At 39.3% G+C, this 72089-nt stretch overlaps 2 protein-coding genes across 5 annotated transcripts; both read right to left on the reverse strand.

Moving 5' to 3' along the window:
• Positions 1 to 7273: 7273 nt before the first annotated feature.
• Positions 7274 to 28208, reverse strand: LOC136559534 (uncharacterized). 4 transcript variants are annotated; one of them, XM_066554806.1, is made up of 13 exons: positions 28165 to 28208; positions 27534 to 27724; positions 27254 to 27330; positions 21457 to 21532; positions 17971 to 18102; positions 16995 to 17118; positions 14642 to 14702; positions 14487 to 14533; positions 13970 to 14045; positions 12995 to 13096; positions 11519 to 12430; positions 10713 to 10823; positions 7274 to 9577 (listed from the first exon to the last, which is right to left on the reverse strand). In XM_066554806.1, exons 3-13 carry the CDS (start codon positions 27280 to 27282, stop codon positions 9265 to 9267), a joined length of 1983 nt encoding a protein of 660 aa, XP_066410903.1. In that variant the 5' UTR covers positions 27283 to 27330; positions 27534 to 27724; positions 28165 to 28208; the 3' UTR covers positions 7274 to 9264. The 4 variants fall into 4 exon arrangements, with proteins under 4 accessions (XP_066410903.1, XP_066410902.1, XP_066410904.1 ...); XM_066554805.1 differs by lacking the exon at positions 28165 to 28208 and having other exon boundaries at positions 27534 to 27963; XM_066554807.1 differs by lacking the exons at positions 27254 to 27330; positions 28165 to 28208 and having other exon boundaries at positions 27534 to 27961.
• Positions 28209 to 42759: 14551 nt separating this feature from the next.
• On the reverse strand, positions 42760 to 52278 carry CCNJ (cyclin J). Its single transcript, XM_066554589.1, has 5 exons — positions 52195 to 52278; positions 50279 to 50489; positions 47638 to 47937; positions 47386 to 47545; positions 42760 to 45960 (listed from the first exon to the last, which is right to left on the reverse strand). The coding sequence occupies exons 1-5, from the start codon at positions 52261 to 52263 to the stop codon at positions 45543 to 45545; spliced, it is 1158 nt and encodes a 385-aa protein (XP_066410686.1). The 5' UTR covers positions 52264 to 52278; the 3' UTR covers positions 42760 to 45542.
• Positions 52279 to 72089: the final 19811 nt, after the last annotated feature.

Below are 72089 nucleotides of genomic sequence, written 5' to 3' on the forward strand. Positions count from 1 at the left end.
GCGGCGCGAAGTCGCTGCCCGTGGGACTACAACTCCCGGCATGCCCTGCGCAGTGGCCGGGCTCAGTCGCGCGGCCCCGCCGTCCTTGCGGGCGGGCAGAGGCTGCTCTGGAGCCCCCTCAGTGAGGGGCGGCTGTGACACTGCGGCCTTGTACCGCAGAGGGGTCATGGCACACGAGGGTGGCAACACCCAAGGGTTTATAAAGCGACGCCAGCCACGCCAGGCAGCGACGGGACGGCTGGTCTGGTCCGGTCGCGGCGGCTCTGTGAGGGGCCACGTTCTTTCCCGCTCTCTGCCGTCGCCCCGGCTGGGACAGCGGCCCGTCCTCCCTCCCAGCCTGGCGGGCCCCGGGCGATGCTGAAAGATCCTGGAATCCCGCGCGGCAGTGCCCCTTGTTCCGGGCAGGCACACCAGGCTCCCAAGTGCTCGCTATCAGCTTCCATCAGATCCAGATTAAGAAATTAGCCTTCGACTAATCATTTAAATTAATGGTCCCAGACTGGTACATAAAGTTAGCTGACGCAGGTAACCTTTCATGTGATAAGTTGGAAACAAAATAATAGATTTTTTTTTTTCCTGTGATGGCATAAACTTGGATAAACACATGAATTTGCATAGCACTGTATGATAAAGTTTTCCTCTGAAGCCCATTGTGCTGGGAGTGTTTCACACCCAACCCTTGTCCAGGGATTTCTGCTCAGCCCAGCCTTTCTGGTTGGTCTCCCTCTCCCTAGGGAGTTAACTCTTCATAAATGGGCTCACTCATTCCATCCCCACGAGCACATATTCCAAAAAAACATTCTAATGCTGTCTGCATTATCACTGTCTTTTGACAGTTCTGTCAAGACACTGGGATAATGCTTCAACCTGTCCTTATCCATGCAGGTCCAGCCTAGACTTCAGCCTTTCCTAAAGCACGCCCGGGGTGCTGCTTTCCTGCCTGTCTCTTCTGTCCTTTGGTGGGAGCATGGTAGCAACTGGAAACTGGCATTGAAGTGGCCTCAAACACTGGCACTGAGGGTCAGCCTGAGGCCTTTGAGCACAGAGTGTGGCCAGAGCACAGCACAGACCTGTGTTTCAGTGGTGGACATGGTTTTGTCACAGTGCTACACTCAACAACCCAGGTAATGCCTTTTGCCTGTCATGGTTCTGATGGGGTAACTACCTTTAAATAGCTCAATATACCTTCTGTAGCTGAATACACACAAAAAGTACAGTGGATTTAGCTAGAGGCCAAGGGCCTCTCAGCAGAGTACTCCAAAAACTCCCCACACCTTCCTTTCTGCCGTGCCATACCCTCGTGTTGCAGGTGCACCTGCCTGGGTCCCTGCCCGTGATCCCAGGCACACGCCTGCCCCTGTTTTCTGTGTGTACATGTTTGATTTAGCTGTGTATGGGAGGGAAGCAGGGAATTGGGGTAGGGAGCAGCAAGGAACAGACTGAGGGTGGAGATATTTTCCTTGTATGTTTGATGCTGTTGACATGGATGTATAGCAAACATCCCTGATAGTATTTCCTTGTTTGTTTAGCCAGGAATCAGCAGCCATCCTGTCCTGCTGTGAACGTTATTGAAATGATCCTCAGGTGATGTTTCCAATTCTAACATCCTATTTCCTCTAAGGTACTTTAAAAACAGTTTTAATAACAGTCAAGGCAGAGGGCACATCAAACATGCAATTAAATTTGCTTTGAACAGCTCCTACCTGATAAAAATAAATGCAGGGAAAATATTGATGGTGGGTCATATGCACTGAGTACTTGTTGAAATTATGATAAACTGCACTTCCAGCTAAACAATCTGCAAAAGACAGAAAGAATGATCTGTTACAGCAGGCATTCTGGACTCAAACACAATTCATTCAAGTATCACCTCATATATATTTGTATTTTGACGTGACATTTATGTAAAGCACATCATTACTTAAGTAATGATGTGCTTTACATAAATGTCACATCAAAATACACTTGTATCTTCTGCTCAATCCTTTCCCTACATCCTATGAAAAGTAATTCTTCTTTGTCCATGCATCTGTTCAGCGCCTCTGTAAGTCACACCAATTTGTTTGCAATTCTTTTTATCTCTGTAGGTTAGGCCCCTCTTTAGCAGTGTTGTTAAAATCAGAGTTCTGATGGCTGAAGAATTTTTTTTTTGAGTAATCTCTTGTTTCTTGCTAGCTAACAGTGTCTCTTGCTATTCTGCTTGATTTTTATTTAAAGGTGTATTTATTTTTTCACTAGTTTCCATGCCAACTCTCATGGCTTTTAATTGTCTTATTTTTATTCCAAGGAGTTTTTTTTAGTAGCTGCACAACCATTTCAAAAGCCTCTTAATAGAAAGTCAACTTGTTCATGGCCTTCCTTTTAAGTTCTTCACAGTAAGTGCTGGTGGCTGGAGGCTGGATGCTGACTGACAGCTCTCATAGTTTAGAAACACCTCAGATACCAAGGAAGTGCTGGATTCTGAGACAAACCAGGGCAAAGCATTGCCACCCACAACAAGCAGCAGCAACACTTCTGAAAAATGTTTGATGGGCTTCAGTTTCTCAACATCAAACAGGATTGCAATAACCACTAGGTAGTGAAAATCACCAACATCTAAAAGATTCCCAATGTCACCAGAGATGTGTAATTATCTCATTAGATTTCATTACCTCTGATCATATTTAACATTGTCAATTTGAGACAATTTTCCTGAATGAGAGGCTCGTGGTATGACAAATAGAGAGGGAAAACTTGTGTTTCTCTTCTTGTGAATTTCTGCTGTCAGGGATTTTATCTCATGAGATGGCACAGACTTGTTCAGAAGTGTTGCTTCTTGCTCATCTCCACTTTAAACAGATATTCTGTACAACTGATCAACCTTGTTGTACAAGGTTGTACAACCATCTTGTTTTTGGTAGCCATGGACTCTAATTTCTTCAGCATTTAGTTCCATGATCATGAACTTCCTATTTTCTAACTAAGCTCTACTTTCCACCCTATCTTATAACACATGGAGACATGAATTACTGATATCCTTTGGAAACCTTTTATGTACAAAAACTGTAAATTTCTTAGTTTTGTCTAGCAGCTATCTGTGCTATCCTAAGTTAAATAAATATTTTATAGTTTGGGTAGTTTATTGTTCCTGTGGTATTTTTAGGAAATGGTGTTATCGATGCATTGCATACCATTGGTCTTTTTTTCAAACAAGCTGTTCTGTTTACATTTAAAGCCTCCCTGTTTGACCCCTCTGTGCATGGAACTACACCACTTCCTATGTCAAGAAAGTAACTAAAGTAAATTTACATTCAGTAAATAAACTTTATACTTCATTATTAAGGGATTAACAGTAATAACTTCCATGGACAATTGCATCTTTATACCCGCTCTCACATTTATGACAGCAGAGATCTCCATTTATACATAGAAATATATATATACATATGTATTTAATGTTTATCATATATATACACCTACATTTATACCTAGATATACATGCATATATACACCTATATAAAAATGAATTTAGTGTTTCATATCCAGAAAGAAAACTGAAGGGGAGAAAAGCTCATGTCAAGTATGTAATTGGGCTTGTTTGGATCAAGGTAACAGACACAAAGGAGCCAGTCAGACACAAAGAGAAAGGGAAATAATGAGGTCAAACTCTTCCTATAAGTCTGCAGGTCCTTCTACATAGCCCTGTGGAAAAATGCAACATGAAAATAACATGACAGAAACAACTAGAGTCCTTTTACTAAGTTTTTCTATTATCTAAAGTTGTGTGCTTTTAAGGGCTTTTTTCTTTATTTAATTGCAGTAGTCTGATTGTTCTTTATTTTTTCATGACCTAATGCAAGAGGGACATTAGTCTGTGCAGTTAAAAAAAAAGTGCATATAATTCCAGTGTGCACAAACTGAATACAAAGAGCATAAATAGAAAAGCACTTCTGTCATCAGGGACATAAGGATTCAGAAGCACACTATAATGCTGAATAAACAAGGCCAGAGGTTTCACATCTAGTCCAGCTCTTTCCAAAAGCTGTTGCTTTTCAAAGATAAAAAAGAAAGCTAATCTGTGGCCATCATCACAAGTTCTGCAGCAGTTAATGAGTTTAAATTAGATTTAAAAACAAGTCTGGTGCACATACCCTTTGCTCTCTATATATTTTAACTCCTGTATTTAAGTGATAGAAAGCAATAACTGTTTTTCTTTTACTTTAATTTGCAAATATTGTTTCTCAGAATATTTTTAGGCCTATGAAAGATTTCCAGCATGTCGTGTGAATATCATAATTTACCATTTACTGTATACCAGAATTGCTACTGAATATCTACAACATGATGTTGATACCAGGATGGTATTCTCCTATTTTTCATCTGAAGTCTGCTGACAAGGATCAATCAGTTCTAGCATTTGGATATACCCATTTATACTTCTTTTAAATTTACTTTGTGCATCTCAAAGATGGACTGAGATAAACAGATATAAACGATATCTCTTTTCTTCTCCTAAAAGAGTTAATCTTGTTTTATGGACTTTTGTTTGGTAGCATAACTCTGAAAGTAAAGACTTCTATCTGTTTATGTTAGAAGAGGCCCTTTGAGGAACTACATGGGGAACATCCTCATCTGTAACAACTTTATCAGACTTATCTATGTTGAGGGTTCTTTCATCTTCCTTTGTGGAACATTCAGTCCTGAGTGTTCCTCATAAAGGAATAAATGTCTCCTGCTTTCAGGATGTATTGTATTGACCTGCTTGTACTTCTTAGAGAGTTACTTCAGATTTGTTTGTTACACTTTAACTTATTTATAACTGTAAGTTTTGTGTGATGGGTACAGTAATAGCAACATTATAGTGTGTTTTTATGCTGTCCTGAAAGAGTGAGATAAGACAGGTATGTACCTGTAATAGACAAATTGAATTTTATTCATGGATTCCTGATACCCAGTAAAAACTGAGCTTGTTTTCAATGTGGAATAGGTTTGTGGAGTAGTTACTTAGTTGATTGTCTGAAATTCTCATTGGATTCTACAGGGAATATCATCAGGATATTATACTACACATAGACTAGATTTAAGGCTTAGAGGGAAGCCTTAATTAGTTTTAAGATCCCACATGACTTTACTTTAGGATTAGAGGTCTGAGTGCTCCTGTATTTTTTGATAACTGTTATTTACATCAGCTCACACAGAGCCACATGCACAGCTCAGAAGACCCAGATAAGAAGTTGCCAGGAACTCCTCCTCCAGCATGTGTCCTCTTTTTATACCCAGTAATCCTTCACCAGCTTTTTACACATGCACCTTTTGCACGTTTCTTCCCTCCCACTCATGACTCTCTTCCCCTGACACTTGTATTTTCATTTTCCCTCCTTCATTTTTCTTTTCTAAAACAATTCTTTTCCTGTCATTTCCCCACAACCCCTGCATTGTCTTCTCATCTCAGGAGGACAAAGAATCAAGTTGCTTCCTCACCTGGTTCATTTTTGTCATCTGTTTTTCTGGCTCTCCACAAGAGGAAGAAAGAAAGGGAGCTGCTGGTTTGGTAATTGCTGTCCACTGGGACCAGTAAGGCACAGTCTGCTGACAACTGGAGCAAGTAACAGTCAGCCTGGAAAGGAAACAAGCTCTAGTGGCTGGTGACAGCATGGAAGCTATTGCTTTTAGTTTGCACACACATTTTAAATAAACTGCTCTTCACAGCAGCCAAGGATTCATATGCCCTTGCTAAATCCTAGATGGGGGATACCTTCCTTCTTAGCACTGAGCAGGTTCTTAGGCCACAAATGACCTTTGGGTGCCTGCATTTCTGGATGCTTCACATAAGAATTCTTTCTTTTAAGAAAGAATTGATCTTTGAGAAGATGCTGCTCAGGTCACTGAACTGCTGGTCCCAGCACACTGGTTGTAGCAGTGGCCCCCAGATTTGATGGGTAACATCACTGATCATTCTTGCACACACAAAGAGAAAGCTTGCAGCTTGCTAGCAGTTACTTCAGAGCAAATAAACAGGGAAAGATCCAAATTACACCTGTGGCTTCTTGTAGGCCATTGATCTTTTGCTCAGCTGAGAGAAAAAACAATCACATGCAAACCTTTCTAGCCCTTTTATAGGTAACCTTGTTCTTCACACAGAAAACTGAATGCTGTACACTGTAGATTACTACATATAAATTTAGTTTTATCCTTGTGTTCTGGTTTCCTGTTGGAGCTGACCTCTCCTTTTCCCAAGCCATTCTTGGGAATCAGCCTTCTGCACAGAGCTCATGTGAATTTTCAGGGTTTTCCAGGAATCACCTGAACATTTCCTAACTCAGGATGATCACAGCTCAGGGCAAGCTGGCATGAAGGCTTCACCATCTGATAAAAATCCTATGAAAACATGACATCAGGACAGCAACAGAAAAGTTTTCTGAGAGTGGAGTTCAACATTTATATATATTAGAACTGTTACAACGTCATTAAATAATTTTGTGTTCAGTCTGAATTTTCTGTATTCTTGTGTTTTTCTTCAAAATTTCACACTCAGGGCAGTGGGAAACCAACACTATCTGGCTTTTTATGCTCTGTGATACAACAACAACAGCTAGTTCTATGTTTGCTGAGAACATACATGAAAGAGACCAGCAAAATTTTATGGCCTTTTTGTACAACTGTGAAATAAATAAAAGTATTGTGTTTTAGTTATGAGTGCTGCTGTAATATAATATTCCCTTAAAAAACAAGAAACATTTAATTTCATTCTCTACCATGTGAATTTAATTAGCAATTAAATAGTACAGATGTGAATACACAGTGATGAACCAATCTGTGGAATTTGAGATAAATGTCATCTGGAGTTTCTAATACATTATGTGGGCTTAGTTCTGCATAATTCCATTAGGAACAATAGGGTGGAGAGCCTTATCCTAAATTATAAATAAATAAATACACAAACAAAACTATGTCTATTTCCCTATAGTCTTCTCAAACCACTTGTGGAAACATCATGTCTAACAATATTCCCTGAAGAGAGACATTCAACATAGGCAGGAAAGTGACATTTATTTTGTGAGATAACAGAATTGCACCACCTTGTTGTTTGCACCTGAAACCTCAAAGGGTCCTGCAGGAACTGACAAGGGCTGGTAAGAGCTGCTGCTGATCTTAACTTCTTATGCCATATTTCTTCTTCACTGAGCCTTCCAGTGCAGCAGCTTTTCAAGTCTCCAGTCTGAAGTAGCAAAGGATTGACTCTAGGGTCACTGGAATCCTAAATAACAAACCCCAAAACAGAAATACAAAGGGCAAATGTTTTCTGCTCTTTATTCACTTTATGAATACTGCATACATAGTAGGAAAAAAACCTCAAACAAATGCTTATAATATCAGTCTGTAATTTTTGAGTCCCTGCTGGAAAATGCCAGGAAAGGTGTTTTTTGTTGATTTTTTAAAAAGGATCTATAGTAGCCCATGTTGCAGATCTTTCTTGCTTCCAAATAAAGAAGTGTAGATAAAGATTCTCATCTTACAGCTCAAGTTAAAAAAAAAAAGGAAAGGCAAGTGAAGGAACAAATGCCTTTTCATAACTTTTAGTGTTCAGTTCCACAACTGGTTTATATAGACAGGGCTTCATTCCTGAGACCACATGAATGAAGCTCACCATCAGATTTGATGGCAAATACAATTTAATGGGAAATACAAAGCTGCTGTGAAAATGAGAAAACTATTTACTTTGTACAATGAACAAAGCCAAAGTTGTTCTACCAGTTGCACAGGCAATGAAGCATTTGCAGTATGAATTTATACCCATGGAGTCCTTTGACTAGGGGAACTGTTTGCATGTGTTACCAAACAACAGGAGTTACAAGATACTCCAATCTAGTTCTTATTTAGTACAGAACCACAAATTCAGAAATCTGGGTTTATGCTGCCATTAAAAGCCAAAAAAAAACTTTTCTGGGTTTTGGTACAAACACTTTTTTTCCCAGTTTTCTAGTGTATACCTAGACCCTCTTGCTCTCTTGCTTGATGCTTTAAAGCTTTGCTTTTAAGGCAGTGTCTTAGCTGTATGACTTAAGTAACCTGCATTGAATTGTTTATTTTAATATAATGCTCTACCTTTATCCTTATTTATTGTGATGCCTTTTCAAGTATTACTTCATTAAAATGTAATAGTAATGAAAAATGTAGGTATTTCAATTTACCTAAGTGTAATAGCAATACTGTTTTTCATCCTAGGGAATGATTTCCTTATCCATAGCAGGAGCTCTAGGTGCTACTGGGCAGCTGCTGGCATAAATTTAGTTAATGTTTGTTGCACTACCTTTGTGAGAGCCATAGACAGTTCATGAGACTGTTCAATACATGACCCTTAAAAGGAGCTCACCTGAAGAAATAAGTTTGCAGTTCTGATTACATTGCTCTGCTGTAAGAAGAAAATAGTAAACAACAGAACTGAGGAGTAGGGCAGATGTGACTGACAAACAAGGAGGCCTAAGTACATGGGCACCAGTGCCCTTGGCCAGTCGAGACAGTGAAGGTGACATACATGACCTACCTTCCTTAGGATTTGTTGCTGAGAAACTGGTGAAATTTACCTGCAGTGGGCTATTCTGAAACACAGATAACCTAAGGGATCAGGAAAAAATACACAATCAGGATGAAATATTCCAATTACTGAAAAGCAAGTTTGACATTTAGAATATTCAAATTCCACTTGTTTACATGTTCTTAGCAATCTGGGAAAAATTCTGCTATGAAAAAGAATGCAACTAGGTCAGTTCAGTGGATGATACAGATAATATGGAAGTAAACTGTGGTGCTGCAATGACTTTTAGCAGTAATTCAATGTTCTGTTTTCAAAACTGTACATAACCTGGCTTCATTAATTTCTAAGTATTTTCGCTATACTTTCAATGCTAGTCTACCTGATAGTGCAGTGTTTTATTATGCATCTGGAAATCACATATATTTTAAAGAACTGTAACACAAAAAACAAACACAATCACTCAGAAAGTTGTTTGTTTTAAGGGGTTGTTTCTTTCAGGGTTGCAATTTTACTAAAAGGAAGAACTGCTTTAACTCCATGTGTACAGAGACATTGTCTCCAATGACACTTAACAAATACGGCCTAAGAAATTTAAAGAACCAAATATCAGTAGAAGCTAATCTTACAATAGAGACCTGTTCTTTACTGAAATTTTCATTTAACTAAATTTGCTTTAAAAAAAATTGGTCCACATACAAAATAAAATGGGTAAAAGCAATTCTAAGCTGAGCAAACATTGTCCTTTTTATTTAGTTCCAGTTGTAGTGGTCTCTTGGTGGTAAATCATAATGGGATCTCTCATCCTCTTCAGGTCCATAGTCTAGTGGCAGACCATAATTGTAATCAACTGTTACAACTGGTAATCTTTTATTTTGTTCCATGCTTCTGGTAGTTTCACCCTGAAAATGCTTTCTTTCATAGTCTACTGAACTATCTTCTTGGTGTATGGATGAAGATGGGTGCATTGTTCGTGAAGAGTATGGTGCAAATCTGTTTTTTCCTCTATTAAATTCCTCTGAGGGATGCACTCTCCTATTGTCTTCAGGACAATGTGGTCGATTACTGCAAGAACAAATATCAACAGTGAAATTCATAGAAATAAAACAGTTGATTTATTGCTGATGGCCACCACTAGAAATTAACTGTGTCTAACACTGAAAGAACAATTCAAACCCTCATTGTCATTTTTAACCCCTGAAATTAAAATCCTCTCTATGGATATTGCAAACTTGTTTGTATTAACTTTCCAATTCTAGTGATTAAAATTACAGCTCTTTACAGTAAGTAATTCTACTAGATGAAGTTTTGTTTCAAGTGCTGTTTACAATTAAAATTACTGGTTTACTGAGGATATCTTTACCTAGGGGACTTTTTTTCCTAAGTCTGTGTTTTCATTTTTGTGTACAATATGTAACAATAGCTCTCTAGTACATATCCTCAACAGGTGATAATGTATTTTGGAAAATATTTTAATTATTAATTTTTCTGCAACAGAAGACTCACTCTCCTATAAAATATGAATAGTCTATGGAATAGTCTAAAAATGCAGATACTGTGTATATATATTTATATTTCAATTCTCTTTACTCTCAAATACATTCCTTGCTTGGTAAAGTAAGTGGTGTATAAAGCCAATTCAAAACAATCTTTAAAATTTTAAAATCTTCTCCCTTACTGAACCATAGATTCACTCAGACTGCAAAGGATCTCTAGAAGTAGCCAGGGTCACTCAAACTAAGTCTCATTAGATGAGTTTGTACAGGGGCTATGTCCATTCTTAAAGATGTGGGACAATGGCTCGGGGCAACCCAGTTCAGTGTCTGCCCATCCTGCACAGTAAAACTCCTTAGCTCATTGTACACAGCACTTGAGTTAAATACAGCATCTGTCCTTTGCTTTTTTGCTCACTGACACACGATTTTCATATGATGTAATTCATTAGCTTGAACTGTGCTTGCCATGTCAATGATTATGTCAGGGATTCACACAATAATAACACTCAAAACTCAGTATCAATGGACAAATTAGTCACATTAATTTGCTCAGTACTCAGATCCAATGGATTAAACTGCATTTAAGCAAAAATATTAACACAGATTTTTGCACTGTGCAGTTAATTTGTATTTCTGAGCTGGAAACAGGGGGAGTAATACTACAAAGGTAAATCAGAAAACAATGTACGATATCTGACACTTACCTGTAATTTCTGTTAAAGTCATCATTATCAGACCCGTAATCTCTGTGAAGTGAAGGAGATGAGGAGAAATGAGGTTCTGGTACATTTTCATGGGAAGGAAAGGACTGACTTCTGCAAATAACCAAAAGAACTGCATGTTAAAAAGACTGCCAACATTTGTAAGATTTGGGAAAAAATACACATCAAATAAAATAAAATAAAATATTTATTCTTTTAATAAAGATTACTTAAAATTTTAACAAAAATTGTAATAATTGTATTCATTTAATACCTCAAAATCATATGCTTCTAGGTTTATTAGTAAGTGATGTATGTATCTGTGAGAATATAATGCAAGTTCTGAAGCAGATTTCCAACAAATTATTAACTCATGGAATAAACAAAGGCAAATCAAACTTCCTTGTAGCACTCCTGTTTATCTGTGTTTGGCTGAAGGCATAAATAAAATTTCATATCCTCTTTTGTCCAGAGGACTTCTTTTTAAGCGTAAGTTTCTGTACAAAACAAAGTCAGACAAGAGTTTTGTTTCAAGCTGACTAAAAGGCAAAGGAAACACAAATTTTAAAGATGCACAACCTTCTAACTAAGGAAACACTGGCTTTTGAAGCTGCAACACTCCAGCTTATATCAAACCCTAAGTCAATTAAGTCAAAACAAGAAAAGTTAATGAACTGATCATTTATATAGAAAAAGGATGATTGATTTTTTAAAAAAATATTTTAAAAAACCACTTCATTTAAGTTAAAACTGCTGAGATTTACACTTTTATTCTCTATTTCTGTTCTTACAGCTTAAGGATGCTTTACCTGTCTGAACACCATTCACGTGGCAAGTCATTGTGACCTGGATGATCATGAAAAGGTCTTGGCCTTTGTCCATGCACTTTGTTACCATAATCAAAATCTTTTGATTGAGTCTGTTCCTGTAAGCCATCATAAGGCTGAGGGTCATGAAAAGGTCTGCACCTTTGTCCAGGACCTTTATTATCATAATCTTTCAGCTGCATCTCTGTTTTTAAGTCATTATGGGGCTGGTGATCATTGAAAGGTCTCATCCTCTGCCCACGACCCCTCTTAACAAATTCAAAATCTCCCAATTGCATCTGTGACTGCAAGCCATCATGCGACTCATAGTCATGGAAGGATCTTAGTCTTTGGCCAGGACCTCTACTGGCAGAATCCAATTCTTTTAACTGCATTTGAATCTGAAATTCATCATGAGATTGGTGGTCACGGAACAGTTTTCGCCTCTGGCCACGGCCCCTGCCACCAAAATCAAAATCCTTTGACTGCCTGTCTTCCTGGAAATCATTAGGAGATGGATGGTCAGGAAAGGATCTCTGCCTCTGCTCCCGTCCTCTGTTGAAGCCAAAAGACTGCCTGTCTGCTTGCAAATCATCATGAAACTGGTGTCCATGAAAAGGTCTCAAACTCTGTCCATGTCCCTTGCTACTGAAGTCTAGGTCCTTCAGCTGCGTGTCTTCTTGATAATCATCATAAAACTGGTGATCAGTAAAGGCTCTTTGTTCTGGTCCCCTGTTGTAGTCCCAATTTCGCATCTGCACTGATGCTCTTAATTCATCCTGAGTTTGATGGTCATGAAATTGTCTTCGTCTCTGTCCAGGCCCCTTATTAACGAAGTCAAAATCTCGCAACTGCATCTGTCCTTGCAAATCATTGTGAGAGTGGTCATCATAAATTCTTAATCTTTTCCCAGACCTGTTAAGAAGTATTGAATATCATACTTAAAAGTGCTACAAGTCATTAATGAAAACAATTAATTTTTAACCAAGAATTTATATGAAAGACCTTAATCAAATATTAAGGTATCAAAATTATTAATAACCCAAACTGTATGTAAGATTATAAAACCCTCAGTGTTAAAGCAGAAGCTGTGACAAACATTCAATTGTAACTCTACAGTACTTGTTAAATGGGCAAAACCAGTGATTCAAAATTAATCAAAAATAACTGCAGATTATTGTAGAATAATGAAGAACAACAGGCTAAGTAAAACTGCATTTTCCTAAGTGAACTAATTACTTACAGACTTCTAACAGCATACATTCCCTTTCTTACCCATATCTTGTTGCTGTTTTGTCAAATTCTGTTAATACATTTTACATGGGTAGGCTATATTAATAAAATCTCTTTTGAGTATCTATGGTATTTTCAATAAGAAACAATTCTTTTGTGGTTTTTTGTCGGGTTTTTTTTTTGTTTGTTTGCTTTTGGTTGGTTGGTTTTGTGTTTTGTTTTGAATTCCATTTTTCAGCCTATTACCCCTGAAAATCTTCATTTGGGAACCGCTCTACAGATCCTTCCATTGCATGTGGTGGTGGGATAATATCTTCATCTGCATCCCATACATCCATTCCAAGGTTACTAAGGGGGGGAAAAAAAATCTCACATAAGCTTCCTTTTTTAAAGCATACTACTGACAGAGAAAAAACCCACTCCCATAAAATTTTTCAGTTCTGAATGACAGAAATTTTATGTTAAGTAAAATTTACAGACAACTCAGAAAACATTAATCTTGTAAATTTATTTTAAAATTCTGACATGATTCCAACTTCATCTTGCACAGACTATGAAACAACAATAAGAGCAAAACAAAGGACTTTCAATTAATTGGAAAAGAAACAAATCACTCAGGTATTAATTGTAAAATTCATTTACTGCTACAAGGCATCATTGGCACAAATACCTTAGGAAGACATTAAAAGTTGGCTGCTCTTAGGAGACGATGATAAACATAATGTTCTTAAACATCAGAGATACAACTACTGTGAACAGAGGGGACAAGAACGATGTTCCACTTTCCTATATTTTTTTATTCTTAAAACCGTTCTACTATTTTTTTTTGTAATATCTTGTTCTACAGTGCCAACAACAGCAGACAGATCACGGCGCTTACAAAGACACCTTTGCAGTGGCTCCTTTCAGCTTCTGAGAGAATACAGACTCAGTACACTTGTCACAGTATGATAAAAGCACAACAATGTTCAGTAGTAGCTGTCAGATGAAAAACAATCTTTCAAACCATATACACTGGAAAGATGAACAAAGCACACTGCACTTCATGTTATTCATCTGACAATACACAAACTACTACACAGATGTTTTACATCTATGTGTAGTTTCATATTAGAGGTTTAAGAGGAAAGTAATTTTGGCTTAGGACTGGAAATGAACTTTTAAAAATGCCAGGAGACATACTGGAAGATCTTAAGCACACAACTAAAAGCTTTTGCTCACCTTCGCATCGGCTGCGTCCTGAGATCTGTGAGATACACAAGGCCATCCATACGGTGACCTCTGGCATCACCAAAAGCTAGAGAAAAGGAAAAAATACAGTCTCATGAAACATGGTCAAACTGAGCCACAAAAATGTGAAAGGCAAGTTTCTGTTCCACGTGAGATGCTGAATTTGAAACAATTCTAACTTGGTATTAAATATTTCATCAAGCTGCCATCATTGCAGCATTTTTTAAAAAGACTCCTGAAACTAGTAGTGGCAGCAAACTATGAGTGAAAACTCTTTCAAGTAAAAATAAAAAATTTAAGCAGGTAAAACATACTCCTCCTGTGCTGTCAATCTGCTATTGCTCAAGTCCTGCCTGGAATAGAATCAACAGTTGACTATAAAATCTTCTATATAAGTCAGCACATGCAATTGCTGAAAAGATACTAAAAGAGAATTGTTGTATTTGTGAGTTTTTAGTAATTATGAAGTACAACCTGACATGTGCCTTAGTTCAAAATATAAACCTACCCTGAATTGCTGCCTCTGGATCCCAGCCTTCAACATCTATAAGATATCTATAAGGTAAGAAAAATATGACTATGTTATTGTCCCAAAGGGAATAGAGAGTATTATAAGGATGCTACTTTTTGTGAAGAATAATTTCTGCTTTCATACAGCCTTACCTACATATAAGATAGCCAGTTCTATTAATTCCGTTAGTACAGTGCACGCCAATGAGTTTCTCTGTCAAAAAAGGAAAGAGTCTTTAATAGTCCAGAAAGTGAAATTAACAGAAAGCTAGCACAACTTTTTTTTTACAAAAAAAATATCTCTGCTTTTCTAGCAAAATAATAATAAATAATCCTTGCTATTTACAAATTCTACTGTCATGCCTGTAAAACAAGAGACATGTCCAGACAAGACACATGTCCTCTCCATGCTGGATCTCTAGCAGCTGTTAGCTTACTACTTCCAAACCTGTGATGGCTGAGATTGACTCTGCAGAATGTAGAAAAAAAGAAAGAGTGATGGCAGGTAAAGCACCTAACCTCAGCCATTGCAGTAACAGGAGAAAAAGAATAAAATACGGGTTTGAAAGCAAATTTCAACAAGCAAATGTAGAACTGAGGAACTTAACTTACACATAATGCACCTGAAAGAATTAAAAGCTTAGGAGTATAATACATGGAGAAAAAAAGGACCAGTAATCTACAGAAATATTTTTTCAAATATTATTGGCCAAAGGCTAAAAAGCAGAATAACTTACTATTGCCAGAGTGTTTCAAATGAGAGAAACAGGGAAACTCTAATACAGTCATGCAAGGCACTGGTAAAACCCCATCCAGACTATTTATATTCATATTGAAATGTAATGAAAAACAAACAAGTTAAATATATATATATATATATAGAAAGGGCTACTATGATGGTAGTAAAAGAAGAAAGCTTGTCTTAGTCTGTAAACACAAATCTGAGCTACTGAATGTAATAGTGGGAACAGAGAACAACAATAAAGGGCAAAGCTGGTAGAAGAATAAATGCATAACTGATTAAGTTTTAGGCTAGATTTTTGAAGAAAAATTATCATCATCAGAAGAACAAAGTTTTGGCAGAGACAGTAGTGACAGATGGTCTTTGAAACAGGACATTGATAAACTTTTGAATGACATAAAATATAACTGAGACAGAATGTGTTTGCCACAGATCACGACAGTCTAATTGCCACAGAAGTTCATTCCAAGTTGGTGTCCCAACAACTAAAACACTAAAAAAGAACCACCTTCTTAAAAAGTATTTGTAAAAGGAATTCTGAGATATTTTAGGGATTATCCAAAACAGAGGCCAAATCACTAGGAGGAAAGTTCTCTCAAAGTCAGAAGTTACATAAGCTCTGCCAAAATGCCCTTACAAGCTATAACTGCATGTCAACATCCAGTAACAAATCAGGAATCGATTCTCTCAAGATCAGATTCAGATACACACAATTCTTTATCACACAAAAAAGCACTAGATCTAAACCAAAAGAAAACTAATAATCACCAGGTAATTTCCTTAAGCCAAAAAAGAGCAAAGGAAGAACTAACTTCCTGAACAAGGACAAAGGCTTTTTCTTATACTTTTTCATCTTCCCAGTAGTTCTAATTCAGGCTCTTATATCTGAAATTAAGGTCAGAACTTTTTCACAAAACAATTGATCAGCTACAGGAAGACCCTGGTTATGCTTTGCAGTAAAAACTGTATGCACTTGGGCAGTTAATATCTTTCCCAAAGAGAATGCCAAAGGAACCACAGCAAACATCACAAAAAGGTGTGAAAGAATGGTCCACCATTATTGGATAAACAAACAGGTAAAATCTGCCTAATCTGCTCACTACCAAAAGGAGTGGGAAGCTTAAAGCTACAAACACACTGTGGCAAAACACACACTAAATTATTTTCACAAAAAGCACCTTATCTAATCTCAGCCAAGAACTGTCCTGTAGCACAGACACTGAAATAGCAGCACAGCCACATTGTGGAAACACCGACACCGGGTCTGTAATCAGATTTTTCAAGAACTGTTCAGATCTGAGGGCAATAATGGACTCCTAAGACAAAGAACACTACATCAGACTAAATGCACTGAAGCTGCTCACACAGATCAGTGCCCAGTGCCATCAGAGACCCAGTGCTATTTCAAACATCCACCAAGGGCTGGCAGCTCCAACACTCAGCTGATGGTAAACAATTGGGTCACACAGAGGAAGGCCTTGCTGCAGTTACTTTGACTCATAACACAAATGTAACACTATTAGGAAGTGCATTTAAGTTCCAGTCATTTTTGAAAAAAACATGTTTTGATTGAAAAAAAAGATACATAGTGGTTTGCATAATGGATCTTATCATGATAATGAAGTGGAAAGTGCTGCAAAAAGCCCAAGCCTGAGATCGCTGGTGTCATACGTTTTATTGAATATTGAAACTAGTAAATGACATGGTTAGTACTGAAATAAAATTTTGGTGAGTTTTTTTACAGCACAGGATGCTGATATTTACCATTTCCTGCATTTTCCCAAAGAAATTTTCTGACCCACTTTTTGAACTGTAAGATAGTAGCATTATCAGGGACTTCCAGTCCAACAGTATAAAGTTTCTTATACTGCACACTTTTGGGTAAATCCTAACAAAAAAAAAAGAAAAAAGGAATGGTAAAAAATACTGAAGTCTTGCAACAATGAGAAACCTTAAGCAGTATCTAACATAACGACAATGTAAACCAGTTGTTCAAATCCTGAATAGGAACTGAAAACAATCTTGACACAATTTTATAAACTCTCAGAAACTACCACTAACATTTCTACATTAAAGACCATGTCAGACAAGGAACAGTTTCTACATAAGATTTATTTATCCCTGCTAATAAGGCTGCACATTAACTAAGGGAGTAGTTTCTTGGCATTCCATTCTAACCCATTTTACAATTATTAGCAGTATTTGTCCCTCCTACCCACAACCATGTACATACTCACAAATTCACTCCCTTAATGCCTAGAGCCCGTGTGCATACAAAGATTTGCATTCTGATATAACAATGTCATTTATTCTCCTTTTCAACAGGAGGCTGATAAATCACAATTGCTTGAACTATCCAGGCAAAAACTTTTAAATTGATAAAGTAGTTTAAAAATGTACACCTTCTTAAGTGGATTTCACTGAGGATCAGTAAAAAGAACCACCTAGTAATAAATGAGAATATCTTCAGGACAAAGGATATAACCCTTCTGCACTTTTTGTGCAGTGCCTGGCACTGAAATCTTCATCCATTACTGAGTTACCATAATACTAATCAGCCATAAATGCAACTAGCTGGGAGAATGAGCTATTTCCTCTGTGATAAAACATTTATTTTCTATTGGAGACATAAAAGTAGTCTAGATAGCTTGTCTATTCCAATTCAAGGTAAGAAAATGTATATACACTTTAAAACAAAAGTTGCAGTAACTCTTTTACATTTTTGTTAGGCTTTTGTTACCTTAACTTCATAGTATCGTGTGGTGTATGTTAAATCAATAATTAATCCAAGCTCCACATTTAGGGCTTTCATTGCAGCAATTAAGTCTTTTGGTGTAAATTTCTGGGTTGGGGTAAGCCTCTGGTTAATTGCCTAAAAAGAAAATGGAAAAGAAATATATTCTTTTTACATTCTAATAGTAAGACATTTGTAATATTCAGCTGTTTTAATTAGTACTAGGAAACATCAATATTTAAAAGAGAGTGTTTAATTATCAGAACCACATCCATGTATTATACAGGTAAGAGGAACCAAAAAGAAAGCAAAAATTTATGCATTCCTATTTAGATAAAAATGCAAGGCAATGTGAGCATTTCTGCTTGTACAGTGTTAACAAACATTATTAAAATTAGCTATAACTTGACAGACAAAAATTCTGAAAGCTGCAGCATGTATATATTGATTTTTATATAACTAAACACACCAAAAAGCAAAACACTACAATCTACTTCCCCCAAATTTCGTCCTGCACAGTAACTCAAAACTAGAAGTGTATTACATATAAAACATAAGAAATTGTGATACAAGAGTTCATTTCTAAAGGTTTAACTTTCTTCCCACAAATGTTGTGCAGACATTTTTATCCCTCCTTCATCTCTTGACAGAGAGTACTTGCATATCATTTAGCACTGGGGAATATTAAGTAAGACCAAATATCGTGACTAAGAAAGCTGTGTGTTGGTGGATAATGAATAATTCATTTCATTTGACAAACAGTGAGAAAAATGTTTACTCACCCTATTGTAGCTGTGGTTTTTGAAATGTGTTCTTCACTTTAGGTATGAAAATGGCTCATATACTCAAGACTGGATTTTCTCTGAACAGTGCACTTGTCCATTGTGAGAGCCTTTTGACACAGGCTCAGCCAGAACCAATAAAGACAGTGGCAAAAGATGCAGCAGCCTCAACCACCTGTCAGTTCCTTTGTCAACAAGAAATTCAAGCAGACTGGACTCAGAACTATTGGAAAGGAAGGCAGCCACAGACCACATACTTCTTAGAACCACAGATGCTATAGGGTAACTAACCATTCCTTGTTTTGACTGTACAGATTCTAATGTAAAATGCTAGCAAGAAGTCTTGAGTCTGGAAATAGAGACAGGAAACTGAAGTAGAGAATAAACAGCAGGGCAGTCATATCAAAGCTGGTATGTGATTAGGAAGCTTGAGCTGAAAGGAGGAGGAGGATACAAAGGAAGTAATAAAGTATTCAGTCCTATGTATTTCAGACACCAGTGCACTGCTGAAAAAAGTGGATGTTGTAGAAATTTAAACAAAATGAACATGAGTCAGTTATGTCACTGCTACTCAGCAGTGACTCTCAAGTCTAATCTGAAACCGAACTTAACAACTTTGAGGTGACAATGGTGAATCTGCAAAAGGTCTATGGTAGAATATTAAAGAATTTTTACTATATGACATGACAGAAACTGAGGAGGAATGTAATTTACAAAAATAAGGGATCTCCAAACATATTGATTGAGTAGACAGTTTTATGTGTTATGAAACACTATGTTTTGAAAGGCTCTGGAATTTTCTGAAAAACTCTTGCTGACTATTCAGTAGTTTAGGTGTTTAATAGGGCTTTGAGAATGTGAGAAATCAGAACCAATTCTAAAAATCCTTCTAATGGCATGGGAAAGAACTTGCCCAATTCTTACTACACTACAATGTTTATAATGGTGATGTGAAAGGGAAGACAGAAAATCCTTCCAAGTAAACACATGATCTTTACTAACAGCACATCTTCTAAGATGACAACCCTGTATCTTCAAATACTGAAAATATGTTGTCTCTCTTTGGAAGGAATCACCAATCAAGTTCCTAATACACAGCAAAGAAGCAAACTGCTGCATATTTAAGAGGTCTGTTCCACCAATTTAATAAATAATAGGACTTCCAACAAACTACAACCGATCAGGTCTTCAGCATCTTCAGGCAGATTTACTGACCACCTCTGCAAAGCCAGTCACACATTTTACGTGTGTTCTGCCACAAACTCTGTGGCCTTCAAGCACACGGTCTCTGGCAGACTTGTCATTTCTCTGTCTTGCATAGCTGAAACTGAACAAGCTGAAGGGACAGAAATGTTACAGATTTTGCATCCTTGGGTAGCAGACTTTATGTCTGGCCAAGACAGCTTCTCAGAACATAGATCTACACCCCAGTGAGATCGGTAGGACAGGAAATGAGTAACAGGCTGATGTGGAGTGGTCCTTGTGACAAGAGTAAAGAAGCCAATTATAACTCTACTGGATTTTATATTCACAGCTTGATTTGTTGACTGGCAGTCTTGGTGGAAAATCACACAACTGCTGTACAATCCCTCCACATCTTGGAGAACATGACATGTTAAGTATGAGATCCTTGGTGTCCAAGGAACCAAACCATCATCCTAAAGCTGTAAAGGCAGCTGCAGGAAGCAAATCCTGCATTTCACTTCAGTCATTCCTAATAAAACTGAACTGAATGGTGACTGAAAACATAATGGGTAGTATTATATCCAAAGAACCAAAATTTTTGTGTATGGATACTAGAGAGCAATCTGAAGACAAAAGCTTAGACAGAACATTTCCCTTTAACTGCTAGAGTTATGTCAGACCACTGTACTTTCTTTAAAAGTGCTTGAAAACGTTTATTTTCTCTGTATCTAAAGCAAGGACTTGTAGAAGTCAATTTATGCTGCACTTGTCCTATTTGCCCTTCTGTATAAATTAACACTAATTTGCCCTATGCCTCCAAAAAGGCCTAGGCACTAAAGAACTGAACAGTCTCTACAAGACAACCTCCACATATTGTAGAAACAAAGAATTTAAAGATTTAACTCAGTGTATTTAATAGCTTAGGATGGCACTTTAAGCTAGCAAGACTCTAAAGGAAATACTAATAAAAGTACTTCATAAACTAATTAATTAGTAAAATAGGAGAAATCTATGAAGACTTCTTTTTTAGCTATAATACATTCCCACCAGATCTGAAGCTTTTTGCTTATGAAATTGCCAGTTTGGATCTATAGTTTTGCAAGTTCTGCAGTGGCTGGTATCCTTCAATGAGTGCTTAATTTCTATAAAATTATACTTTGGCTAACATTGCCTAGACTGTTATTCATATCATAAAATCTTCCATATGATTTTCTTAAAACAGCCATGAAAAGATATTTAATAAGATTATGAATTTAGGCACTTAATTGTGATCAAATGAAGTATGCTGATTGATTTAGAAGCTTGATTATTTTTAAAAGATAAATAAAAACAGTAACATCAGAAATAAAGAAAATTAAGAAAAATATAGAATATTATTTTTAAAAGCCAGATGGTTGAAAGGCTTAAATCTGAATAAATTATTTTTTAAAAAACTTTCTTGAAATTTGCATGTATAGTCATGCTATTTTTTATTGCTTTTGTAGTTTATCTAATACAGCCAATTTGCAGTTACTTTTATACATACCCCTTTTAAAGGTACTTTGAATGCAATAAATCTCGTTCCTGGAATAGGCTGTCCAACTGGTGTCAAGCTCCGCCATCTGTAAGGAAAGAAATATTACATTTTAAAGGTTTTCAAGTTGCATGATTCAACAGAAGGCACTTGCAGCACAGAGCACATAAAAATTGCTGTTATCATAAAGTATAATTAGATCCCCAAATCTGCAATTTTTTCATGAAGCAGTTTCAAAGTATCATCAGGACACTTAAAAAGAGTCTTTTTCCTTCCTTCTTCTTCAACTTCCAGGAAATTGCTCTCCTCAAAATGGCAGGATAACATTTACAAACAAGTAGCAGCAATATATAGCAAAGCAGATGTGTAAGGTTCAACAGGTAAAAATGTACTGTTGTAGTTGGTGGACGTTTTTCAACCTGACTGAATCAAACACCTTTAAAAAGTTACCATAGGCACACATCAATCATTTAATTGACAATGAAATGCAAAGTTTACTTTCATTAACAACAGAGATAATCTCTATTTTCCAAAAATGTTTCCTTTGTAATATGCTTCTTTTTCAAAGAAACACTCTTGATTGAAATTTCTCTCACCATTTTGAAAAATACAGAGAATATTCCATCACAACAAAACCTATCACAAATCACCAATAAGAGGATTTGTTACAACACTCAAAACACCTGTAATTCCAAAACCACAAAGAGCTGGTATGCACAAGTTCTACATTGTGCTGAAAAAGCTCTCCATATACAATATTTCAGAGATTTCAATTTTTAAAAAAGGATGAAAAGCATTATCTGAAGAGGAAAACAAGTTAATCAGCAAATCAATTTTACCTTCAAAGAGGTAACTTTCTAAACTTAGAACTATTATTTCTTCTTCTGCAAGTGCGAATTGTCTCTATAACCTAACAAGGTGCAGCTGGATGACTTAAAATCTACACAGGCTTTTTGCATTTTTGGCTAATACCTCAACTATTAAAATACAAAACATTTCCACGAGATTCTTTAACACTGTTGTCCATTCCCTTGCAATTTTCTGAATTAATGCTTAAATTAATCTCTGTCTTTGAAGGGAGCATCCAACAGCTTCTAGATTCCTTTCTGATGTTTATAAAACTACAACATTTGATGAAATAAACAAAGTATTTAATTTTAAAATATTCTAACCACTGACTACTTTGCTCTGTTCACAACTTTGGAACATAAAAAACTAGAAGTTGGCTGGAAAAATTCTCAATGAAATATCTATAATTATGTTTGTCATGTTATATAAATAACAACATCATCATTCAGAGATGCTTGGAAGTAACAAAGGAAACACAAAGCAGGGTGACTGAAGTGTATTTGATATTAACAAACCACATAACAATCTCTACAGCCATGTCTTTAGCACTAATTTCTCTCTGTAATCTTCATCATGAGGCAAAAAACAGATCAAGGCTCACAGTGCAGACATACAGGTGCTCAATTTAATGGACAACAAATGAAGCAACACAGAAGTAATAACAACTCATCATCAGGAAAGCTGCTGCAAACAGCTGGTCTGTAGAAGACACACAAGGAAAGAAAGTGTAAGGGCAAGCTGGAGATGAGATCACTGAGAGCTGTTTCAAATAAAACCGTTTACTAAATTCTAAATTTTTTTGCAGGATAAGTCTTCTTAAGTGAATTTCCAAGTTTGTAAACTCTGGAGTCTGGTAGCTTTATGCTTGCTGTGAAGTATGAAAACAAATCTGAGACTGTTCCTATTTACTCCTATTTAAGAGATGTAAATTGTACATTAATCAATTAAGATGAGAAATTCAGTGCTGTTTTAACCTGCTTTCTCTTGGACATCTATGAGTGGAAATAAACCATAATTATTATAGATAGGAGAATTTAAAAGTAAAAAAGAAAGTATCAAAAAGGGCTTTAAAATCTTATTTTCTTTAATTAACAATGTAAAAAAGGCTTTGTAAAAATTCTGAACATTTTTTCATATTAGGGGATTTACAGAACAATACCCCAGGATTAGCCAATTTGTTGTCAGACCTTAATAAACTTGGGGGTTTATTCTCTTGTATTTAAAGCCATTTCAATCCTCCCAGAAAAAAAAAAAATCTGCACAATCAGCAAGAAACTCAAAAGCTGCTGACAGCTCTATGGTAGAAAATGAGCAGAAGGCACTTTTCATCAAAAACATAAAGGGTATGTGTTCCATGTTATCTTTAAAATGGTATTTAAACAGGAAATTTCAGCACACTGCTGCAGAACTAAAAATAAAACCAGCAGATTGAAATTAACCAAAGATTAGCTACGGAAATAAGTTCACATTTGTTCTGTTCTTAACAAAGGAACGTGGTCGGGAATTAAAAGTGGCCTGGACTAAAGAACGTCAAACTCTTACAGAGTAAGTACAGAAAAAGGCAGAATGATCCAAGATGATCATCTGCAGGTGGTCACATAAACAGGAATTACAGGAGCAAAGCCTTAACTAAGCATTTTAGGAAGTGTGAATGAGACTTGTGACATGTGATTTGTGTCCTCCTTGAATGTGAGTGGAAGCAAGAAAGGCAGAAGTCAGAGGTGTTATCACAAGAGTTGGCACCATCATCATCCCTGTACCACTAAGAGCGACAGAGGCTTGAGTGAAAACCAGGCTGGACATGAAGAAACTGATTATGGATTACATCCAGCTGCATATTTTATCTGCTGTGGTTTTAAAGTTTTAATATAGCCAGATGTGGAACAAATGTTTTTCTCATAATTGATTTTAACATGAACATTGTTAAGGTCATATGGAAGCTTTAATTTCCAGTAAAATGTTCTGGTTTAGAACTGATTCATTGTAAGATTTACTTTTACAACTACTGTCACCTCTAGCAAGACCATTTAGAAAATACTACTTGGAACCTCTTTTCCTTTTTTTTGGCCACTGATACTGCATGATATACATGAAGCCTGATTTTCCAATTGACTTCCATACCTCTATAGACACCAGATTCAAAACTGATGATAGGAAATATTTTTACAAGTAAAATATCATCCTTCTCTCCCACTCACTGTTGAACAGGCACAATCCATTATGCCACAGTATTGAATATTCCTGTCTAAATGAAAATGCTGATGCTTTAAGTCTGGACAGAAAAAATTCAGTTAAAGAAACATGTTTATAGTGGATTGGCAAAAATAATTCAGCTTTGCCCTTCTAACAAAAAGACCCCACACAGTATTTTTTATACTATTCAAGGGAAACTTGCCAGAAGGTGACATTTCTGCAGATGCTCTTCAAAACTGGAGTTTATGTAATCATACACACAGCAGGATTTTGGATGCTGAAGCACAAAGGAGTATAAATTTGTAAAAACATCATACTATTTTATGACTTGTTAGGCAGCTTGGACTGTCTGATTCTTCACTAAAACATTATAATATACAACTACTGAAAGTTAAAACCATTTCAGACACTGTGAACAACCAGAACTTGACTCCATGTGGAAACTGCAGTGCAAGGAGTCACTTGAACCCCTCTTTTACACTGATGTCTCATTTTGCTACAAAATTAGTACCAGCACTATTTTGTAGGTTCAAGACTGCAGTGGACACTACACCATAGCTCTGCTCCAAGACATTACTAGTAAAAAAGAAATATAATTTCCTGTATCGTAGAATGGCTTGAGTTGGAAGAAGCCTTAAACATCATCTAGTCCCAACTCTCCTGTCACAGGAAGGGACACCTTCCACTAGACCAGGTTGCTCAAAGACCCATCCAACCAGCCTTGAAAACACTCGTAGGGAAGAGCATCCAGAACTTCTCTGGGCAACCCATTCCTGTGCATCACCATCTTTACAGTGAAAAATTTCTTCCTTACATCTGATGTAAGCCTCTTCATCTTTAAAGTCATTACCCCTTGTCCTAAAAAAAGGTTCACCATTTATTGTTTAGTTGCACTATTTCTACTTACTACCTTAACTGAAAACCCCAATTTATTGTATCACTTGAATTAGCATAATGAAGTCAGGATTAAAGTGTTAAAAATCGAGGCACTAACAGGAAGAGAAAAGATGCCAGTATTTAGTGTCACTGTTCTTATCTCTTGCAGTACCATTAAACCAAAGGAGTTAGAGTACTGCTATTACAACATGGAGACTGAGGTTGTGCTTCCACAGTCTGCACTGTCTGCACTTGTCCTTAAGCTCCAGGGTACCACAATCCCACTTCTGCCAACACCTATTTGCGGGGCCAGTAAATTGCATATGCAGGATGACCTAGACTCAAACTAGGTTAAGTCCCTTCCAGGGTTCACTTCTATGTCTTCCTGGCTTACTGAACTGACAGTGAAGAACAACATGCTGTGCTAGCACAAGGGTGACATCCACATCCTGCTTCATGAGACTGAAGGGCTGACAAGGCCTTCATTACTGCCAACCCCCTATTACTGTGGATGTCTAGCTTTATTTCTTAGCAGTATAAAAACTATCTATCTGGAGAAGTTGTAAGCACTTCAGTATCAGGCACTTTGTCAAAAGGTGATACTAACTTTATAACCAAATATTTGACAGTAGCTGTTTCTCTCCCTGAAAGGTATTAGTTTCCAGTCGTAGAAGTCAAAAGTACAGTCCACGGATTCTTGCATACTTAAGAAATCCATGTAACCTCATAGCTTCTCTAGTTCAAATGCAGGGGGGGGGGGAAAGAAAGGAGAAACGAGCACTTGATTCTCAAAGTTTTAGTAACTGTTTCCAAGTATGAAGAAAGGAAGGACAACTAATTGTTTTCCAATTTCAGAATCGCTGCTTAAAAACTAATCCACTTTAGCTCACATCTAACATGTAACTGAAATTTCATAGAAATTTTCAGAGAAAGACATGTTTAAACAGCTTTTTTTAAAGTTTATTCTAATTTTAATCCTTGAGCTTGTCAGCCATGCAAACTCTTCCACTTCTTTTTTTTTTAAATTCTGTTCATCCTTTGTTTCTATTCACTGGTTTTTGGCCCAACAAATATTACAGGAGCGCATGTTTTTTGGATCTTATTGCTCTTCCTAAGAATGCTCTTAATAAACCTACTTAATACTCCCCCTGAAACCAGCATAATGTAATTCTTTCCTCAAATAATGTATAAATTGCAAGTTATTGCCCCACTACAGCGCGCTGTTATCTCAGCATACCCTCCTAGCCAAAAGTTTGTACTGATGCCGTCAGGAACACATGGGTTAAAACTCTTAATATGGACTTCTTTTCTTGTGCTTTATTAGAGCTAAAGAATAGAACTGTATCTGTTTTAATTGACATCATTCTGTGGTCCACATATGCACTCCAATCAAGTCATCACAAGGCCTGTATAGTGCATTTGGAATAATCTGGGATTATTTTTGCGGATACAACATTTCTGTCGTACTCTTGTTAGAAACAAAACCACGAGATGTTTCTGGATCTGAATTCACAAAAATATTCCTTGATCTTGTGCATGCAACCACCTGCTCCCATCTTATCAACTCTTAGGCCATTCCTAGTAGCAAACACAAGTAACCAGGAGTATGGACTACTCTCCCATTTCCAAGTAAACATACACTTGGGGGTAAAACGATTAGGAAGAAGGAACTGTGTGTGGCCGATGAAGGAGAAGTGTTTAGAGACAGGCTGGAGCATGATACTCACCTGGGGAATGAATGGCTGGGCTGTTCCTGTCTTGGAGAAGATACCTACCTTAACCTGTCTGTAGGTGGTGAAGATGCTCGAGGCAAGAAAGCGCCTGGGGCAGTCAGTGCCCCTCTCTGTGGGATGCCCGCTCCTGCCTCTTGCTTAGTGTGAGGGATACTTACCCATCAGGGATAGTGTTCTTCTTTACCATGCTGAAAGCAGGAGCAGGCAGAGCAGGAGGCAGCGGTGAAAGTGGGCACTGCAGCAAAGGAGAGAGAACCGCGCGGTTAACACGGTGCTAATCTCTTTCTCCATCAGTGGGCCTTTGCATAGGGCTGAGTCGCAAGTAAAACAAACCAAGCAGCCACCTGGGGCTTGAAGCTGTCCTGAACAAGTTCTGCACCTTGCAAGCTAGCCTACTTCTCCACTGCTACTGCGCGAGAAGAGTGAAAGACAACTCACCTCTCCTCTCCAGGTGATCACAAGAAAGAGAGAGGAGAGGCGGCAGGTTTCTCTGTAACTCTGGCAGCAGCGCTGCAGGCACGAAGATCTTCCTGGCAGTCCCTTCTGTCCCACTCTGCGGCTCGGAGCCGTCTATTCCGCCCTTGCTCTCCCAGTTAGAACCCGTCTCAAGGAGAAGAACCTCCAGGTAGCTGCAAGAGGCGAGGCCGGCACCTCAGCAATGGAAGCACCATCACCTGCTCCCCCCTAACCTACAGCGGTCCGAGTCCGCTGGACGCCGTGCGCCCGCCGACCTTGCGGGGCCCGGGCTGGGGGGGGCGAGGGGAGCGGCCCCCATGGCCCCGCGGCACGGATGACGCTGATGAGGCTGCCCCTCACAGCCGCATGTCCCCGGGGCAGGACCGGCTGCGGGGCCAGCCCAAGGCTCGACAGCGGCTGAGCTCGGGGCAGGGACAAACAAGAGACCGGGGCGGGGGGAAGTCGCGGCCCGGCTGCGGGGGGCGGGCAGGCGGCTGTGGAGGGAGGCGGGCGGGCTGTGAGGGGAAGGGCGCGGGCTGCAGACGGTGACAAGGAAGAGCCCGTGCGGCGGCGGGGCGGGGCGGAGAGGAGCGGGGCTGCGGGCGGCCCGTACCCGGACAGGATTTCCCTGGCGGAGGAAGGAAAGGCTGGCGCGACACAGAACCTTCCCGAAAGGGTCGCGACTGCGCCTGCGCGCCGGCGGCGGGGCGGGGAGGGGCGCGGAGAGCGGGGAGCGCGGCCAATGGGACGAGGGGCGGGGCGGCTCCGCGCGTGCGCGGGGCGGGGCGGGGCGGGGCCGGGCCGGGCCCCGGGGGCACCGCATCCTCGGGAGTGCTGGTGCGGGTTGTTCTCCGGCTGGATGTGTGGAAATACACCAGCTCTGGTAGTCAAGGATGTGCAAGTGATGTCGCTTTAAAAAGCAGCTAATAATCTTTGTTGCTTAAGCCAATTTTAAAAGTTCTTGACATTTGTTATTGCCGTGTGCTCCTGCACGCCGCTCTGAGGTGGTGTCAGTGGGAGGCAGCCGGGATGGTTGGCAGTATCAGAAGCACGTTCTGAAAAGTTAAACCATGATTTACTGTGAAATAGCTGTTGTAATGTTGGTCGTCAGAATTTGTTTGTTAATGTGTTTTTATTTCTGCTTGATACGGTATCCTTTACCACGGCTCATGGAGCAAGTACATTAAATATTCTAGGCATATCTTTATTTTGACTGTGTTTTTCTTTGCTCTGTGGTATCTTTTTTCCTCAAAGACTTCCTTCAGTCTTCAGTAAGTTCTTTGGGGCAGCAGTTTTGAGGTGCCTCATTTATGGAATTTACAAATCCCCTTTCCATATGCTGCTCGTGATGCATTCCATATTGGATGAGTCGTCTTGGTGCTCAGTATAAACTGATAGATCATACCTCTTCATTTCTTTCAGTATTATTTAACCTTTGGCCTTTTTTTCAAATTTCTTGCATAATTACTAAACATCAGCACTTATATTTTATTCATTGAAGTTCATTTTAATCTGAGTCTTTGGGATGTCAGTAGAAATTGAAAAGAACAAGAGAGAACATTTTGTTAATAACAATGCTGCTATAGATCAGGAATAGCTCTTGGTTATGAATGTGTGGATTTGCATTACCATAGCTGAGAGCGGAGTCCTTCTGAAAAGGGAAAACTTGCATCAAGTGATTTGGCTTCGACTTTTTACAAATAAATATTTGTGCATTTTTGAGGGATGCTCGTAGGCAGTTTGGTTATATTGATAGATTGAAGGAAGATGAAGTAATCATGGCTGAGCCGTGCCTGTAAACCAAAGATCTTGGAAAGATGACCTTGACTTTCAGAAAAAAGTTAAAACAGCCCTCTGAACAACATCTGTGTTTTCTGTTCAGCAGTACAGTGTGACACTACCTAATACTTCTCATCCAATAAATGTTAAATATTGCTTTGAATGCGGTAGATTCTTTACAGCATTTCACCGAAATCGCTTTACACTGATTTTTGAAAGAACGCAGTAATACCCAGAAGCAATGTACATGAAATAAAGTAATTAATTTAATTTCCTTTGTGTGGGGGCGAGTCTGACCCGGGGCGCTCCGGGCGCTGCCCGGCCCGCCGCCGCCAGGGGGCGCCGGTGCCGCGGGCTCGGCGCTGGGCGCGGCCCCGGGAACGGGGCCTCGTGAGGGAGCGGGCGCCGCGCCTGGGGCCCCGCAGGGCGGAGCGGCCCGGCCTTGCAGCCCCTTCACAGCCGCACTAAAACCTCGCCTGGGAAAACAGGACAGCCGCTGGTCAAGCAATTAGTGTGGAGGGAAAAATATATGGGTTATGCTCCCCTGAAAGCTTGAACTGAGGATGTTGGTAGACGACAAACAGAATGGCTTGTAAAACAGAACCTGCAGGAAGGTAGTACAATAAAAATACTTATTTACATATTTCCTGCTATTGTGCAGCAAAACTTAACGAGTCAGTTAGCAATGTATTAATTTTATTTTTACGTGGTTATATTGAGTAATCCCATTGAACTTGGTGGCATTTCCCATGGTTTAAGGTAGAGGTTTCTGAGTTCAGTTTTCTCGTTCTCTCAGCAGCAGCAGCAGTGACTGCAGATGATGTGTGAGGTCTTAGTGCTGGGGAGGGATGCTCCCAAACCTCTGTAAATACTTTCCTTGCCCTAAATGAGGAACCTGTGCTGCTGTCTTGGTCATTCCCATCACCTCAGCCTCAACTTTGCACCTACCTGAGCAATGTTGGTACAGCAGTATGCAAAATACAGACTTCCTAATGTTGAAAGAGTAGTTAAAATATCATTTACTTGTTCTGCAGATGCATTGTATTGTCTTTATTGGGGATTGAATAGTGCCTAAACAGACCCGTAATCTGACCTATTACTTTTTTTTGCAGTTTCTCTGCTGTTTACATGTGTCATAAGGCAAATGGCACTGCTATTAACTGGAAAATCTCGTCTAGCATACATGATGTGCATTTAGAGTGACAGCTCTGTACCTTGATCTACACTTAATGAAACCACTCTGAATGGAGCATCTGGTAGAACAAGTCTTCTTTAGGACATGTAAGTATTAATTTTACTGAGATCAGTAAGGAAACTTCTTTATGTATTCAGGTATATTATTAAATGCATCATGAGAAGAAAATAAGTATACAAATGGCTGCTCACTTGTATTGTGTTAGTAGTTGGAGGAAGTTTGTGGAACTTACTAAGACAACCTGATGTCCTGGTCCTGCTGGAGCTGCCTGTGACCCCATTTAAGTGTCTCTAAGTTCATGTTCACAAACAACCTCTCTTCACAATCCCCCTGCTCTTGGAGCAAGTCCAGGATGACAGTGCCTGCTAAATCAACTGTGCTTTTTTTACTCAGTCAGGTTGACACATCTGCCTGCTAGGTTTCCTACCTGAAAGCTGGGACCAGTACTAAATTCACTCTTCTGCAATTTCCAATTGACTTTCTTCCCCTCTGTCCACACATTCTTCATTTATCTTGTGGTGATTTGTTTCTGTTTCCTGACTGTTGTCAGGAAACAAGCTTCCTCTTGTTTCTTCTCTAGCTCCTGTGGATTGTAAACCACATGCTGGAACACAAATAAACTGGAAATTCTACAAATGTTTTATAAAAATATTTTTAAATTGCAAGCATGTCTTCAGCACTGCTTTTCTTAGTTAAAGTGCTATCTGATCAATATCAGATATTCATCAGATACTTAGCATTTGGTACCAAATTGATCTTAATCCTAAAATACAGTTATCTAATTTACTCACACCGTGAATATCTCTGCTTTGCATGCTCCTGATGTAATAACGTTCAGAGAAATACTATTGCTTGTAGGAGGGTTGACATCAACCCTCAAGGACTGAAAACATAAGAGATTGTATCAGTGACTGAATGACAAAATATGATTATTTAGCTGATATAAATCTTACTTTAAAAATCACTTAAATTACAAACCTAGCTGATAAATTTAATTAAATATCTTTTAAGACTACTAATGTGTTACTATCAGATAATAGTTCAGGAAGAATTATCATGTATAGTATCAGTAATCATATATTAAACATATGAAAATTTGGATAAAAATTAGACCTTAATGTAACTGTCACCAGATGGATGAATTGTTATCACACAGAAGCACTTTTTGTGAAATCAGTAGTAAGTCTGAATCATATAATCACAGAGTCATAGAGTGGTTTGGGTTTGAAGGGATCTTAAAGATCATGTGGTTTCAAAGCCTCTGCATGGACAGGGACACCTTCCACTAGATCATGTTATTCAGAGCCCCATCAAACCTGGCCTTGAACACTTGAAGGATGGGGAATCCACAGCTCATTATTTTTAATAATCTGAAATTTGACTATTTTTCTTCCCACTTACCTGAAAATTATCTAAAATAATTGCTGAGAAAAATCTGCTGCTGGAAGGAGGCACTCATACATAATGGTGCAGATCTCTTCATGACTCAGTTATGAAAATTTGCATTTGTAGCCATTAAAAAGTCATTGTTATTTAAAAAATGGGGGCTATGTCTACAAAGTATAACTGTTCTTCATAGTCACTTTGAAAATAATTTAGATGTCAGATGACTAATGCCTGAATAAAAGCAGCTAATGCTCTTACAGGAACATCTTTCTGCTCTTTTGTAGAAATGACTGTGGCACTTCATTAACTGATGAAGTGTTACTGGGACAGCCACAGGGAAGGTTGTGAGGTGCTCAGGTGGTTTTAAAATTACACCAGTCAAGGTGGGCCGGTTTACTTTTTTTTTTTTTTTAATATAGTTTGTAAAATGATTTGAAGTGAAAGTAGCATGCTTTGTACTAATAGTGCCCAAGTCCCTGACTGTACCCTTTCTTTAGTAAATTCTGTTACAGCTACAGTAAGTGACAGCTCAAAAAAACCACATGAAGTCTGGGCTGGGTTCTGAACACCATGTCCTTATCCTGAAAGGAGACACCAAGGAATATGATATTTCCTCACCAAAAAGAATCCTCTTTGAACTCTGATCTGACAGGCTGTCAATATTGACCTCTAACTGTTTTGTCAAGTATTTGTTTGTGGAGCATGTTTTCTGAAGGTGTTAGGGAATTCATTTTTTCTCCTCCATTAACTCTAAATGCAAGACAGCATCCTCCTTCAGGGAAATACAAGCTCATCAGCAATTCTGATGTTAGAATGCAGGTGAGTTGCTATGGCTGCGAGGCGGCAAAGTGTAAATTTTGTTTGAAAGCCACATTGTTTCCGTGGGCCATTAAAATCAAGTGGCAGTTTTACTTTTTTTGGAGGGGCAGAGAGGGTGACTTATCAAATATATTGAATATATATATATCCACACACAATCATATTGAATGCCTTTTTCTGTTCTGTCAATAAATTTTGATTTAGATGTACCTTTCTTTCTAGATGAAGAAGAAACTACATGCTCTGATGCCAAGCAAACTCATGCATGCTTTATCACAGGCACCTGATGAAGGAGGTGCTTTCCTGTAGCTCCTGTTTCACAGGTGATAAATTCTGCTTGATGCAGGTGGTAATGAATTGTATATTTTTAAGTTTTATCAGCGTTCTCATCTGTTAGAATTTCATGCTTAGATCTGTGGGAACTGTTTGTCAGTTGGTTTAGGGTTTCTTAGTGCTTCCTAGTTGATTTTTTTAAATAGCTATAATGTTAAACCAGGTAACCTGATTAATCTGTCAGAATTTAAAATGTGTTCTAAAAATTGCCTATGTTATAAGAAATTTCTGTTGCAATTTGTTCCTTTAAATGTTCTGCAATTAATGATAGATGGCTTTATTTTAATGTGCCAAGAAATATCAATGCAGAAATAGCTACTGGAATTCGATGGCTCAATCACAGGCAAATTTATCAAATAGGCTCAAGCAGTTGAGTTTGATTCCAAATATCCTAAGTATTCATGTATGAGGGTATTCATATATGATGGAATTGATTATGGTAATGTTTAGCAGATTTTGATAGTCCATCTTGACATGTTTTTTTAGAAGGAAATACATATTGTCCATACTGTAGTAGGAGTATTACAGGGTAATTGTAGATACTCTTAATATTTTTCATGCAAGTTCTTTGGCTTCAAGATTACAAATAACAGGGACCAAGTTAAGGCTTGTTATGTTTTTAGAAAGTCTAACAGATAAAAGCAAAGCATGGGAACAAACTGAAGTAGTTATCACAGTTATTTAAAACCCCTGAGCAGAGCTGTTGCCTGAGATTAGGTCTCATACCAGAACAGCCAAACAGAGGAAGCTGTATCTTCTGCTGCAGTTGCAGAGGGGTCACTTGTGTGCCTGGGATAAAGGTCCTGTCCTCTCCAGGACACCCAGATGTCCTGTGAGCACTCAGTAGCCCTGGGACGTTCTGAACACAGTGGGTTTATTGCATGAGCTCAGATTAACCCTGGAGAGCCCAGGCCTCAGTTGTGATGTGAGGGCTGTGCTGGATTTATGTGTGTCCTGTGCAGCTCACCCGCTTGTGCTCCCTGTGGCTGATGCACCTCGTGACTAACAGGTTATTATCAGTAAATCTGATAATCCAGTGAAAAGAGAAAAAACAAATGAAATTGTGTTGTAAGAAACATCTTTAATTTGCAGTACTACTTCTTAGAAAAAGACGTTTTAAAAATTTTTGTAATGCAGAAAAATATTTATGTACAATTTAAAGTAAAAGTATACATCTTTTTCTACTTTTCAGAAATTCACTTCAGTAAAAAAAGTATGAACTTGTTTACAACTAAAAGACATTGCAATTAGACCTGATAAATAATTTTGGCTCAGATAAGCCATGTACTAGCATATGCTTATGCTACTGGTGCTAGTCAGAAAGATATATCAGAAGTCTTGAAGAAGTTTGTGTAAAATATGTAAAGGTTAGTTAAGAAAAAAGTTATTTTGAGATTGAGGCAATTTGTAAAACCCTCCAGCCTTGCCCTTACATTCTTTCACAGTATGCAGGATCCAGGGAACAAACCATTCCAAAATACTTTTGAACAGCTGCAAGAAGAATTTAACTTTGTTACTGAAAAAGATATTAAAAAGTGTAAATGCTTCCAGCTGTTGCAGTAGTAAAACTTCTGTTTACAGGGAGATACAGCATACAGTATTTCAGGAATTTGGTGTTTCAGATACAGTCTTTGTTTTAAACTTATATTTGATAAGTTGAGTTACATTTAATCTCTCATTTTTTTTTTTATTTTCTGAATCAATCTTTCCTGTTCTTTTATATGTTTATGTAGCAGAGAATTTTATTCATTTTCAACCTAAATGCCAAGTTAGATCTATCTATACTTTCAACACATTTGGATTTACTGTAATTAGAAGCATTTTAGATATATTAGTTAGCAGTACAAATTAAAAATCCAGTAAGAATTTTATTATAGCTTGCAAAATTTTACTTACAGGTATTAGATACATATTGAAGTGCTATGGTACTTTGAGGAAAATTCACAATTTTTCTCTCAAATGTTCACAAAGTGTAGCTCTGGGTAAAACATGTAAAATGTAGTTAATACCCAACATTTTGATTAGATACTGCATCTAGCATGCTGATTTTTGTAGACTACAATCCTTCATGTTCTTGATTGATGGGATTGTATATTCTATGAAACGTTGTGAACCCTCACACGGAGCTGCCACAATTTATCATGAGAGGGAGCTCTGAGGCAGAGCAAGAGTGAGCATTACAGCAGTATGGGCATTATTCCTTTCTAATGGTTTGGGAAAATTTCTGGTTTCTCTAAAGTGTGAATTCTTCAGCTACATTTAGAAATTTCCAAAGGAACCTGACATCCTGTGAAATACTTTTGCAGTTGAAATGCTGGAAATTTTTTTTTTCAAAAAGCCAACTGGTATGAACTTCTGTCTTTTCCTTTATTAAAAAGTCTTATAGCTCCTCTTTCAATTAGTTGTTTCAAAAATTGGATATCATGAGAAAATATCTATCACACCCCTAGAAGAGTTGTCCTAATACTTAGATATCACAATGCTTTATTTCTGTCATGTACTCCAGTTTAAATTTATAACGAATCAGCTTCCTGGACTCTTCTGTGGTGTGCCCATATCTGCTAGTTCAGGATCCCACACTAGATATGTTCTTCTTGTGCAGAGCTGATAGGCTCTTGGTGGCACTCTGTGTTTGTGAAGTTAAATTGGCTTTCTTCACTCTGTCTCTAGATTGCAAGTTTTCTTGTAAATGTTTCTTGCAACTCTTTCTGAAGCTTTCCCATTCATTGAACTAAAAAAATTAGGGATATTTTTTTTTGGTAATAAATATTTTCATAGTGCTCAGTCTTTATGGCAAGATTAGCTATGAAATTAATGGGGTTTAAACGGTTTTCTTGAAAAGGATGGGTATATTCTGGGAGTTACTAGTTTTTGAGGTCTATTTTTATAGAGATTTTTTATAGTTTCCTGCCAATGTTTATGCTTTTCTTGATAGTTGCAGATGAGGCCAGGAAAAATGGTGTGGGTTCCCACATCATACAGAGAACATAAATAGAAATAAAACCTGTGATGATTGATACAAACAACTGACACATAGACTGATAGTTTAAGGTATCTTCTATCTCAATTCTCAAACCTTTTGTAGCATGGCAACCTTGAAAAAAATCCCTTCCTGACTAATGATGCAGTTGTTATCGTTATAGATATTATAAAATCATTTTATACCCTTCTTGTAAACAGATGTGTCCACATGAGTGCTGTCAGTGGCAGCTGTACACAGGGCTATTCATCACATGCTTATTTGAAGAGGTGTAGATTAAAAAATTCTAGTAATTCCAAAGAAATCATAGTTTCATGAGCAGATGTCAGAAGCAGCTGAGTTACCTATTCATCTATAGAACATCCTATGAGTAAACTTTCAGGTAAAAAGGGAGTTGGAAGGTATCAGGAGGTGGCAGAAAAACACTGGTATTGTAGCTTTACCTGTGTCACCAGAACCTGACATCTCTGCCTTTATAATATTTTAAAGTTTTCATCTTTCTCTATGCTGAGCTCCAGACCCCTTTACAAGGCTTCTGCTTCCATGTTTTCAGTTATGACAGCCTAGTGCTGTATTACTGTTCTTCAAATCTCTCATCAGAGGGAACTTTCTAGATGCTTTGATGTGAAGCAGACAGCTTCTCTTTCCATGAGAAGGGAAGTTTGAGGGGTGGTGAAATGAGAAAGTGTTCTCAACACTAAGAACCCTTGAACTGATACCAAAATTGCTCTAGGATACTGCAACCATAATTTGGAATAGTTATTTTGCTCTTCTGTGGTTTTGATTTTTTTTTTGCTAGATGTCATTTTTGTATCAGTTTGAAAAGGTGAACTCTGAGCTTAGGACTCTTGAGTCTTTGATCTGCACACCATCATTTTGGATCCAGCAGTGCTTACTTCAAAGTATAATAATTTATGAAAATCATGCCAGACTTCTGTGGGCTTTGGAAATTATAAGACTGCATCAACTCTGTGCTCCATCTTGAGCTAAGAAAACTGGCTAGATCCAAGCTAGCACATGAGAAACCAGTTCTGCTATCTATATCAGCAGCACTGTTGTTTCTTGTTCAATCTGCCAACAAATAGTTTTAGCTTTGTGTTCACAGTTATATCATCTTTGCTTTTGTTAGAATGTGTTTAAGTTTCACATTGGCCACTCTCATATGGGAAAGAACTGGCTTGGATCAGTGTCAGTCTGTTCTCAGCTCCTCTGGAGCAATTGAAAGTAATGCAAAATTAAATATAAAATATTTCTGTGGTACTTGCAAAACTCTGTAGGAGCTTTTGTTGTTATAAAAGTCAGGTGATAAGGTTTTCAGAGTGATGACATTCTGGAGAGTCCAGTAGTACATATTATAACAACAGCTCCACTGTGTTATCATTTGTGAGAACTCTTGGTGTCTCTGTATGCCTTGGAGCTGATATGAAGACAGCTCCCTACTTTTGTAGCATGATTCCAAAAAAGGCTTTTCCCAAAACCTTTTTAAGAAGCATTTCTTTGTCTGATTTGTGACTACAGTGAAAAGTGCTGGCATATTTCCCTCATGGTGAGGAGAGCATGGAGGCCTCAAAGAGGAACTGAAATTAAGTTTGTCTGAGCAACACAAGGAATTCCAAAAAGAATAGAAAGTTCAGTCACAATATTTGGATTTTAGTCTATTCAAGCTCCAGACTCTGTGTTCAGCCATAGCTGATGACTATCTTGAGCATATACACAGTAGTTGGGAAGTTGGGAATAAAAAAATTATTTAAGGGGTATTTAGAATATGGCTGTTTGCAATAAAATGTTTAATAGGCTGTTTTAGAATCCTTTTATTGAAATAAGTTTTAAATAACTTTTAACTTTTTCAACTTGAATAGGGTCATGGAAAGTGAATTGCAGAATACTAAATGTCTTAACATGATAGAATAGAACCATAGAATGATGTAGGTTGGAAAAGACTGCCAAGTCCATTTAATTTTACAAGTTCCTGAGATTGTCAGTGTTTAAGTGCATTATTCCAAGGTACCTCTTCCACTTCTCTGAGACTAGAAGAGGGTTTCCCAAGATAATTTGTCCTCCTGGGAAAAGTCCACTACTGTTCTTCTTGTCAAGTGTTGGTGTCCTTTTACAGAACTTAGCAAGTAGAATCCTTTGAGGGAGATATAAATAATTAATTGTAGTGGATTTCATGTGACTATACCACAAGTTTTACTTGGATACACCTTGAATTAGACATTTATTTCCTAATGCCTTGGAGCACATAATATTATTTACCTACATAATTTTCCTCTGTAGTTAGGCTTTGAAGTTACAAATCAAAGTAATTTGTCTGTTCTAGTTCATAGGATACTAAAAGAAATAGTTCTTCAAAGAACATGTATTTCTAAAAGAAATGTAAGGCACAATTTCCAAATAGAATAAATAATAACTTGTGGTTTAACAAAGGAGGAAAAAGAGTTTTAGTAATGAACTGTATTAAAAGTGTTGAGTGTGCCACAAGAGCTATTGAATGTTGGTCTCAAATAAGTTATTTCAGCATCCAGTAAAAAAAGCAGAATTTGTGAATTTCACAGATTCCCCAAACATTCCGAGTTGGAAGGGACCCACAAGGATCATCAAGTCCCACTCTTTGACTGACAATTTAATACTGTAATTGACAACTTGCTAGTAGTGGCTGTGGAAGCTGAACCAGTAAAATGTAATTTTATCACAATTCCTTAAGGTGTTTTTTAAAGAATATGTGCTTTTGGGAATGTCTGTTTTAGAACTAAGTCTTTAATTCAATAAATGTTTGTACATCTTTATTTCTGTGCCTAGGAAAGCATACAGCACATGCAGTGCTCAGCAGAACTGAATATACACATCTGTTATACCACAAAATTGTATTGAAAAGTAACTGTATCAAGTCTAGGAAAGTGCACTTCTTTCTGCATTTAATCAGATTTACTGAGTGGAAGGTGCAAGAAATCCCATCATAGACCCTATTGACTAATTTGCATTAAGAGATATTTCTTCCTTACCTCCATTAGTGTTTGGCTTAAATCCTGAATGATTTCATTAGCTATGTAAGGGCTTAATCTCTTGAAAATCCTGCTAAGCTCTTGCCCTCATTGAAAGCTGTGATGATAATTTGTTCTAGTTAATTTTGATTTAAATATATAGCCTTTCAGTTCTACTTAATCATCTTGGCTTTTTTTTTATAATAATGGCAAGATGAATAAGAACACCATTTTTTCCTTTATTTTATTATTTTGCATCCCTCTTCTGTTTAGTCTTAGAATCTTCTTTTAAACAATACCACTTTTTTCAATCTGTCAATGCAGTCACTGCAATTGTGAGGTAAAATTAAATACTTATGGTAGTTGATGTCTTTAATCCTGTTTTTTCAACCTAAAGTAATATTTGAGACAGCTATGATTTTTGCTGTAATTATTCTTTTGACATATGAAAGACTTAGATTTATTCAGAGTTGTCCTGCACCTTTTTTCCAAAGGAAAGAGAACAACTTGCAAAAGGTTGTAGAAGAAAGTGCTGCTTTAAATCTGTTTTATATTACTACAAGTATGTAAGGAAGCTAAATAATGTTTTTACTTTCTTTTCTAATGGAAGTACACATAATTTCTGTTACCCATTTTGTGTGTGTTGATATAGGAGGGAAAATTGCATTTGTACTGACTCTAGAAAAATTCTTTTGGAATCTCTTAGTGGGGCTGTATTGCAAGGGGATGTTATGAGCAGTCTGATACTTTTTTATCCTCTCCAGAATACTGACTGCATTGTGAATGGGGAGAATTTAAGAATGTGGTGATAGAATGGTTTCCTGTTAAAAAAAAACCCCAAGGTATGTACTAACATCAAGTATAAACAGGAACATATAAACAGGGATGGCTTATGGAAACAAACAAAACAGGCAGTTTTTTCCAGGAGAAAGTGGCAATGGAAGTGCTTCCAAGCTAGTTTTGTGTTGTCACAGTCTGGCTGATCAAGGAAGTGGAAAAAATTCTTGATGGTCTCTTGTAGGTGTTATGCTGCATGCTTGCTACCTTTTTAGCAACTAGCTCTCTCAAGTCTGAGGATACTTCACAAGAAATTCCCAAAGGAGTCTTACAACCACCTCTGTGTTGTGGGAGGATCCCTTTAGAGCACATAACCTAAACCCAGGTATAGAAGTCTGAAGGGGACTTTCTTACCGGTTAGAGAACCTGTTGCCCAGTAGGAGCTTATCCAATTTTCCGATTTGCCATTCAGCTGTTTTTGGATGCGTGGCCACACACCTACTCCTTCATCTGTCAGTGCAGATAGTCTTCAAGGTATTCATAATCTCTGCTAAAAGACAATGGAATATTCAAGTCCTTGGAGATTGTCCTTACTGCACCACAGCAAACAGGAGCTAAGATAAGATACAGACACTGAGATGGGATGCAAGGTCAGGAGCACAGAACTGCTCTCCAAAATACAGACACTTTGCCTGGCTTTGTGGTATTTCTGAAGAATTTCTACACTCAGAAACTCAGGCTTTGTGGTATTTCTGAAGAATTTCTACACCTCTGGAGATCTGCAGCAGTGCTGTCTGGAGTGTCATCCATCCTCCTGCAAAGTCTGTCCATCCAAGCATACAGAAGCACTTAGCAAAGCCTTGCTGCTGTTTGTGTTCTTAAAACAAACAAAATAAATAGAGAACTCTTCTCTAAGCAACATATCTGATAGTTGTTGGAGAGGGTAAAGCAGAACACCATTTGGCAAAATCTTTCATGACATCATGTTAACAACAGGCAGATTGACAATCTGTCCTCTTCTGCATGGAGTCTCATTAATAAATCTGTAGGTCAGACTGAAGGGAGGGCAAGTGTTAAAGTTCCCAGTCTGGTGAGCTTGAGTACTGAAATACCCATAGTGTAACTGTGCATACAATAATTTTCAATTACTTCTATTCAATTTTATGTTTCAATTTTCTAAAAGTTTCTAGGCAATGCTTTACATATATTCTTTGTTTTCTTCAAGATGATAAAGATACCTAGATACCTGAAGGTGCATAGAAGGAGTTTAAGGAGAAAATAATTATGCAGTTACACATTGTTTGGTTTGGGGTTTTTCTTTTCAATGTCCAGTAGCAAATGCTTTCTTTTGTCAGAATGCATGCCTTGTTTATTGAAGTTAGAGAAATTTCTTACATTACATTTAATTCCAGGAAAGAGCAAACAGTCTAAGGTAAGCTTCACAATTGTACTTGTGCCCTAATTTCTAAAATATCACTGAGATGGAGACTAAAAACAGTGTGTATTTTGTTATTGCTGCTTTACTTGGTGTTTCAAAAAATTGCTGTTGACAACCTTTTAATACAGGATGACCAACTGGGCACTTGCACTCACTCAGATAAGGCCTTATCTACTCACAAGACTTTTGTTCCTGTGAACATTCAGAATGCAGAGTTAATAAATTATTGCAGGAATATGCTACATTACTTTCTGGCTTATATATATTTTAACCACAGTATTAGAGTTGGAAAAAGTTTTTATTTCTGTTGATGTGTCAGTCACTAAAATGTTGACTTTAAAATTCATATTTTAAGCTAAATTTGCAATGCTGGAAGACCGTAAATAGCCTCACATTTAAAATAAATAATGAACCTGGGTCATGGGAAGTAGAGATAAGGCTTTTCTTGTTGTGTACAAACACAAAAATAGCTTGACTTGCAATTTCAAATCTGAAGCTGAGACTTCTACTGAAATGTTGAAAATTATTTGGCAGTCCTTGTAGTTGTTAGGAGACTCAGAAATGTCATGGGTAGTTCCTATTTTGTAATTACAGTGAAAAAAAAAATAAAAACTTGAGATTTCAAGGCCACAGTCTAGACAGACTTGACTTTTGCTGCCTTAAGAGTGAGGACAAAACTTTCCAGATCAAAGTATCCATGTAATATGCATGCTGTCATTGTATTAGAGCATTGCCTTTGTTCCTTACAGAGATGGAGTACAGCTTGCTCTCCCTCCGGCCCTAGGTCCTCCAGAAAGGTTTTCACTATCAGTGGTTTATTCCTAAATGGATGGGTGAAAGCTAAGAGGCCTCATGATTTCATTTTTTAACTTTAGACAAAGTTTAAGCCAACTTATTAATTTTTGTGACTCAGGCCGTAATCACAGCCTTGCTACAAATATAAAGTGTGCACAGTGTTAGAAAGAAACAAATATTTCTAGTAAGCAGCAGTTATCAGAAGTTCAAACCAATCAAAAATATCTGTGCTGGGATACATCATGTGATTCTATAGTGCCTGTAGCATGACTGAGCCTTCACAGCTATTGTAAATAACACAAGTGCTTGTGGCTCTTGACAAGAGGCTATTCCCACATCTCCTAAATGATTTCTAGTATTAGAAATCTGAGATTGCCAGCATTAATGGTTGCTTTTTTGCATGAGAACAAAATGAATTCCACCCGCTGGCTCTTGAGCTACTCGAGATCTTTTGTTCTTTATTTCTTTGTTACAGCTGTGTACTAGACTCATTGTTGAAGTGTACAATCTTTAGCATATGCTGTGGCTGCAGTTAGTTTTAAAGCTCCTTCCTGCATGATTTCCTTCCTACTTTTTTTTTCAATTGTGAAGGCTGAGTGTTCCTGAAGCTTATGATATGTCACAGAAAACAAGGGGGGAGGAAGAGAAGTCCTTACAGCTTCAGCCAGCTACACGGGGCAAGACAGTTTACATACACAATACAAAGCATAATACACACTGGAACCTTCTTACTCAAAACTAGTTTTATTTTAAAAAATAAGTTGAATGCATAGCACTCACAAAGATTCCATTGTTTTGGACATTTTGCATTTAGAAGCACCATTCTTATTTATGCCATAAAAAACACATTTTGGTTCTAATAGTAAGAACAGTGTATTTTTAATGTACACTGATAAAGCCCTTTTAAATAATATAGATTGAAACTGTTCAGTGTACATTTTCTCTGTAGTCATGATGCAGCTGTAGTGTCAGAAAAAAACTCAGACTAAGTAATAAATTAAAAACAAACAGTATGTAGTGGATCTTTTTACAATTGACCTAATGTCTTAAAATAGTCAAATAAAAAATACCCTATTAAATGTAAAGCTGTGGTATTAACTAAGTGAAAAAGCCCCCCACCCATTATAATTCCAGTGTTAAGTATTAGTTAAATTTTTATATATCAAATGCCTATGGGATAAATTTGCTAATACCCCAAAAAAAGAAGAGCCTATACTGCTGTGTCACAAAAAAAGATGACCAGTTAGATGATTTGAAGATTTTACAGAAAAAAATTGCTACAGGCATCTGCTGTTATTTCAAGTCATGGTCTATTACAAGACTGTACATTCATAGCATCAGAGGTAGTTAGAACACTGAGGACTTGGATACAGCATTGCAACAAAATGAAACCAGCAGAAAGAAGTCCATTTCCCTCTAAAATGAGTAACAGTGCTGAGTAAAAAGCATGGCATCTTATAAGGTGGAAAGTCTCTACTTAACACTACTCTCAGACACAGGGAAATATTCATTAAGAGATGAAGAGAGGAGAGGAAAAAAACCAAACCCACTTTCATTTTAATAAGGAATTGACCACACTATGCCTATTTCAAAGTTGATTCTCTAGGATAAAAGGGAGAGGGTCATCTTTTCCATTCATCCTCCTATTCTTCTTGACTTGCACATCTATGCTACAAAAGCCCACAACAGAAACTGTAATTTAAGACAAAACAAGAGAAACAGGATTTCTTCTCCTCAACAATAAATAGGTTTTTTGTAGCATGTTATAATTTAGCTCTAGAAAGAATGAACACAGCTGTCCTCCTCCATTCTGAACATTATGGTGATAAAGCTTTCATCTTTATATTGATAATGTAATTTAATTGCCCCTGCTTTCAAAACAGTTCCTGTAAGATTCACAGTAATTCAGTGTCATTTGATGGAACACGACTTTAAGTGCTGCCACTAAGACAGGGAAGAAGATGGTGAAAAAACAAATGAAACTACCAAAAGAAGCCTTAAGCCCATGTACTATAAAGATATTTTAAAGTAGTAAGAATCCTGTTATTCATACCACTTCCTCCCACATTCTACCACAGGAGAAAGTCTGATATCTTCTTGTATTTAAAGAAAAACAAAAAAAAACCAAAACACAACACCCCCCTAAAAAAACCCCAACAAACACACAAAGGACCCCAAAAACCATCTCTGTTAATATCTCTACCATAATTTTCATCCAAGAGGTGGATGAGTGAAGCTTTCTACCCTCAGACTATCCACTCCACAGGAGATAGTGTAATTCCATAAAGTTATATTATTAGCACCTTACTTGTGGTGAAGGAGTTCACTCTGCTAAATATTTTTGATCCACCCACTTGGAAGAGCAAATCTCTACATCTTCTTCTGGAACTCCCAAATAGTAGAAGAAAAAGTTGCCCCTTTATTACCTGAGAATTTCCCTCCACTATAAACGTGACAGAACTGGATTTCAGTCAGCATTTAAGTGTACTTTTTCTGTAGGGATGATACTGTCAGTACAACTGGAGGATGCTTTCTGTTGGTTAATAGTATTCATGTGTTTGTGTACAAAGAGGAATCACAGCCACTGTAGTAGTTCTGGTACAGTACAAGTTCAGTTGAAACTTTCTCTTTTCTTCAATTATCACACTGCTGGGCAGTAGTTCACATCTACATTCTGTGAACACTAACATATCCCTTTGGTACTCTGCATAGATGCCCTGAAGAAAAGCCACTCCACTTGCTATAATCTCTTCCCCCTCTGCCTTCCTTCCCCGAGTTAAACCCAATTAGTGTACAAACCAGCAGCAAAGAGTAACGAGTAGAGAAGTCCCTGAGTTAGTATGAAAGAGTTACTTTAAACACAAAAAAGATAGGGAGAATAAAAGAGGCAAAAATATACTGTCTGTCCTGTAAGGTACAAAACTTAAAAAACTAGCCAAAATATCAGTTAATTTACGTGCATTAGCCTAAAGCAAATAACCAACACCAGTGGTGAAAAAGGGGCAAGATGGAGTTAGCCACATGAGATTTGTTTCTTCCTGTGATCTCCATGTACCTGTAGAAGTCTGGCATTCAGTGGATTCTTAAGTTTCAGTAAGTATAAAGTGTTAATACTGTATGGTGGGATGACATAAATGTCTTCAAAATAATACTGCATATCTCCTTCATTAAAAGATAAGTCTGTAGTTAGTCCACAGCTGGTTTTTTTTTGAGTAGTATTTCCCAGACACACATTAGAAGCAGAATATTCTGAGCATCAGAGGAAGAACACATTATCCCCAAGCATACAGATTCTTTTTCAGAGGATGGTCTGTGTGCTAACTTTTTGCAGGCTGTTATTTGAGCTGTGGTACCGGTTGCCAATCCAGTTGCTTTCTTTCCTGGGAAGACACCTTTTTTAATTCAATTTTTTGCCCTCCAACTTTGAGGTTTAACAAAAAAATGAAACCGTTTTCCACACAACTCTCCGCCCCAAAAAACAAACAAGCACAAAAGCATTTTGTACTCATCACCTCTCAAAGCAGGGAGTAATACAGGAATATCGTCCATTCACTTGGTATGTCCGGTTGTAGGAGACACTTATGCATGGCTTCACGTCCAGTGGCACAGCCAGGGACATGGCAGCGCCCGTCTGCACGTGGCCTCGAGCCTGAGCACTGGTCTGTAAGGCAGCAGGGCAGGCAGGCAGTGGGTAGGAGGCTGTGTGAGTGGATGACAGTATCTGCTGGCAGCTGTGCTGCTGTGCTGCTGGGTGGTGGTACTGCAAGGAGGACTGGTGAGCCTGCAGGTACTGCGGTACGTGCTGGTGCTGCTGAGCATTGGCCTGCTGGGCACTGGGAGCTGGGGGCTGGAACACGGCGTGCTGGGCAGACTGAGCCTGTTGTCCTTTCTGCTTGTTTGCTTCCTTCACGTCGTTATCATGCGCACTAAAACAAATTGAAAAGACAAAATACATCAAAATAGATATTAATGTAATTTAAACTCCTTTGAGTTAACTTTAAGAGCACTCTAAAAAATGATTCAAGTATCTGCCAGCTTCCAAAACTAAAAAACAAAACAAAACAAAAAACCTAAAGTTTCAAAATGTGGTTGGGGTACAGTCTCTCTTTCCAGCATTTTACTTCACTGTATAGCAATAAAAAACACAGATAAAGCCAAGTACAATACATGTAAGAGAGTGGGATCTAGAATCACAGTGCAGTAAAGTTTGCTACTGTACTTACATAGGCCAACAAATTGCTGGATTACCAGAACCTGAACTGGCTGCTTCTACCTAATTTAAATTAAACAGAGTATAAGGTTTCTAAAGGAAAGATACCAGAAAGGTTTGCAGTATCTACATTACAGTACTTAAAGACCATATGCATATAGGTATGAGATCCTGTTCTAGAGAGCAAAACCACTTTTTTTTTTCCTTTGTCTCACCTTTTTTCTACCCTATCCAGTATGGCTCATCTGAATTCCCTTTGATTTACACCTGTCTGAAATGTATCTAGACACACTCTCTTTCTCAATTCTGTGCTGAGGTTAAGCAGATGCCACCTACACATTTCATTCCTAACTTTTTGATGGTGCCCTCCCTCTGTTCCAGAGCAATACTTAAAACACTTCTGCAACAGCACTTGCATGCTTTAGGTACTACTCCTTTCATTATACACATAAGTGAAGCCAGCAGAGGCCATCAAGGGTGATAATGTCACATTTCTAAGGCTGATGTGGTTCTTCCAGATACAGCTGTGCATCTTCTGATCACAACTATGTTAGACTTGGGTAAGAGCAAATTTCTGTAGAGGGAAAGCAGATTGTGTAACATGCTTACCCAGGAAGGTTCACTTGGCATTCATTGGCATTTTTATCTTATGTCAGCTGTAATGCAAAAATGGATACAGCAAGAATAGATACAAACTCGTTGTTATCTCCTCCTGCCAAAGCTGGTCACCTCTGCAGGTTTGATCCATCATCTCTTTGGAGCATGCCTTGAACTTCCAAGGCATACAGTCAAAAGCCCCTTTGCCTTTGGTACTCTTCACTATCTCTTTGCTCTCAGATCAGACTAGAGAGATTGGGAACAAGCTATTGAAGAAGCTCAAAGCATCCCAGATGTTCAGTGGAAATGCAAGGCAGAAGTTTATTTGTTGAAAGATCAGGAAAGAGATTAGATCTGATAAAGTCTTCTCTTTTGGAAAGAGCAAAACAGTTATTGCCTAAAAATATGTACCAAACTTATACATAAGTATTTTTAGAACAGAGGAACGGAAATTTTTAAAGAAATGTAATTGCACTGCTGGCAGCAATTAAGCATAACAACAGATGCAGACATGGGCTTAAAAAAGCCACTGGTGTTAACTCACATTAAGAGTCGCTCAATACACGGCACCAGGAAGTCCCAGGAGTAGGCAGTGAGGTGATGCAGCCGCGTGGGCCATGTGGGTGAGAGACGCAGGATAATCCTTGAAGAAGCTACACATGCAGTAGCAACTAAAGAAGGGGCATAATTTAAAAATTCATGATCTAGAAAGGAGGAATAAGAAAAAAAAATCATTTAAGTTTGATATTGTCTGTCAAGACAACAAAGAAGTCATTATCTGAAATCTGTAACTCACCTTGCAATGATACTTCCAGAAAGTAATCAGCATATTTTGCCATATATAACTTAGTCTTCTCTAAGCAAACCATTGGCCAGCCATCATGAAGATCAGTCTCATGGACAGCAATAGAAAGATAATAGTCGATGAAATGAGCAGCAGTTGGGAGGCACAAATTCCACTGAAATGTTTCTAGCAACAGCAACTCCATATGAAGCAAATTCTGTTTTGTTAGTACCAAATTCATGTTAGTCATACAACCCAAGCTGTTCAACTGTTCAAGTTTGGGAACACTGTCTTCCTTTTCTTCAAATTTACCTTCAGGTGAACAGAAAGAGGAGGGAAAAAAAAAGGTTCAGCACATATTCACTATAAAATGGATTATAGCTAATGTCTTGTTGGTCATATTTCAATTCTACTATGTCAAACAAGCTTGAGACTTTCCTGCAGATGCAAAGCTCAAATAGACTATGTTATTAGAGACAAAAAGGGGTATGTACTAAAATGGGCTAAATTTCAGCAGATAATGTCAAACATTGTGTAGGATATTGTGCAGTGCCGTGTTTCCTGTTGGTTTTCCCATGCTGGCACACAGAAGCCAGCTGCCAAGAGCAGAATATTAGGACATCACTGACACTACATATGCAAATTTTTGTCACCCAATTATTGTATAATGTGTCCCCACCATCAATGAAATACCACTTTGATGTGACTTGGCAAACACACCACAAGAGCATTTGGCTTTAATCACCCTCCCACCCCTGCACACCCTTTTTGTGTCTAAAACTCATTAGAGCATAGCTAGAGCTCCAGCCAACCTGCCTGCTTTTAATGCCTGCAATGGTAGGTGCAGTTTTATACTTGAGATCTGGCAAACAAGTGGATTTCAGCAACGTGCATCTGAAAACCTCCTCTGCCACATACACTGTTGCAACCTTCCTTGGACTTTCAACTTGTCAGGCCTGTATGTTTTTAGCCTAAAGCAAAACTGTGTACGTAGAAAACCCCATTAATAAGAGAAACAAGTGTCACATTTCCATACAGTTTGCCATATGGTTGTGCTATTTCAATTTCATTGCAAATTCTTTCCATCTTACACTCTATTCAGTGCTACATGATAGGTTGTAAATGCACGTTCTTTGAGTTTTGCAGGACTGAACATACATGAACGTTTACTTTTTTCAACAGTGGAGGTACTTACATAGGACTTAATCCAATACCAGTGCCAGTCTGTTAGTTTTTGTTTCCCATGCTCCAGTAATTACAGAAATTAAACTTCAGGAGTCACATAATAATTCCTCTTATTACTTCTTTAACCTTATCAGATATATCACAGTGTCATAACTTATTACACCACTGATTAAACTGCTTGTTTGAGCCACACAGGGCAAAAGTTTAAAACAGCATTTTGCTTCTCTCTCAACCAACCCATACACAGCTTCTCCAGGCTTTTAGATCTCTACTTGCAGCTTGCCATGAACTATGGAAGAAGTTTGTTTAAAACAAACAAAAAAAATTTCTCTTCAGAACATGAATTTAATTTGAAAATCCGGCATTACTTCAAAGCCAGTCCATTTTCCTAAATGGATTACAGTGGTTTCTGAGGCAATGTTTTCATGCTCAGCACGACGCCCTTTGCCAAGAGAGGATTACTAGCTGGTGGCACCTAGTCAAAGTCTACCCTCAGAAGAATGCGGAATAACCCTTTTCGGGTTTAACTGCTCTGCTGAATAGCTGTATTGGTGGACATGGGATGCAGTGAAAGATGAAATCCGTCCAATGCCACTGCACTCCAGTTCTGTAGCAAAGAGGGCCTAGAGCCCTTACTGGGAAAAATGAGAAGAGATTCAGAGAAACAGGTCAGCAGAAACTGAAACAACAGCTAGTTCTGCTGCCAGGACCATTTTCTCTGACTTCTATTTGTCTATGACCAAGTGCCAGAAGGTTTCTCAGCAAAAAGCACCCTTATTTTTTCGGGGATACTGAAAAGGGGTCCCCAAATGTTGAAAGGTGGATACACACCACAAGAACCTGAGGTCAATATAAGCAGCACTGTTTATAATGAGTGTTTGTAATTAATTCTGTCTTCAGAGTACTGTGTATTCACCAATGCATTTTACCTGTGTTGCATTTTTTGAGTGACAATACAGGATTTATGTTAGCCTTAGCTTGCTTAAATAACATTGCCATTTACAAAAATCTGGAGTATTCTAGAACTACACAACACAATCAGAAGAATGCAGTGCAGTCTACACATGGTTTATTTAATTTCTTTCTTTATCACAGATAGGCAAATTTCCAGCACAGGACATACCTATTTTGAGATAGACTGTCTTTCTAGGGGTTTTTGTTTCTACAACACAGGTCTTAAAGTTCACATTAGAATAATTTGTTTACAAATATAAACATTCGTTTTTAATCACAGCTTGTTTTATCCCACCCTCAGTTTTATCAGGTGCCAACAGAAATCAAAACGAAATCAAACAAGTCTAAAGAAATGTTCTACCAACTGGGCCAAACCGATATGCACTGCTTATCATTTATAGATCCACTTTATATCATTTTTATAACCACTTGGTTTTCTCCATCCCACCAAGACAGCCCTGCATTTGGCAGTAGAATTGATCAGACTAGTTAAAGTTTGGTGCCACATACTTACTTGCCAAAAGTAAACAGGACAGAGCAACCACGTGCAGTTGCTGTGTGGATATGTCGTAGCGGTCCATGAAGAGGTCCAGCAGGTACACAGCCAGGTGGCGCGCAGCAGGACACAGCCTGAAGCGGTTGCTCACAATGGCAATCAGGTCTGCAAAGTATCTTCTCAGGTGTAACTGGGGAGACTGGCCTTTGTAAGAGGGCAGCTTTAGCTCCTAGATGAATTATTAAAATAATGATTTAGTTTGAAGTGGTATCAGATTAATACACCTGATATTTTAATATTTATAACGGAAGTTTCAAAGATTTCTCCCTTCTTCCCTCTGTTCTCATAATTTCAGAATTCCTTTTCAGCAAAAAAAGAAAATATTTGTTGTATTACAGAACAACTAAAAAATACTTTGTTTCTGCACAATATTAACAAACTAAAATTTAACATCTTTCATTTGGGCAGTCAGCCAGACTTCAGCTTCTACCATGTCTGTTGGATTGTCTCTGCTGCAAAGGCTGCAAAGGGCATGCAAGTATTCCTCAGCTGATTCAATGCAAAGTTCAATAGTTAACCCCTCTCTTGCTACAGCTCAATCTGGGCAACCAGACTTGGGACTTAAATGTTTGCATGTTCTAGAGCTGCCAAATCTCCTGCCGATGCCTCCAGGAAAAGACCACTAACAGCCAGCTGAACCTTAGGAACAGGAGCGGGGTGCGCATGAACCAACATTCGCCTCGTGCAGGTTAAAACACTGACCCGATGTGACTGATGTCACACTGACACTGATTGCAGTGCGCTCTAAGGCACTTAAGCTCACAGGGTCTCAGATTTGGGGAGAGGACCCCTCGAAACAAAGGTCCTAGAAACACCACATTTGAGAAAATCTGTGCCATGATCTATTTTGAATATAAAATTTGGACTGGTAGAAAAAAAAACCCACCAGGCTCCTGCCGAGTAGCTAGTACCTCTTCTTATATGCAGCAGAACAGCAGTACTGTCCTCTGTTATTATGAATAAATTTATGACATAGACTGTGCACCCACACGCTGTGTTCAAGTAGGATTTGGAGTACAATTACATTTCCAGCGAAAATTATCTTGATTAACTTAACTTAATGACATCAAGTTGCAATGGAGTCATAAATTTTTCAAAGTTTTAATTGAAATCCAAAGTTTTGAAACGTGCTATTGAAGTGAAACAAAAGCCCACAAACAAACTTCCCACCTACTAAGCTTTATAATTCGCTTCTCGCAGCACTAACTTAGCTTTCGTAAAGATAATCTGGTAGCAAATAAATGATCCTGTCCTTCCCTTATTTCCCTCCATCACCGGAAAAAGAGTAAAGCAATCAAGACTCCGGGAAAAGTAATCCGCTCATCGAGTATCATCAAGCAACAAAAGCACTGTTTTAGCAGGTTCGGTCATTGTAAACTGATTTTCAGCCCAGGTGTTAAGATGTGCTTTATCAAAACAGTCCCGAAGAACAACTCCGAGACAATCGAAGCAACTTCTAAGCAACTGCCTAAATCCTCCACTATTAACGCACCCAGCGTTTATTTCACTGGGTTTTTGTTTGGTTAGTCGGGGTTTTTTTGCTCCAATAACACCACAATGCTTTGTACCGAGTTTAAACCTTGCAAACGTCTCAAGAGCAGCACCGGGCGTACCGTGAGCCCTTGCCGTCTCCGGGGAGCAGCGGGCGCACAGTCCGGCCGCTCGGATCAGCTGTCACGGCCGCGGACAGACGGACAGACGGCCCCGGCGCCCACGGCGGGACGACACGGCGAGCTCCGAGTTCACAAAAGCCAATTCCGCCGAGCGCGGCCGCCCCAGGCGCGCCCTCCGCCCGCTACCCCCGCGGCGGCTCCGCCGCCCGGAGCCTCACAAAGACGCCGGGGCCGCCCCCAGCCCGGCTCCCCCCGCGGTACCTTGTATCGAAGCGCTTGGTGGATGTCGGCCGCCAGCTGTCCTGTCCACCACTGCGCCTCCAGCTCCATCGGCAGCGCGGCGCGGCGCCCGGGCCCAGGCACCGGGGAGGAAGCGGCACTCGCTGAGGGCGGGACAGGCAGCGCCACCCTCGCCCCTTTCTGGCTCGCCCCCGGCTAACCGCGATCAGCTGCCGCGGGGCACCCCCAGCCCCCCGGCCCAGCTGGCCGCCATGCGGGGCACAAGTGCGGCTCGTTAAGCCGCCCCCTCCCGCCGCGGGGCACGGCCGGGTGAGGGGGTCGCGGAGGTGGTGGCGGCGGCCGCGGGAGAGGTGGCGGGGCGCGGCCCGGGACACCCGAGCGCGGCGCGGCGGCCCCGGGGCTCCGCCGCCATCACGCGGCGCCGCGCGCCGCGCCCATTGTTAAAGGGCCGCGCGTGTACAAAGCCGGGCAGCGCCCGCACGGGCCCGCCCGCCCGCCAATCGCTGGCCGCCTTACAGCGCGGCCCTCACCGCTGCCAATCGCCGGCCGCTTTACAGCGCCCCCGGCCGCCAATCAGCGGCGGCAGGCACGGGCCGGAGGTGGGCGCCTCTGGGCCCGGGGAAGGTGCGGGCGGGGCGGCGCGGCAGGGGTCCCTCAGCCGGGGCCCCTCAGCCGGGGCAATGGGCTCAGCCGGCCGGAGCACAACTGTCTGTGGGCCCCCAGGAGCTCCGGATAGCACTTTTTTTTTTTTTTTTTCTTGTCCTCTTATTCCTCTTTCCCCCGGCTCTTTCCCCGTTGGCTCAGCTGTGAGGTTTCAGCACGTGGCGGTGGCAGCGCCTCGCTCAGCTCCTGCCCTGCAGCGCATTGTCCTGGGAGCAGTGCGGGGCGCACGCTCCTCCTCCGAGCTTAGGGGCTCCAGTCCCGAACTGGTTTGGTTCTGCGCTGGTGAAATTCCGGGAGAAGGTTTGCAGGAGCGTGCATCCTCCCTTTCAGGAGCCGGTGCCGCTCAGCTGAGCGCTCACCAGGGCTCCTTGTCCTGCAGCTGGTGACCGAGAGCTCCCACTCGTGTTCCTGGCTAACAGAGCCTTTTCCTGGCTGCTTTCTACTCCCCGGTAACCCCCCGCTACAGGCACCTTACAAAATAAAACTTAGTGCTTCAGAGACCTTCACATATTTGAATTTATAAATATTGAAGCAAATAGTTAATGATACTATAAAACCTGGTACAACAGGTGATGGAGAAGAAATGTGCTTTTTTTTTGAGGGAATATATTTAATTTTTTGTTTCTACCTTTGCTCGGACATGATTTTTTCCCTTTTAATTAAGAAAATAGAAACCAACTTTTTGACATAACCAGTTTAATGACTCTCTAGAGGGAACTGTAAAAGCCTGTTCCTGTGTCTAATGGGTAATCCTATAGACTACAATAGTCCCTTTCATCTGAGGAGGTGTGCTCATAGGTGGAAGATTTTCTTTTTGAGGACACGTTTTTGGACTGTTTCCATTGATAACAGATGTCGTTATAAAATACATAATTTTCTGAAGGAAAAAAAACAAGAAAAGTTTGGGGTTTTTTTTCTTGGTGCATAATTACAAAAATATTTTAACTATTTAGATTAGCTAGCTGAGATCTATGGACTATTGACAAATTAGCATTTTCCTGGTCCAATGGCTTTTTGTCTCATTTCTGTACATTATTTTATAGGCAAATGCACACTCAAGCTAATTTTTATATTTGCAGATAAATTGTTTTTAAATTGTTCATGTTTGAAGAAAGGTAATACCAAACTGTGTGTTTCAAGGATAAGTCTCAAAAACAGATTCCGAATGGGGAATGTCTTTTATAACATCTTTATTGCCTTCAAAAATGTGTTGCCTGCATGAAGAGAAGGCTAATAAACACCAACATGCTAAAACCTGTTACAATGGGCCCAAAGAGGGAAGTGATGGTCCTTCTCTTACTGCTATTAGCAGTGCTGCCTCCCTCTAGAGCTTTTAAACACTCTGTGGGTTAGTCTGGTGCTGAACTGTTAAGCAAGGAAAAAAATACTGATGCTTGCTGGCTTATTTCTAAGATATGCTTGATTGGCTTGGCTAGGAAACACCATCCTCATAAGGCTATGTGCTCTGAGAGCTATTCCATTTATATATAATCAAGAAAAACAATGATGTCATTGTTACTTGCCACTGCGAGGTGGAGTGAGCTGTGGAACTCCCTATTTCAGATTCTTTTTCCCATTACAATCTTTGTGAATTGAGTTCTTGGTCCTGTGAACAGTTACATCTGTCTGCTTTTCATGCAATGAAAACATAGGTTTGGAAGGAACTTCATCATCCTGCCCAAGGCCAGGATTGCTTCTGGCATGCATTTTTCTAATCTTGGAGACATTCAGAAAATCATCCTATTGAAAAAGCCAGAGCACTTAAGTACAGCCTGGTTATCTGCAGGAAGCTTACATCCTATCAGCTGTTAACAATCAGCCATTGGAATAATCTCCTCAGGGAAGTGCAGGATTCCCCAGCGTTGGACACTTTAAAGATTCGGTGGAGTAGGGCGTTGGGACATCTTGCTTTTGCCAAGGTTTGGACAAGATGATGCTGGAGCTCCCCTTCCAACTTGGTATTCTATGACCTCAGTTTATGCCTTAGCCCCAGCTGGAAGATTTGAGAATAATCTTGGAGTGCTGAACTGAGGCTGATTGTTTTCAGAGTTTGCAAGATCACACTTTGGAGGTTTGAATGGGAATGGGAGTAGCACAACTGTAATGAGAATAGGTTAATGCAGCTTCTCTAAATGCCTTAAAATCAATCCTAAGTGTACTAACCAGTGGAGTTTTTTTAGCCAGTCCAGATTTCATCTACTTGCAGTTGTCAAGGCTGTGTACAGTTTTTAAAGTATTCCTACTTTAGTCCCCTCTGTGTAAGTCAGGATAGAACGAAAACCAGCTCAGCAAGTCCATAGAATAAACAGAAGATATTAAACGTGACTTTCAGTGGCAGTAGTTACATTTTCTTAGCAAGAAACTGAAAGCATGAAGTATGTGTAGTATATAGAACCTGAGAAAATAGCAGAATTAAATGTTATGGAACCATTTTGAAATTGGTATCCTCTTTCTGTAAATGACTCTGGATCACCTAAGCAAATATGTGTGTCTCAGGGGGGGAATGAAATTGGCTGTGAGAGCTGCTGTCTGTGCTTTGAAAAGGTGCCAAGTAGCAGGAAATACCGTTATTCTTGGAACTCACCAAGAAAAATTATTACCCCGAGCTACATCCAAAATAGGCTAGAATGTAACCTGTGAAATCTGGACTAAAATCCCTGTAACATTTTTGTGGAATCTTCTGAAGAGGATGCTGCAGAAGTCTTACAATTTATGGACCTGTAATTCACAGGTTATAGTCCTAACACGGTTTCAGACATGGTGGGTGAGCTGGCTTCTCTTTGTAGTTACTGGGAGGTTAGATCTGTATCTCAGGAGTTAATGCATGTATTTATGTGTTTAAGCTGTTTTTTTCCTCCCCTGGTTTTCTTCTGATGGATCTTGGCCTATGAAAAAAGAAATTTGACTTTTAAAATACAAATTAAGAACTTGGAAGTAATTGCCAAGTACAGCAAATGCTCTGATCCTGCAAACCACTTTAGAACCCGTTTACCTCTCCCAGTATAAAAGGATCTGTTTCTGGTGTACTGTTCTTCGTTTTAATGGTACATCAGCCACAGAGAACAAGTTTCTAAAGACTGATATTTCTGTGCCCCTTGCCATTAGATACATTTCTGAAGTTTGGATTCATCTTGACTGGCAGAATGAGATGAATCAACACACAATCAGCACCCAGGATGGAAGCTAAATTCTGGGGTGACATAGCACTGAAGGAAACAAATAATGGCTCAATTGCTATGTTAATTGTGGGTTTTGTTTATTGGTTCTTGCTTTTGTTTTGTTGCTCCTTGGTCATTCTCATCTGAATAAAGACATGGTAATTCCTTAAAAGGCACTTCTGAAGTACTTCGTTTTTGGAATTAAAATGTAAGGGAATCTCAATTTTGTAAAACAGAGAATAATTTAACAAAAAAAAAAGTGCAGACTTAGTTCCTGAATTTCTTGGGGCTGAGAAAGTTCTGCTTTTGTTCTGTCCTTGATCTTATTTTCAAACAAAGGCTGCATCTGATGACATTCATAGCAGTAATATTTCAAGGGCATTTGATTAAAGGGAATGAATCACCCTGAAGACAGGACTGTAATTGCTCACAGAGCTCTTTTACAGCATGGTGGTAGATGAAATGTACCATGTTGGTAGAAAGTCTTAACACTTCAGAAGGATTAATGGAGGAAGTCTCATACAGAAAATACTCTGGGGTTGTATTTGTAAATCCTGTATTGAATGCTAAAGGTACTCTGTGGTTAGGATTTTCAAAGTTGTCTGGGGATTTGAATTCCCAGAATAGCTACTGAAATGTGATTAATAGATTTGATCTGAGCTGGTAAATATCCTTTGGAACTGTTGACTTTAGTTGTTAATGTGGCTATTAATACAGAAAACATCTGAGAATGCTCAGGCCTGAGCGATACATGCTTTTCATGAAGCGTTTTAATGAACAATTTGACTTTAAATATTTTCCCATCTTCTGGAAAGCTATTATAAAAATGTGCACCCATGACTGTTTTATTTGGCATTAGGATGAATGTATATGTTTTTGATAATGTGTTGGATGAAGGAAACATTCATATAAGTGGAAGGGTGTTGGTGGATATAAGATGTACTGGGGAGGTTGTTCTTTTCTGTAAGTCGCACTCATGGTTGTCAGTAACTAAAAAGATGGAGGAATTTTGCATCTAAAGCAAATGTACTTCCTGCTTGGAGGGCTGCAGCTCATTTGACTGGAATTTAGTAAAGGTTATTTTTCGTGCAGTTAGCTTAGGGATGGGGGGAGAGCAGTTAGGAATACTCAGTTGTTCCTGTCAAAAGTTTTGATTTCCTTATATCCACAGAATTTAAGTAGGGAAAACTGGCCTATTCCTTTTCATTTCAAACTTGAGGTCCATCACAGATTTTTTTTTTTTAATATAATATCTGGAGCCAGCCCAGGCAGAGCACCACAAAGTTAATGCTTTTGTCTGCTAGGGGTGGCCCAGAAGGAGAACTGCCTGCAGATGTGGGACAGGGGCACTTAACTTTGTGGTGCTTCTTGTTCAAGTACTTAAGTAGTCGGGTTCCATCTCAGTGGCAGCACAAGTGGAAAACTTCACACTTCCAGTTTGTTCCTAATGAACAGCCAATTGCTGCTAGTGAAAGTAACAAAAATTATTGTCTGTTCAGAGGGCTTGGTAAACTAGTTTCATCTGTTGGGACTTATATGCACAGAGGCAGGGCAGAGATGTGAAGAGTGTAGCGCTTATTTTTAGGTTAGGGAAGGCTACTCCAAAGTCGTTCTGGAGCTGTCTCTTCTCTGGGCTGAACAAGCCCAGATCACTCAGCTTCTGTTCAAAGGGCAAGTGCTCCAGTCTCTCACCATCTTGGTGGCCCTCTGATGGATTTGCTCCAGTTAGTCAGTGTCCAGTGTCGTCATTGTATTGGGGGGAGGAAGGTGTCCCAAAACTGGATGCACTATTCTAGATATGGTTCAATGAATGATAAGTAAATGGTAAAAATAATTTTTTTTTTTTGCTTTTTAGCTATGGCTCAGTTAACACAGGCCAAATGCTGTCAGCCTTCTTCAGTGCCAGAGCATATTGTTGACTCTTGTTCATCTTGCCACTGTAGGAGCCTTCAGCTTCCCTGCAGTGCTGGCTGGTCCGTGTTGTGCTCCTTCCAGGATGTTTGCCAGGGTCACAGCATGGTTTACTCTGTGTACACAAAGCAAACAAACAAAAAAACCTGGCCAAATATGAAGAATGATAAATTTCAGCAGATTTGGGGCTGGGGTAAATCTTGCCAAATCCCACAGGGATAATGTATATTCAAAGTGTTGTATTCCTTGATCCATTATTCAGAAGTACTGTACCTAAATCAATTGTGTTGTTAGGGATGAGCCTGTGGTTTGGGGCTGCAGTAAATAGGAATAGTGATTCCCAACATGATCATAGATGACAATGAGATTTGGGATCTCGTTCTGCCTCAGTGTCCGATGCATGTGGCCAATTCTGCTTCTGACAGCCAGAGCCCAGGGGCTCCCAATGTAATCTTAGCATCTCACTATGCTGAAAGAATTTGAGAGTTTTATATGTTTGGGACACATTTTACTGTCAAGCACACGGTCACATGTTGAAGGAGCTGATTAACAATATATCTAGATAGTGTGGATGTACCTTTCTTGAGGTTTATGGACAAGAAGACCTTCACCTCAGCTTCCTAATATCCTCATGCTATTTAGTGTGTAATCACCCACTCACCACACATCTAGTCAAGACATGTTTTAATAGACATGAGTCAGTACTCTTTATTTTCACTCATTGCGTTGTGACTCAAGACACCCACTGCATTATTAAAAAGACAGAAACATACTTCAATTTGGATGTTGCTGAAAGCACTGTAATAACTGGTTTGACCAGTATGTTAAATGATCAATACATTTGAAAGGATCTCTGGATGGAAGGGTAAAATGAACCTAAAATGTGTTTTCACAGCTTGTTGCCAGTGGTGCTCCCCTCTGAAATTGTGACCCCCATTTTGAGTTAGACTGGGACATGTGTTTGAGGAACACATGCAGAAAAGCAATGCCTTTAATGAGTAGTTAACAACCCGTGGGTGGAAGGGTTCAGTCAAAAGTGTTTTTTCTGTTGAAATTAGTCAGCACTGACTGGTTCTCTGACAGTAACAGACAGTATTAAGATTGCCCTTCTCTTAGAGCAGAACCTACCTCACAACTGCTGTGTAAGAGATGGGAGGAACTGGTGAGGCAAAGCTCATTTTGAGCTTTAATCAACCTCACAGTTGGGGAACAAGTGCTGTCAAGAGTCAGTGTGCCTCTGTGGGCTCTATGTAGTTGCTTTGCACATTGCTGTGATCGTGAGCACAATTTCAGAGGAACTCATCTATTCATTTTCTTGTCCCATTCAGAAGTACTTTAAAGGACAATGTTTAAGAACCATGTGTTTTGTGCTGCTTGCAAAATGGAGTCATGTTTGCTTAGCATTTTGAATGCAAAACACTGCATATGAAAAAATGATATAAATCTCAGGCTGAAATTAGAGCTAGCCATATGGTAAGTAAACGATATCTGTGAAACACTCACACACTACCATATCTTAAATTTGTACAAGATTCTCTTTGGCAAGAAAATAAACTAGCACTTAATGTTTCTCTTCTCACTAATGGCCTCATTCTTATGAAATGCCAGCATGTGTTTTTTCCTTAAGTGGTGGTCCAACAATTTCAAAACAGATGGTAAAAGTCAATCTTTGTGTTTGAATCATTACTTTGCCTAGTATGTGACTGTGATTAGGGTGGGTATTGCTTGTAAGAAATAAGCTGATTGATACTGCTGTGTGTTTGTTTTGTGGATGTTTGCTTTTGAGAGTAGTTTGTAAATTACTCTTTGCTTGAAAATGTCTTTAGAATTCTTTGGAGTTTGCCATTTGAAACTACGTCTGTGGTTGGTGATTTACCATGTTACTTAGCTGTAAAAGCCAAGTGTTATTATTGTTGATTCACTGTTGTTTTTTGTAAATAACCATCAGAATTGAATTGAACTGAGTTCTGATCTTCCATTAAAGGTTTAATGAACGTAAACAGTGCCTTTTAAAGTTATCCTGAGCATGTGTTAGTGTGTTTACTGCTCAAAACTGGCTTTTTGTATCCCCATGATGTTGTAGAGGAGCAAGAGCTCTGGACTGCAGAAGATGAAGGGAAAAGCACCTCAGTGATGCTGGTGTGAACATGTGACTGCAGATGACTGGGATGGGGGCATATGGTGGGATGGAGTTGGAGAGGAGCAGAAACAGATGATTAATAGGATTGACCATGAACTGGTAAATCTTTAGAGATTGATATTCAAAGCAATGCTCAGACACTGATATTGTGCTTGGTTGGGGTCACCACGGAAAAGTTGGTGGTTCAAACAGCTTCAGGTATTCATTGCTAGATCAACATGTCTGTTAGATCACAGGGGCTAAATGTGGAGGAAAAAAAGCATGTCAGATTAGACTGACTTTTTCAATCTTTACTGCCTAATGATGCTTATTTAAGGTTTCAGATAAGCACTTCCATGATTATAAACTAGAAGTGAAATTTAAAATGCCACCCACATTACTTATGAAAACCAGAGGTATAATGCTGCAGACATGGAGTCACAGATGCTAGAACCAGTTTGGGTAAGGGTTTAACAAAATATTAAGTTCAACTTTTGGATTAGTACAAGTAGTTTAAAAATGTGCTGCTGCAGAAACCCAAAGCTTTGATCTTTGGCACTAAGTTTCTCTGATAGTTCAGCTTTGTTTAAAATACTTATTGGGTTACTCTTGTGCTGTTTATATCAACAGTTGTCTCTTACTATGACACTTACATTATACAAGAACAGGAATCACCTGTCCTCTGACAGACCCTGAAAACTCATGTAAAAATATAAAGCTGGTATAAGCTCTGTAATTTATATTCTTACTATTTCTATCACATCTAAATGTGATCTGTGTAGATCCTTCTATTCTTCAAATTTCTGCTGCTGACTGATCCAACAGCCATAGATTTGTGGTAGTGCCTGTGGAAGCCTGGTCTTAGCTATGGATAAGAACATTTGTATCCTGGGTATCTGAGTTTCTCTTCCTTGTTCTGTGAAAACTGCTAGTTAGCTGTGGCCCAAGTCACTTGTGACACTTGTGCCATACAATCACTGGATGCAAATAATCCCTCAAATCATGCTCACCTAAATACTAAATTGAAATCAAATTAATAACATGAGGTGGCAGAGTACATGAGATAGAGCAACTATTAATGTAGTTCCTGGAAGCAAAAAGATAATGAAGGCTTAGATATTTTTTTTTTTACTATCAGTGGAGGAGGTTGAAAACTGAAATTATTTTAAAAATATAAGATTGCATCCTTATTGATCAACTTTGTGGATCTTTTATACAGATTAACTGAATTCAAAGAAAAAACACAGGGGAAGTAATAAAAGGATCTACTGGGTTTGCCTCTGAGTTCAGATTAGGTCATACTGAATATTATTTCATGGCCTTCCTCTAGTGGTTTGTGAGAATTTTCCAAAGCCAAAAGATACATTTTTGACTGATTAATGATCTGCAGTTAAATGAGGGCAAGCAGTGAAATACTCTTGAGGTTACAGAACACAAAGTGAATTGACAGAGCTCTTCAGCACAGCTACAACATCCTCCTCACAACAGGAGAAACATTATTTCACTGTCTTCATTCCCTTTGACTGGGATTTTGTGTTTCTCATGAAACTACTGAGGTCATGATGTAAAATTGAATAATGGTAATGTACATTTCACTTCTTAAGACATACTTTAGGCAGAGAAAATGAGGGAGCAAGCCAGCAATATGATCAGAAAAATCTCCACAAAGTAGGAAAAGTGGGTATATGGATGCAGAAGTTGAAAACAGGTGCAGTGTACACATCTGTTTTCAGCCATTTCCAAATTTGGATTATTTGCAACACAAATCTATATAAATATATTAAGATTAATTTTATAGTTTCATGGAATCATCACTTTTATTTAGCTGTATCAGGAGGGGTAGGTAAATGAGGCGAGCAGCATTGTAAAAGAACACAGCATTTGTCTTGCCTTCATGTTTTTAGCTACTTTCTAAAACAGAGGAATAAATGGTACAATTACAGCCAGGGTTTTCCTATGAACACCTGAATTACTTAACTAAGAGTCTGGTATGGAGAGAAAATGTCCATTTGGAAAGTGCAGTTTAACATGGGCTATTTTTCACATCATTTAGAAAGAGTTCTCAGGAGTAAGATTCCAGGGTAATTACTCATGTCTGGCAGGAGCCTGCCCTGGAAGCATTGCCTAACTTTGACCTGCTTTCAACCAGCTGGGAAACAGCCAGGTTGCTCAGTGGAATTGATAAAACATTCAAAGGCTGTATTAGCATAATTTAAACATGTCATAAGCATATCATCACCAAGGTTTAATTGAGGGCTACCCATAATACAGATTTTTAAAACTGATTCTAGTTACTGCAAGTTTGGTTCTGTTCCCACTGAAGTCAGTTGAAGTTTTGATACTGAGAATTTTTTTTCTTAAGTTGTCAGACCTGTACAGTCTTTACTAAATAATTTATTACTCTCAGTGCCACATGCAGCAGAAGCAGTTCTGGTACCATTCCTATTCCCAGTTGCAGGAATAGCTGTAAACTGAGTGTAGCTCTCTCTCTCACAGAGTCTACTTACCTGGGATATTAATGATATAATTGAAAACAAATCTTTTAGAAACAGAAGATTGAATAATTTTGTATGCGTGCCATTTTAAAGGTTTAGAGACTACATCAATTGCCAGATCACTGAGGGTGTCCCACCTGACACAGACGGAGCAGTTACTTAGAAACCCTAAGGAGGCTGTTTGTGTTAGTGTGGCTTGTGGCATTAGTGCATCTTCCTTCCATCCTCCATCCTCAGTATGTTCCCAGACACTGTCACAGTAACTGCCTGCAGGCTTTTGCAATATGAATCAAATGGATTTCAGAGAATATGGGGGCTACTTTGAGGATCAGTATTTAGGAAGAGCATAGACAAGGACATCTGTGAGAACTGTTGTGATCTCTACTTCTGAAACCCTGGCTGAGAATGATGAAGGCTCTGGGATGAAATTTGCTGAACTTGCCATGGCCCTTTTCCTGATAATGTAATGTTTCTGTTTATGGAGCTGTCAAATCTAGCACTGCCACTTGCTTTCTAATTCTCCGATAGTATCTAATGATGCTGTCCTTTCAGTGGTATTCACACAATGTCCTGATTTAAACAGGAGAAGGAAACAATTTATTAAAAACAACAAACAAAACTCAAGCTCTCTTCCTAATTCTCTTTATTCATTGCTGCAGGTTTGTTCCTATTAGCAGAGCCTTTTGACGTGTATATCTAGAATTAGCCCCATTCACATATTTTAAAAGAAGGCATTGAATGTTGTTAGCAAAAGTAGCTGGGTAAATTAGTATGTACATATATTAGTTTCCAATAAATGAAGGAGCTGTGTGCAGAAACTAAAGTCACTCAGTAATGAATGGCTTTTGCAATGAGAATAAGAGAGCAGCAAAAGCAGACAGCTTTTCCTTTGCAGTAATTTGATGTAGACCCACAATTTTTTGTATGCTTCTTAGGGATTTAAATTCCAAGACTCAGCTTAGAGTTACTGAATAGGAAGCTATGACAGATTGCAGATCATTTGCAGGCTCTTGATAGTGCAGTGTGATTTAAAACTGCCCCGGTGTAAAGAAAAGCCAGGTGGCATCTATGTGCTGTGAACAAAGACTTAGCCAGGTGGATGCTGCAAAGAAACCTGTCAGGTTTGTTTGTGTGCAAAGAATTTTGAAGCACCTCACTTGAAACAGGGTTACAATATACACAGTGCTATTGCAAAAGAAACAGAAATGATTAAGTGCTCACAAGTTGAAAGTAATTTCAACTCTGAGAATGTATGGGAATGTCTTCGTTTCAGGATCATCTTCAGACATAAGTGAACTAGTAGATTATTGAATTTTCTGTCATTCTAGGTACAGAACTTTCCTTATATTTGTGGGTATCTTGTGTATGCCATTGGGATTAGTCACTTCAGCTAAAAGGCGTTGGATGATTTTCTGTCTTTTTATGAATTTGTCTGATAGGTGCATGTGCACAAATGTTTGATTTTGCTAGATAAGAATCACATATTGGTTTGAAAAAGGCTGGTATGGATGTCTGCCTCCAGAACATACATCCTGGAAAGTCTCCCACCATGCTTAGATTGGTTGGGATCTAGTGAAGGACTGTGGTGAGAAACTAGTGCTGATAGCAAAGACTCAGGTTTGGAGCAATGCAGCCTGGGACTGAATGCAGCTGCATTCCCAGACAGATTGCCACAGCCTAGGTAGGCACAGTGCAAGGCACTGGTTTTGGGCTTGTGTCAGCTGTGGCTTCCAGGTTTGTAGGTGTACATTTTTTTCCTGTACTCTTCACCAAGGATGCAGCTCAGTTCCCCTGAAATGCAATGGAAAAATCTTTTGCAGCTCCCTTGGGTGCCTTGCTGATTTGATCTGCACAGTTCATTGGGAACAGTAAGTGACAAGCTGGTGGCTTAGAGCTCCACTGAGTGCATGCAACTGCAGAGCAGAGGCAAATGTATTCGTGTGTGTGTGAAATTGAGCATCCACACTGTGAAATGCTGTCAATTGGCAGCAGAACAATCAGACAAAGAGCTTTTGTTGCTATCTCTTCTCTTGAGGAGTTTGTTGTGATCAATATGTAATCACTGTGAGAAATAAGCAAAAGATCTACTATTCCTTATCTATTTTTATATATATATATATATATATATATATATATATATATGTACACACATGTGTACATATTTTTTTTCATTAGAAATACTTGGATATTTTTCCTGACCATAATTAAACAGGTTAGATGATATAAAAAGTCAAAAACACTGCTAAAGTAATTTTGTTTATTCACATAACAGTCCTCCTTTAAGTGATTTTATTTTCCCTTTATTCAGACATGAATGCTGTAAGGGATGAAGGTACAGAAAAAGAAATAGCCCATCAAGCATAATCATTCTTAGTGTATTGGAATCTTCAGCCTCGGGGTTTCAGGAGCTGGGGGCGCAGCAGCAGAGCCCGTGCTCAGCTCCAGGGTGGGGTCATGGCGCTGCCGCTCGGTGCCTACTGCACACAGCCAGATCGTTTGTACAGCTCAGTGAGACCTGCTCGGATGCGTGCCGGCTTCTCAGAGCTCACACTCCTATCCCTGTTTGCCGGCCCGGCAGGGATGTGTGCAGATTAGGAGCTTTGGGAACAAGGCTGCTGGTTCACCTCTAGAGGGACGCCCAGGACCGGAGATGAGGCTGTGCCACACGGGCGGCAGCGCGGCTGCTCCATTGCTCTGCTTCCCTCCCGAACCTGCTCTGCCTCAGGACAGAGCGCCCCAGGCCTCTCCAGAAGAGCAACAACGAAATCCTGAAAGGAGAGGAACCGCGGGAAGCAAAATGTTTACAGGAGTGGCACTGGCAACGTGTCGTGTTCAGAGCGGTGAGAAATCCCTCCTGATGGGGTTCGAATGTCTTCTGCTCTGTTCCCTTCCTCCCTGTGAGAGAGAGGCGATGATTGCACTCATGCTTCATGTAGGCAGTGTTATTGCTTTCAGTGATTTGTATTTGCAGTTCAAACAACTTTAAAGCACTGTTTCTCTCCAGTCTGGCCTCTGCCACCACCGTCAGGGCAGGATGAGCCCTCAGAATATGCTGGGTTACGTGATGTCTGGATGTGCCTGTAGCGTTTTCATCTCTGCATTAAGCATTTGCACTGTGGAATTTCTGCTAGGATCGGTTAGGGTAGAAAACAGCACTTTGACAAAAGATGAGAAATCACTCATTGGCCTCTGATTCAGAATAGAACAAGGTGAGCGTGATTTCCTTGTTACTGTCTCTCCAAACTAGTCTGAGCTTGCTCTTCAGCATGACTCTTTCACGCAAAATTCTGAACAGTTTCCTCATACTCTGCCAAATGTGTCTCCATTTTCTTTGATTTCCTTATTTTTGATAACTACTTACAGTGAAATGCTTTGAATACATTTTCAGCTTTTTGATCTTAACCCTCTATAAATGAAGAGCTTTAGGTACACAAATGTAGTTATATAGATACATAGAAAATATTGTAGCCAGTTAAAAGAATACGTAGATTGAAATTTCCAATAGGCGGAGTCCTTCCTCTTCAGCTCAGACCTCTGGGCTGTGGTTGGGTGATCACACGATGCATATTTTTTAAATTATGTTGCTCCATTCTGACTATTGACATAGTTGTGTTCTATCATTTACTGATATTTGTGGAGTTGAAACGTATCTTTGCTCTTCATATGGAAAGCCTGGACTAAACATCTCTTTTTAGGTTTACACTGAAGGGTGTATCTGTGTTAAGGGAACCTTCCCGTCCGACCATCAGGAGCCCTCCGGCAGTCCCAGCCTGAGCTGGGGCCGAGGCCCCTTCCCGGCGGGAGTCTCCAGTGAGCTCCGGGCTCTGCTTGGCTCCCTGCCCTCGCCACAGTCGCAGTCACACCAGCTTTCCTTAGTGCCTCCACTCCAGGTTTCCCACAGCAGAGCCTCAGGCCTCTGAATCCTTAAAAAAATTTAATCTTGGCTCAACAGCTGCATAACAGCTCGGAGCTGAGCCTTCGAGGAGGGACCCCGAACAAAGGGAACCCTGGAGTTTTTATGCCCTTACGCGTGCAAGTCTGGGCCCAGCGCTCCTGCTGTGTCCGTGTCCGCTCCCCTGGCCGGCGCCACAGGTCCCCGGTCCCTTTGTTATGCAAAGGGAACAGTTCATGGCCTCCTGTCCCTGTCCCGGGCTCTCCTCACTGGAGCTCTACCTGCATCACCCAGTACCTGCACCGAATGTATTCCTCAACATCTGCGAGCCCGCAGGATAGTGTGATACCTGTAGCCTCTCTGCATCTGAGTGGAAAAGATTGAGGGGCACTGGAAAAAATGGGACAAAACTTCTACAGCTCTACTCCACCTTCAGTGACAAACTCGTGAAAAAACTGAAGAAGAGTGACTTGGTTATTAGGATGTTAGACTAGTAATTTGATGGTTTGGATTTACAAGTTAGCTTTGCAAGATATCTCTTATCTGACCATGGGTGGGTCATTTAATCTCTTTGAGCCTCCATTTGCCATCCCTGCAATGAGAATAATAACACTTATTTTCTGCTGTCTACTTAGGCAGCCTTTCAGAGTACTGATTGTCTAATGCTTTGTGGAGCTCTAAGCACCGCTAAACCTTGAGTTGGTGTAACATGCTGGGCATTGCTACACTCACTGCTCAGCCCTGCTCTGCTGTGTATGCTCTGCTCTCTTCAAAAGGAGAATTGAAAGACTGCAGGGAAGGTGACTTTCCAGTGTTTTTATTCACACTTACACATCACCGTGTGTCTACGTTTTTGGAGCAACAGCTGAATGTAGCAAGTGAGCAGCTTACTGCAAGGACCAAGTTACCACTTGGTGGTTGCAAAATAAATGATCAGAAACAAACCAACTGCAAAATTCAGGAGGCTTCCCAGCCATAGATTTTGTTGTGCAAGTAACCAAGTCCAACAGGTGCTCCAACATCTGTGGGTGTAGACAGTGAAGTTTATATGTTTTCACTGTTTTGGGTCACATCCCTGGGAAAACCCTCTTTTGGGAGGTCTTTTAGGTGAATGAGCTGTGTCTGCCTGGGACTTGGTCAGACACTTCTCACCTCTTCTCCAGTGAAAAGAGGTAAAGAGGAAGAGAGGGGACTGTTATAAACAAAAAATCTGCCAATTTTTTTTTGTGAGAAAAAGCTTACAAAAACTAGTCAGACCACTGTTGCTGCTAAAGCAGTACCTGTTTTTTATGATAATTACAAGTCGTTGTCGTTAATGGTTCTTTTTTGTATCGGTAAAGGCCCTGGCTAGGGCTAAGTTGATGGCTCTTCTCCCGAGACAGTGAAGGGAGGGGACCTCCCCAGACAGTGAGGAGAAAGAACGAGACTTGGGAGGGGGGGGCATGCAAAATAACCTCAGGACCAGCATGCCATGAGAAGCTACTACTCCAAACGTACTGAAAAGACCCCCGAAACAACGAGCCAATACAGAGTTGGGAAATTGGAGTGATGTCTGGACGTAAGGAGCGGAGTGCTGAGCCTGCAGAGATGCTGGGGGGGGGGGGGGAGATCTTCGTTACCCCTCACCCTGAGCGAGAAATCCTCTAGGACTGGTACCTGGAGAGAGAGAGAGAACCTGCAGAGGTCAACATCTGGGTCACACCCTAAGGGCTCCCACGAGGTCTGGACCCCCAGCTTTGCCCCTGGTGGATGAAGCTGTGCATATCCTCCTTCTGCGAGTCACTCTGGGAGAGACAATGGAGAGTTCAGACCTGTCGGGCTTCCCAATCTTGAGTTGATCGCTTTTAATAAAGGCATTAAAAGGAGAAAAAGTCTCCTGCCCTGTTTATTTCAGGGACCATTGCATGAAGTAAAGGGATGGTTGTAGTTGCTGGAGGGAGTTGGCTGACCAAAGCTCTTTTTTGACTTTTTTCTGGAGAAATTGTTCCACATACTATAGGCCACCCTCCTGTGTGACAGTGTTCACAGGGGTTCTTGGATAAGGCAAGAAATGAGAATGTTGACTCCATGTTCAGAAAGCTTGATTTATTATTTTATGATATATATGTATATATATTACATTATAACTATACTAAAAAGAAAAAGAAGGAAAGGGTTTCCTCAGAAGCTAGCTAAGAATAGAAAAGAAAAGAATGATAACAAAGGCAGCTCTCTCAGACTCTGTCCGAGATAGCTCCGTCTTGATTGGCCATTAATTATAAACATTCAAGATGGCCCAATCAAAAATCCACCTGTTGCTTTCCACAGCAGCAGATAACCATTGTTTACATTCTTTTTCTGAGGCCTCAGTTCCTCAGAAGGGAAAATCCTAAAGAAAAGGATTTTTAGTGAAAAAGATGTCTGCGACACTCCTGGTCTGTTTTGCTGCTTCCAACAGTGGGTGATGCAACTAGTCTCTTCTGCATGGCTGGAGGGTTGCTGCTGCTTTCCAGCAATCAATGTCTTCATGGAATGAGCTTTGTTTTCCATAGAAACTTGGAAATTGGTTGATTCCTTCCATGAAAAATTGGTTGATTCCTCCCATGAATTAATCAACTCTTACTTTAATTTTTTCAGATCATAACGCTCAAGGGACTTCATTTTGCAAGCATCTACAGTTTTCCCCCTGCTAAATTGTAAGAACAGCTCAATATTTTCTTTCTTGAAAACAGCCTCACCCTTTCCCCATGCTACCTTATCATCTTCCTACAGCTGCCCTTATAGTCAGGCTGTTGCAGGTAGTCACTCTCAGAAGAAGACAGTGGTGATGAAGGTGACTACTGGGTTGGGCTTTTTTTTTTTTTTTTCTGCTGTCCTGTTCTTGCATCCTGTAGATAGAGAGTAACCAAACAGCAGGAAGCAGTTTCATAGCAACCATGCTATTTTGCTCTTTTCTGAAAGTTATGCAAAAGGAAAGTAGCAGAAAAATTTTGGGGACACCCCTGTGTAATGGCTGTTCTCTTGGAGTGTTCCTTGGGCATTTCTCTGCTTTTACTCTCTTATTCATCCTGCCATATAAACCAGTCTTTCACCTCTCCCACTTTTATCAGACCCTTGGGGAACCCCAGACAGCATTACTGTCCATTTTCTCTGAATCTCTTTGGGGGGCTGGTGGTTTTCAATTGTTTCAACTATTTTTAAACAAAGGGACATTACCCTCATTTAGGTGGCAGCAATGTGGGTATCAGAACCAGCAGTTTCAGAGAGCTGTTTTAAATCCATTCTTGGCAGCATTTCAAAATTAAATGGGTGTTAGGGGTGCCAAAATAACCTGTTCAACTGCCCAACAGGTTTGAAGTCTTCATTATCATGCACTGAATTTGTTACCTGCATTGCTGAACACACAACTCATGCAAGCTTTTACTTGCATGAGTCAGCTTGTACACTCTTGGAAGCATCTGCAGAATTATGTTCTGTATCAGTTACATGCTCACAAGATGTGATTTCTTGTTGCTGCTCTGAAGGAAAAAACATGTAGGCATTTCTGATTGCCTTGAATTTTATTTACTTTCATATTTAATGTTATAGTCTTGTAATTTTTCAGGCAGCATGCCCAGATTATTTTTTTTTATTTCCTAGTTAAAGAACACTGCATAGAGGTTAATTTCCCCCCAGCAATCCATGAACTTTTAAATGCCCAAGTCACTGCTCACAAGAACTGACTATTTTATATTGATCTTCCATCTTTAATGCTTCTGCTGCTCTCCTCTGGATACACAGACCTCTTAGAGGGGTTAGGGAATCCTTAATGAATGCAGGTTTTTGCCTTATTGCTCTTTCTTATTTTTCCTTTTCTAAAAAATAATTTTTTTACTGATTCACTTCTTTTTCCTGTACATTCAAATGCTCCTGGTGGCTTTTTTTTGGTCTGTTTATATGTCTAATAGACTAAATAATAAAGCAAATGTCTTTCCAATATTAAATTACATTATGATTTGCTGATTTTCCTTTTCACAAAACCCAGAGAACTTAGAGGAGGTTACCATAACTTCATGTTCATTTTTCCAGTATACAAAAGCAGACTTGGAGTTAAAACTAGGCCCAGTGACCATGGTGCTAAAATCTATATGTAAATGCTTTATTTCCAGTAAAATAAATGGGTCACAGTCTAAAACAGTCTGAAAAGAATTAATATTCGGGCTTCATGCATACACTTAGCTTCTTTCACTGCTATTAATCCATGCTTAATACTTCTTCCCTGCGGGGTTTCACCCCCAGAACTGAAGTGTCAAATTGAATTGACACCAATAGACATTAGACAGGTCATGGTGCAGCCACATGGACAGTAACCCCAGAGGGAGCAGGGGATGGATCAAACACTTCAAATCAACTTTTACAAGAGGAGATCTAACTACATTCCTGAGACACTTGTTTGCACTGTAAAATCTCACCCTAGTTTTTAAATTTAGATTTTGGACATACTCACAAGTCACTTTTCTATTTTGTTATTTGTTGTTTGTAACAGAGAGGTGCCATGGGAAGCTATACAAGGCACAGGCAAGGATGGCATTATGCTGGATACTGTATAGATACATGCTTGAGTAGGGGCTTTGAAGAGTTATAGTACATTTAATTTTCCATTTGTTTGTTATTTATTTAAATGATCTAGTTATTAAATGCCTTAAATCTGTGTTAGCAAACTTTCAAGGGAAATGAAAAAAGAACTCTGCAGCCTAAAGTTTGCCTTTTCTCTTAAACAAAGCTAATGAAGTCAATGCAAATGTATTTTCCATAGAGGAAGCTACATTCACTTTCCTGCTGACCCTGTTTTCACATTTTTTCTAGTGGTCTGTACTTGTTTTCCATCTGTTGCCTGCAGACCCCCAATTTTACTTTGGTTCCTGGATCAACTTTTTTTCTTCTTTTTTTTTTTTTTTTTTTTTTTTCTTTTAACAATTACACTGAAAGCAGTAGTCAAAACTTTAAAGTGAAATCATTATGTTGGGGGTAAAAATGGAAGAAGTAAACTATAGTCTGGTTGAGAAACTTTAGAGGCTTGGGTATCTGGATGACAAAGGAACCAGAATAAGAAGATAATGTTCGTTGTTATTAAAAAGGTTTTTTTTTCCATGTTTGAGGGTCAATTTAATAACATCCAATTTCTATAATAAGTCCTAAAAGCAGCTGTGAACACATCCCCAAGGAGTAACACATGCACTCCTTTACCCCAAATATGACACAGTAAGTGGGTGCTAGGTGGGAATGACACCAAGCTGACTTTGATCTGTCCAAGTGACACTTCTGAAGCAGAAATTCCCACTAAGTCAGTTTTATTGTTTTGTGAAACAGAGCATGGCCCCTGTGAAAAAGTATGAGAGTTTTTACTGTGGTTTGTATGGCATGATTGGGTGCTTTGGGAAGGTAGAGTGGGCCAGCTGGAGAGACCCCACAGCAGTGGCCCCAGGAGTGTGTCACCTGTCACCAGGAGGGACATCCCACGATTTGGTGGTCAGCACAGACCTGCCTGTAGAACAAGCCATGCAAAGGGACCAGACCTCGTGTCACCAGCCAGGGAGAGGAGGAGTGTGTTCTACCTCACCTGGTGGCGAGGGACATTTGGTGTGTGCCACAAAGCCAAAGGCTCCCCAGCTCCACTGCTGGACACCTCACTGTGCAGGCTGCCTTCTCCCCAGCACCAC

Source organism: Molothrus aeneus, chromosome 8, assembly GCF_037042795.1.
Source record: "Molothrus aeneus isolate 106 chromosome 8, BPBGC_Maene_1.0, whole genome shotgun sequence".
Lineage (NCBI taxonomy): Eukaryota > Metazoa > Chordata > Aves > Passeriformes > Icteridae > Molothrus > Molothrus aeneus.

Excerpts from the sequence above, each read along its gene's own strand:
- LOC136559534 (XM_066554806.1), bottom strand. The coding sequence starts at position 27,282 with ATGGTAAAGAAGAACACTATCCCTGATGG. Across the intron at positions 17,119-17,970 it reads CACGATACTATGAAGTTAAG|GATTTACCCAAAAGTGTGCA; the intron begins GTAACAAAAGCC and ends TTTTTTTGTTAG. Across the intron at positions 10,824-11,518 it reads CGTGAATGGTGTTCAGACAG|AAGTCAGTCCTTTCCTTCCC; the intron begins GTAAAGCATCCT and ends GGTTATTTGCAG.
- CCNJ (XM_066554589.1), bottom strand. The coding sequence starts at position 52,263 with ATGGAGCTGGAGGCGCAGTGGTGGACAGGACAGCTGGCGGCCGACATC. Across the intron at positions 47,938-50,278 it reads GTCCTGTTTACTTTTGGCAA|GTAAATTTGAAGAAAAGGAA; the intron begins GTAAGTATGTGG and ends GTTCACCTGAAG. Across the intron at positions 47,546-47,637 it reads TCTGGAAGTATCATTGCAAG|ATCATGAATTTTTAAATTAT; the intron begins GTGAGTTACAGA and ends CCTCCTTTCTAG.